Raw genomic sequence first — 69335 nt, 5'->3', positions numbered from 1 at the left:
AGGCAGCTGTGTGTGTCTCCGCGTGTGCCCAGACACACCTTCCTCTAAGCTGGGCAACAAGGAAACTCTCCCATGATCCTCCTCCACCCTGTCCCTTGTCCTCCCCTTCCTTTCCCCCCTTCCCCCTCTTCCTCCACGTGGTCCTCTATTCTCCCCTTTTTCCCTCCTCATCTTGCCTCCCTCCTTCTCCCTGCCCTCCTCCCCGCTTCCCCTCCCAACTGGCCATGTCCCCTCTAAGCCCTTGCTGAGAGGTAAGCCCAGGACCTCCTCTCAGTGCAGCGTCTGGACCAGGGAAAGCCCCTCCGTGCGACTGCATCTCCTAAGACGGAAATGAGGACCAGGGGTCTGGCTTTAGCATAAGACGGTCAACCTCAGGCCAGACCTGACTACCCTGTTCATGGGGTCACCCCATGGATCTGCACCGCCTCCCTCAATTTCTCCCCCAGAGAGAGTGGCCCACTTGACAGTAGGGGCTGGAAACTTCCAGAGACTCCCTGCTGTTCTTGACCAGTCTCCCCTTTAAGTCCCCAGACCTGTCCAAAGGGGCCAGCAACCCGTGCTCCTGTGCCCCATGTCCTCCTGAGACCTTGTGGGGTTCAGGTGAGGGCAGCAGTGTGCTAGGCAGTCCATGGGGAGAGGTTATTTGGATGGAGCTGGCCTTGGCCACAGACCAGGTCTCCGTGGGTGGGGAGTGCTGGGGTTTGGGGACTGGGTAGCAGGAAGGGGAGTCCTGCGTCCCAGATTGAGGCATATCAAAGGCCAGAGAACCTAATCAGCAGGGCCTGGATAAGGAGCAGGAACTGGGTCTGTTCCAGTAGTCCCAAACCAAACACTGATAATGGATCCAGGAAGCTCCGTCACCTCTCCCATTCCACGGCCCCGAAGTGGGCCTCAGATAGACGTGGTTATGGTCCCAGGACTGTGGAGCCAGAGCTGGCCCCAGCCCAGATCCCAGCCCATCTAGTTTGGGTTTTGGAGAGGTGGGCCTGTGAGTGGCAGCGTGGAGCCTGCCTGGCCTTTCCCTCTGCTCAGGGCTCCTTGTGTGGGACACCTGGGGCAAGGAGGGGGCCAGGGATTTAGGCCAGGGAGGTGGGGACAGGCAACCTCGGGCAGGTACCGGCAGCCACCCCAACTCTCCCCCACATCCTGGCATCTGGAGGGCTTGGCTCCGCATGCCCACTGTACAGGGAAACCCCAAACCTCAGGGGCTCCTCACGCACCCAGCAAGGATGGAGGAGAGGAAGGATCCAGAGGCCTGGACACTCCCCAAAGCCGCCCCTATTGCTTTCCTGGCTGAACATCCCCTTTTCCAGATTCTGAGCATGTCTGGAAGGGGTCTGGCTGACCTTGGCCCAGCTTTCTGTCAAGTCCAGGCATACTCCCCACACCCGGCCCAGACTGTAGGAAGCTGAGACGGTGATCCAGAGACTCCAGGAGGATTTCTGAGGGTCTCACCTTTGTCCCTTTGTAGGATAAGGTGTCACCGCTGCTCAGTGCTGGCCCCAGCCTCTAGTGGCTTGTCCTCCGGGCTCTGTCTGCCTACATGGGCCACCCTCTGTGTGCTGAGATCCCCCAGGCCTGCTCTGGACAGTAGTGCCCCCTCCCACCTGCATCGTTGCAGCCTTACCTCCCAAAGTCCTGGGAGCGGGATGGGGGCTCAGCATCCAGCTCTCCCCTGGTCGCAGGTCCGGCAGAGAAAAGACACAGAATCACAGGTGCGGGAGCAGCCAGGTGGGCCTCTGCAAGGCCTGGCCTGGCCCCAGGAGCGCGCACAGTGGAGCCCTCATCTCTGAGTCATGGTGTCTGAGGACCCAACTTTTTAGCCTCTGGCCCCAGGGATGGGTCACTGTGTCAAGGGGCATTCTCCCAGGCCTCCCACTGAAATCTGTCCCTCCTCCCCCCCCACATTCCTTTTCCATTCAGTAAAAGGCATTCCTCCCTGTAGGACCTGGATAAGGAGCAGGTCTCAAACCTCAGAGACCTCCTTTCCCACACCTCGCCCCCTATCATTTCCCTTGTCCCATTGGGTCTACCTCAAAATATATCCCAAATCTGTCCTCTTCTCTCCTTTCCCACTGCCACCAATGGGCTCCCAGCCACTGTCATTTCTCCCCTAGATTACAAGAGTAGCCTCCTTACAGGTCTCCCCACTTCGGCCCTTTCTACACGCCTCCCCTCCCCCCACCTCCACACAGCAGCCAGAACCATCCTATTAGACCTCAAGTCAGTCTCTGCTCCCAGCCCTCCAATAGCTAGTCCAGTCACCTCCCCTGGCCCATAGAACCCTGCGTGCCCTAGATCCTCCCCCCGATCCTTCCCCCTCCGTCACCCCTCTCCAGCTGCACAGGCTTCCTTGGACCCTGTCACTTTTCCTGAGCCCCACAGGGCCTTCGTCCTTGCTGTTCCCTTTGTCTGGATCTTCCTTCCCTTAGCTGTTCACTCAGCCTTCTTCAGGCCTCTGCCGCACTGTCACCTCCCCAGCGAGGTCTTCTCTGACATGTGGCCCATTCCTTCCACTCACTCACATTGTCCCTTCTGCAGTTTCTTCAAAGTTATGGCTTCCCTGAAGTTAACTTGTTCATTTAATTAATTAGCTGGTTAATCGTCTCACCCTTAGTAGAATGTAAGTTCATGAGGGCAGGGCCTTATTTGTCCTTATGACTGCCGTGTCCCCACCCACCTCCGTGCCTGGCATGTAACAGGCACTCAATAGATATCTGCTGAGTGAGTGGACAGGTGAATGCCCACACCTGGTCTGGTCGGAGCCCCACAGCTGCCCCCTCCAATCACATGTGGACACGCGGCCTGCTGTTCCAAAGCCTGACAAGGGTAGTCACCTCCGCCTCCTCCTTCCCTGACCGTCTAGCTCCCGCCCCAGCCGCTCCTCTCCTCCCAGCCCCACGCCCCCAGCTTAATTGCTGGGGCCCACACTTCCAATTCCTTCCCCAAATCCTCCCCACCCTTCATGGTCCCCCTTTGGCCAGCTTCCCCACATCACTGGCTGTTGCTATGACAACCATAGCAGAGCAAAACTTGGGCTCTGTGTCAAGCGCCCACTGAGTGCTTTATGTGCATTTTCTTATTTACCACACAACAACATTGGGAGGTAGGTGTTATTAATTTCCCTTAATAAATGAGGAAACAGGTTCAGAGAGGTTGAGTGATCTGTCTGAGGTCACACAGATTTCAAATGGCAGAGGCACTTGGTCTGTAATCCTGTCTTGTGTGAGCCTCGCTTCTCCAACTAGACAGTGAGATCTGGGGAGGTGGGGCTTTGTCAGGACTCAGCGCCCATGACCCAGATTTTGAAATTTGGACCCGCTATGTCTAACGATGGCTTGGGAAATCAAGGCCACTATACTTGCATGACCGTGCATGGGGTACCCCACCCCAACCCTGATATAGCAATACATTGATAGATTCCCCAGGCCTTTTCATCCCAAGAGGAAAGGAGCTCAAAAGGAAAGATCTTGGCCAGCACCAGCCCATCTGGACCAGAGAGGCAAGGTGCCTCAAAGAACGCCTGGAAACTTCCCCACTCCCACTCAGCCCGATGCCCCCTACCCCTCCTTCCATGGCTGCTCCCATCTCCCCGCAAGCCCTCCTCAGACACAGCTGCCCTGCTCTCTCCAGCCCAGGAAGCACACAGTCAAGATTAGAGGTTTCATTGCTTTTACATTCCTCTTCCCCAGAGCCAGAGTCCCCAGTCCCCCATCTCCTCACCCCCAAGCCTTGTCCCAGCCACATTCTTTCTGGGATCTTCTCACCCAGAGGGGAACCATGCCAGGCTAAAGGAGGGGCAGGTGGAGGGAGGTGACGGGACCCCCAAGGGCCCAGGCCTCCCCAGCTAAAAGAGCTGACCAGAAGGAGAAAAGACAGCTGAGGAAAGACCCCCGTTAATTAGCAGGCACCAGGTGGGGTTAAGGTGCTCCCTCCCCACCCCCCCCCACAATGCTCATGAGCTTGGTCATTATATTAATAATCCCTTAAGAATGAGCATGATGACAGCACACAGCTGGAGCACGGGTGATGCTCCCACTCGCCTGACTTCCCCAGCCCCAGTCCACAGGCATCCACAGGGTCCCTGAGGCAGGAATGTCCATCCCCAGAGAGGCCAAGAGAGGGGTCCACCTGGTGAGCAAGGCTCCCTACCAACCACTAGCAGGCAGAGTGAAGCTTCCAGAAGAGCTAGGCTGAGAACCCCACATGTCGCAGTGAGTCCTTGTGACCCACCAACCACAGAGAACTCCCTCCCAGCCCCATTTCTGTCTTCCCGTCACTTCCAGGTTCACCGCGAGGGCTGGTGCCTCTAGATTCCAGGACAGACCCAGACGAACAACAAGAAATGTCAGCTGAATGAATGGAGGGTTCAGACTTTGATTTAACAGACTAAGAACTCCAACATCAGGTAACCGCTGGGGGGCGAGGAATGCTGCAGATGTTTATGTGGTAAGTCCTAGTGGCATGCCAGCTCTAAGGTCCCAAGAGCAAGAAGGACCAGTGAAGTGAGTGCTATCTCAGGCAGAAGCATAAGGTCTAGAGCGCAGGTCATGCTGGGAAGACATTCTCTTATTTGATCCTCACAATTTCTTCTTCTTTTTTTTTTTTTGGCCGCAACGTGTGGCTTGTGGGATCTTAGCTCCCTGACCAGGGATTGAACCCACGCCCTTGGCAGTGAAAGTCCTAACCACTGGACTGCCAGGGAATTCCCTGATCCTCACAATTTCAAGACGGAGGAACTGTTATTACCCCTGTGTCACAGATGAAGAAACTGAAGCATGAAGAGGTCAAGTTGTTAGCAAGTGGTAATGCTAAGTTTCAAAGTTCAGCTCCCTTGGCAGAGACTAAGCGGTGTGTGGGTCCATGAACAGAATTAGGACCCACTGAGGGACAGTTTTAGGGACATCATAAGACCCAAGTGGAAGGAGTACTTGTGAGGTTGTGAGCTCCCTGTCTGGGGAGTGTGTGAGCAGAAACCTGATAAGCATCTCCAGGAATCCTGTTGAAGGGATCCCCGTATGCGTCCCAGCTTAGGTGACCTACAAGATTCCATCCTGGACTCTGTAGATACAGAGCCCTGAGGGGTCCACACAGGCCCTCTCACCCCTGCCTCAGCCTCCCATGGCCTTTCTGGGGTCTCGGGGGGGTCCCTCATTATAAACCCTCCTCCACCTGTATGACTCCCCTTGAAAGTATTGTCAGAGAACCCGCCAAAGCTCAGGGCCTCTTGTGGGGCTGAGATGCCTGGAGGAGAAGGCAGCGGGGGGCGGGCGAGGTCAGGCCCCCTCCGGCACACCCACCTACAAAATGGGAGCCATTCCAAGGCATCGAAAGGGTAGAGGGGCAGGGTCCGTGGGTGGGCATTGGGTCAACCCTAGGGGAAATCAGGTTCACCTTGCTGTCAACCAGACAAGGCCCTGGCTTGGAATTCAAAAAGATTCCTGAGTGCGAACACTGGGGAATGTGGCCCTTGCCGACACCTGGCCCACTTCTGTCCAGGGCAGCACCCAACACGCTCTCCCCGCAGCCCACCTGAGGGAACTAAGCCCCTTGAGGCCAGGTTGGGAGAAGTGCCTGGGAAAGACACACGACTGGCAGGCAGCCCCAGCTCAAGCCACTAATTAACTTCATGGCCTGAGGCAAGTCACTTCACCTCTTGACCTGCTTCCTCCTCTGCACTGTGGTGATAACAATCCAGCCCAGCAAGCCAGAAAGAGATAAATGGTCTATAAGGCCCTGTGGAAAGCCGCCCATGTTTATACCCTTGTAAAGTGCTATTATTACCCAGGGGTGGGCTCCGGGAGGGCCCCTCCTGGTCTGACCTGAAATGTCACTCCTGGACAGGATGCTGGCTCCTGTCCTTTCCTGAGGGCCACCCAGGGGGTGGGGAGGGCCTGATTCTAACTAAGAGAACTGAGCAGTCAGCAAACATTCACCATGTTGGTGGGGATCACTGGACGATGATGGTGATGGAAACAGATTCTGTCCGCACACCACGCCCTGATGTTGGCAGGACAGGCTCAGACACAGGAGCCTCGGTCGCCCTCCTGGGCATCACTCCCACCCGCCCCTTCCCGCCAGGAAAGCCATCCGCTCATACCCTACCGGCTCCACCAGAGGAAAATTCCTAGAGTAGACCTTGTGGGTCAGAGGCAGTGCCCTGGGGAGGGGACGGGGAAGGTTGGCGGCCACACTGGGCTGGAAGCCAATTCCTGGGACATGTCCTGGACCCCCACCCAATGCCCCACAAATATGCAGACTGAAGCGATTACAGCTTGCTCTGGGGGAACCGCCAGGCTCTGACCAAGACCTGGCGACCCCTGAGAGTGAGGCGGAACTGCTCTTCCTTGAGTTGTTCAGCGAAGGCGCAGCAATGGCCTGAGGTCGGTCTCAGGGGCTGAAGAGTTGTGATGACCAGTGGTTTTTTTCTGGGGGAGCAGCTGGGTTAAGACAGCTTGCCCACATCAGTCTGCTTTATAAAGTGGTGCCACGTTCATCATCTCATTGGCTACTTCTCACAATTAGCTCTGTGTTTTCCAGGGGCAAAAGCTGAGGCCTATTTGGGGTGACCAAATACTCAAGAGAGCAGAGATAATAGTCAAGTCAGCAGCAGAACCCGGCCTCTTGACTCAAGCCAAGCTCCTGACTCCCCCATGACAGGGTCCACGAATAAGGAGGGTCCTGAGCACACCCATGAGTCGCTAGCATAGCCAGGGGCCCTCGGCCTGGTCCTGGCACGACCATGCCTGCCCCCCATCTTGGTCATCCTGTTTGGAGAGTCCATTGCTCCTGACCGTGGAGGCCAAAAGGAGGAGCAGGGGTAGCGTGGGAGGACGTGGAGAAAGCAGAATTGAGCTGCCTGTCTGGGTGAGCTGCAGAGAGGGGACAGTACCGCCCTACCGCAGTGTGGGGAAAAGTGCATGAATCCAGCCTGCTGCAGGTGATTCCTCTGGTCCAGAGATCAAAAGCATATAAAGGAGAGGGCTTCCCTGGTGGCGCAGTGGTTGGGAGTCCGCCTGCCGATGCAGGGGACACGGGTTCGTGCCCTGGTCTGGGAAGATCCCACATGCCGTGGAGCGGCTGGGCCCGTGAGCCATGGCCGCTGAGCCTGCGCGTCCGGAGCCTGTGCTCCGCAACGGGAGAGGCCGCAACAGTGAGAGGCCCGCGTACCGCAAAAAAAAAAAAAAAAAGCATATAAAGGAGAGAAGGGTTCGGTGCCAGCTGTACCCTTGGACCCTACTGGGCCCCAGGTGAAAGGCCTCTCACATCGTCTGTAGCCAGTCCTCTTTGTCCATTTCCTGGACAGAGTGACACCCAAGGTCAGGGGGGTCTGGAAGCCGGTTGGTCTAATCCCTGCCCAGGGGAAAGGGTGCTCCCAGAATTGAGGCCCAGGCAGTGGTTAAGACAGCAGGAGGAGAAGGGAATTGGGTGGGCCCCACCCTCGCCTGTTTCCTTGGTGTGGAGGACAGGTCTGCTCGCTCCACAGGGCAGGGAGCTGGGGTACAAACAGTGACCAGAGACAAGAAGGCTTGTCCCTAAATCTTGGACAAACCCTGCTCCTACTCCTCACCAGGGCCCTGAGTGCCTCATCGCAGACACTGGATTTCCTGGAGATTAACCGTTCAGGGGTTTGAGACAGGGAGTCTTTTTTTTTTTTTTTTGCGGTACGCGGGCCTCTCACTGTCGTGGCCTCTCCCTTTGCAGAGCACAGGCTCCGGACGCGCAGGCCCAGTGGCCATGGCTCACGGGCCTAGCCGCTCCGCAGCATGTGGGATCTTCCCGGACTGGGGCATGAACTCGTGTCCCCTGCATCGGCAGGCAGACTCTCAACCACTGCACCAGGGAAAACCGAGACAGGGAGTCTTGAGGCAGGGAGGCTGGTGGGAGGAGGAAAAGAGGCAGCCTCTGGACAGGGAAGGGGAGCTTCCGCAACCACAGCCCTGGGTGGGTGGTGTGTGCAGCCCTGTACAGACCCCGGGCTCCCAGGCAGGCGTTCAGATGTGGTGGCTCTGTCAGGGGACCACCCCTGCAGTAGGTCAGAGGGGCCCCAAAGAGTCCATTCCCGGGGAGTACTTCTCTGGGAAAGTCCCACTTTGTAAGTCAGATTATTCACTTACATATTACACTGTTTTTCCCCTTTTGTTTTTTGCTCTTCCTGGGCTTTTATTAAAGTCCTGTTTAAAGGTTCTAATCTTGACCTTGCCATGTTGACGGTGCCGAAAGAGGATCCAGGGCCCACCTTTGGACCAAGGTGGTACAGGAGAGCAGTTTAAGTACCCAATGGGACCCACCTGGTGGCAGAAGGGAGACTCAGTGAGGGATTCCAGAGGTGAATCTGGTGAAGCACCCCCCGCCCCCCAATTTCCCCCCCCACATTACCAACCTCAGAGAGTTAGGGTTTTATCTCATCAGGGTAGCTTTCCTTACAGATCCCCTTTCTGCATCTAGGACTCTAGCTGTCCTGTCACTTTACTTTGACAGAGCAGCCACCCCTGGCAACTTTCAGTTTGGGCCACAGCTTCTTGGAGGAGAAAAAGAAATGGTCATGACTTGTCACAAAAACCACAATCACCCCAAATTTCCCAGAGTGAAACCCTTACCTCTGTTAGGCCTCCCCGACTCCCACCTCAGCACCATGCCAGGAAAGACTCCCTAAGAATTCGACATCATCCACCAAGTCAGAATTTAAAAATAATTATATTAATAATAAATATGTTAAATTACATTTAAAACAATAAATAGAAAAATAAACTGATAAATAAAATCAACAGGTACAAAATGTTTCCAAATTTCAACCAAAAAAACACACAGACGACAGACGAGACAGATGACATAACAAGAGGGTGCGAAATGCAATCACGGGGCCCTTCACAGTTTACGTCGCAGCTACCTCCTCACTCGGTCACCCTCTTCTGTCCCCGACTCGGAGAGGAGACCGGGAGACTCAGTGGCTGATACCTTTGGGGACTCCGGCCAGTGCAGGCCCTTCTGCGAAGCAACCCCAACCCCGGGCGTGCGGGTTCGGAGCACAGGAGTGGGAGGCGGAGGTTGCCAGGCGGGTGGAGGGACGTCCCTACAGAGGCAGGTCGGTGCTGTTGTGCCGGGTTTTCCTGGTGGTGCCATCATCGCGGGGCAGAGCCCTCTGCAGGTTGGACATGGCCACGGTCTTTTTGAGGTCAATCACAGCATAGGAGTCTGAGCTGCGGGCAGGGTGCGTGGTGGGCACGGGGGCTTGGGGGGCTGAGGGGTTCTGGGGCCCCTTGGGGCGGTCTCCACCCCAGCCCTTCAGCTCCACCTGGATGTAGTTGAGCTGCCTGGGGGGCTCGGGGCCCGGTCGGCGGAAATCAAAGTTGAAGACCCTCGGGGAGCCTCGGTGGCGGTTCAGCGGCACAGGAAAGCTGCTGTGGCTGCGGAGGGCAGCCCGGGTGCTGGTGGGCTTCTGCAGTGGGGTCTCATCCTCCTCGCCTTCAGGGAAGCCGTTGGAGGAGGGTGTAAGCCCGTCCCTCGAGTCTCCGTCATCCCCGGCCTCCTCCCCCAGCTGCTGGGCCTGGCTCTCCCACACGGGGGGCAGGGAGGGCAGGTTCTCGTAGTGCAGCAGCGCGGCCCGGCGCTGGGCGAGGCCATTCCAGCCCGGCTCCTCCGGGCTCAGTCTCCAGCCTGCCCCCAGCCGCAGCCCCCCACTGACGTTCTCGTAGGTGCACTTGGGCCGGGCTGGACACTCGGAAGGGCCCTCGTTGTTATTGTCGTGGTGGAGCGGGTGATGCAGGCTGGGGCAGAGGCCTTGGCACTTGGTCATGTGCCGCCGAGCCGGGGTGGGGCCCAACACGAACTTCACTTGGCCCGGCTGTAGGAACACCTGCGGGTCCCGCTGTTCGGGGCCCCAGGCCTGCGGGGCAAGGGGCGCCCGGCCCTCAGGCAGGGGCTGCAGGCAGTGCCGGCTCCTGCGGTGCTCATCCTCACTGGCTGGCGTGTTGACGTAGGTGTGGGACTGGAGGGGAAGAGTCCAAGGGCAGGAGGGTCCGAGGGCAGAGAGGAAGGAGAGAACAGGGGACAGGATGAGAGAAGAGAAGCACAGGGAAAAGGAGCTGCAGTCTCCTCCTCTTCCTTGTCTTCCTAGCCTTCCAGGGAAGCTGCCTCCCTTTCTTGGGACAGGAAGGGACTCTATCCACCTTCTTCCCTCTCATGATCCTCACTGGGAGGAAGTGCCATATTTCCCGATCCCCCACCCCCACCCAGACCCACAGGAAGACGCCGGGCAGCCACTTGCTCACCTGCTCATCGGGGGCAATGAGGGCATGGGTGGACTCCTCCCCAAACGAGGGGTGTTGCAGGCTGCTTGTAGAGGGGCGCCGGGGCACTGAGAATCGCAGACCCTCTCCCGGGCAGCCAGGGAAGCCATTGGAGAAGCTGGAGACGGTGTAGCCTAGAGCTGGGCACACAGGAGACAAGAAGGTCCTTAATCCACCTGGCAACTACCTGCAACCGTGTGTGTGGCATCCTGGGACTCCTCCAAGTGGAGGGGAGACACTCCCAAGGCCCCAAGGGGGTCAGCCCCGCTGAACTGGCAGTCCCCCATTATCTTCACCTTGTATCTGTTCTCCAAACCCTACCCTTTCTTCCCCTCACAGCTCAGCTTGAACCCCACTTCCCCATCACAGCCTTATCTGAGACACTTAAGGCACACCTTGTCGTCACTGGACCGACCCTTCACCTCATTCCAGCTCTGCCACTGAGCTCCAGGGAAGCTCCTCGAAATCAAGGACTGTGTTCCTATTTCTTCTGTCCCCCAAGGGCCAGCCGATGGAGTGCCAGACACGGAGCAGGTGCTCAGTGTGATTCAGTGAATGAACAAGCAGAAATTGTGGGAACCTCTCCAGACAGCCATGGGCAGAGATGCCTGCATAAGCCGTCAGGAATGGGTATGATCCAGTAGACAGAAGGAAGGAAGCAAAACAGCTCCAGACTGCCGTTTCCATGGAAACCCAATGTCTTCCTGTCTGTTCCCCGACCATCCATCAATACAAGGCCCTGGACTCCCCAGCCTCCGCTTGAGTCACCTGACTGGCCCAGGCCAGGACTTATCCATCCCTAGGAGTCGTCGGATGACGGATGACGGTCCTGGAAGCCTGGCTCACCCAGCCATCCCCTCGCCTGCCTGCCTGCCTGACTCATGCCTCCAAGACTGGTGCTTCCTGGGGCTATGCTTGTGCATGCATGTGCGTGTGCACTGGGGTGCTGAGGCGGTGGGGGGTCTCCTCACCACTGGGAGGCTGGGGGGCCCGAGGGAGGTCGAGCTCAGCTGGGTGGCTGTTGCGGGTGATGATGACCGGCTCTTCCATCACATTGATGCTGTTACACTGCATCAGATCCTGGAGGAGATTGAAGATTTCCTCGGCCCGGGAACACTTAAATGCAAATATCCCTGAAGAAGGAGAGGAAGAAATGAGGCTCCTCTGACCCTGTGTCCTATAGGGAAGGACCAGAGAGGCTGAACAGATGCACAGAGCTCAGGACAAGTCCCTGACCTCCAGTCCCAGGCCTGCAGAGGGGTGGGAGAGGCCCTCACACTGAGCATTCTCCCCAGCACCCTCCAAAGTCTAAGAGCCACAGGAGGAGCTGGCCCCAGGCCCCCGCGGCCCACCCTAACACACTCTATCCATTACCACCATCTTAAGATCTAATACTTCAGCTACATTCCTCCGAGGTTAAATCCTTTTCATAAGGATGTGTGTGCACCAGGGTGAAGGGAAGCAAAGTAAAAAATCAAAGTGGAAGGGACAGTGTCAGATGAGTGACCACTCCACTGCACATGCTGCCCCCATCTTCCTCTGCCTGCCGCCCCTTACTCCCCAGAAAAATGAGCTCCGCCAGGGCACCAGCCCTCAGCTCTATGCCCAACAGCCTCTAAGCTCTTTGAGGGTGGGAGGGTCTGTCCTGTTCACTGCTTATTCACTGCATACTTAGTCCAGTGCTAGGCCAGAGAGTGACTGTCTTCTGTGTATAGGCCCCTGGCCTTATGGAGCTTGAAGGCTGGTGCAGAAAGGAAGGATGGGCTGACTAGCTAAAGGACAAATATGGCAAAGCAACCATGTGGCTCCTCCATGCAGCCAGCCTTACAGCCCCTCAAACTCTAAGGCAGCAACTCACGGTCCTGGCACAGCAGGACTGGGCTGAGCACACTTGACTCCGGGGATCCAAAGATGCTCTTGGGGTGTTGGGCCGGCCTGGGATTCTGCACTCCCGCTGTGTAACAGTGGGACCCAGGACTCAGGGGAAGCCACTTGGGATGTACATGTGCATGTTCCAAACAAAGACAAACTAGGTTGGGGTATGAGGTCTGCAGGAATGGGATGAGAAGGATAGAAAGGAGGGGAAGAAATAGGGCTCTTCTTTCCTCATTCTATTCTATTTATTATGGCTCATTCCAAGATATGTCAAGAGCTCAGAAAAGGCTGGGAAAGCCTGGAGTTTTAGAAGAACCCTGTGTCGGGGCCTAGGGAGCTCCTCTGGGATCTCCAGTGTGGATTAATCACCACCGGGAGCAGAGAGGCCCCTTCCTCCCCTCTCTCTGCTCAGCCAACGTTAACTGCTTCTGCCTCATGAGTTCCAAAGGTAAGGTGCACGGAGGGGAGGGCTCCCCCAGCCAGTACAACCTCAGAGACACACTGTTGTGTTGGTGGCCTCATCAGAGGAGCCAGCTCATTCCATCCCTGCAGTCACACCTCCGCACTGCATTGAACACAATCCCTTGTGGGATTCCTTCTAGCAGAGCTTAGGCCTGTGTCCTCAAAGAAGGCCCAGACCATGCCACCCCTTCAAAGAGCCATGGCTGGCCCCAGCCTTGACTTCATGGAGCAACCCACCCCTCCCTGACCTCTGGCTGCAGGGAGAAAGGGGAAGAAGGCAGAATATATCACACTCCACCACCCACAGGTGACAGGAGACAAAGATTAACCTCGTGAGGGTTACTCTGTATACCACGGACCTCCCCAAATCTATCACTCCCACGCCACACGGCCCCAAGGCAGCCAGAGCTCTTGCCTGGCCTTTCATTATACACAGGAACCAGGGTATATGACTTGGGGCTCAGTTTGTTCCTACTTAGGGGGCAAGAGGGACCCTGAAACTAGAGTAAGAGAGGGAGGAGGAACTGCTTGCTTTCCCAGGTCTGGGAGCACTGGCTCCTTCCCATGGGCTGTGCAACAAACGACCTCACAGAGCCACCCAATGGCAATGATCGAAGAGAAGAAGCACTGGCCTGGGAGTCCCACACTGGGAGTCTGTGTGCTCTTGGCCACGACCCTTCCCTTCTCTGGGCAACACCTGCCAAGTGGACAGACTTCCCCACTGTCCCTCAAGCTACCACTTCCAGCCCCAATACCTGTCCCAGGCGCACAAGCCCCCATCCCAGCGTGAGGCAGGGGCTGGTACTCACCCTGGCCAGTCTGACACCGGCGGCCACTCTCAAAAGAGAAGAGGTTGGAGTCGTAGCCATAGCGCCGCAGGCAGAGGTAAGGCCAGCGGACAGCCTCGCGCCGATGCAGGTGCAGCACCAGCTCGCTCTGAGTCAGCTCCATCACTCCGGAGCCCAGCTCCACCCCCTCATCATCCACATTTGTCACCTGGCAGGGGCAGGGGACAGAAGGGTTAATGGGTGAGTCCAACAAGTGTGTCCAGGTCCGTGAGCCACTGGGAATGCCACACGATTACTGGGACATGGATGAAGCAGTGCCGCTGACCCACTACAGTTCTCTAGGCCTTAGTTTTGTCATCTGGGCAGTGAGGGGAGGGGTGGTTAGTCGACCCCCAAGGTCAGATGGTTAGACGTGCAAAGTTAGATGACCCCAAATGGTCCATGGCTGGTATCCAAGGACCAGATGTTAATGGGAGAAGAGGTTCTATTGTAAGTTCAAAATCTTAAGACCCTGGGAGAGTCAAACCCAAGCGGAACAAATATAAAGGCCTCCACCACCTCCCCAACTGCAGGACCTTGCTGAGGGCTCCCTCTTTTGGTGAGCAGGAGAAACCTGGGCCTCAAGATGCCGGGGTGAGGAGGGGGCGCCCCCTACAGGGAGGTGGAAGGAGCAAGGCAGGGGTGCACACAGGTCCACTGGGCCGGGCCTCAGCTTCCCAAAGCAAACAGCAAACACTAATACTGTGCTTAACATGTGTTAAGCACTGTTTGAAATACTTGACACATGTGAATTCACAAATACAGACTTTTGTTGTTTCCTCCGAAAAGTTATAATGTAAAGTTACAAAGCTACACTGACAGGAAACATTCTGAAAGCACAATCTCTGCTACTCTATTGTGGCATTTCTTCATTCTTAGTAATACCAAGAGCCACAAAAAAGGCAGTGGCCTGAGCCTGTTTTCCTTGGCACTGCTCAGAGGTCCTGGGCTTGCGAAGCCCACAACCTCAGCCAGTCATTTCACCTTCTCTAGGGAGGCTGAAGCAACTCGACAGCTCAGGCCAAGCCCAGGAGGCCATGCTGGGAATGTGGGAGAGGAGAGGGGGCCGTGGGTACCTTGAACTTGCTGGGGTGGTTGTCTGGGACGCTGTCTCTGTCCAGGCAGCTGCAGCAGCTCCCCATGGTGTCAGAGCAGCCGGCCCCCCCTAGGGAAAAACACAAGGGACAGGAAGGTCATCGAGGTCAGCTCCCCAAAGCCCTGCTCTGGGGAACTCTGGCTGAACCACCTCGTTCTGATCACCTACTCTGTCTAAGACTCACAGTCCCTCCCTCAAGGAATTCACATTCTCAATCCAGGGCCAGACACACACTGGATAAACATTAATTCAAGTTAGGACGTGTTAAGGATTAATGCTGATGGGCGGATGGAGAGAGCTTCTTAGGGGCAACATTTGATCTGGACCTTGAGAAGCATGTAGGATTCTGACTGACGTAATGATAGGGAAGGGCAGCCTGGGCAGCAGGAAAAGCATGGTTAAAAGTAGGGATCCAGGGCTTCCCTGGTGGCGCAGTGGTTGAGAATCTGCCTGCCAATGCAGGGGACACGGGTTCGAGCCCTGGTCTGGGAAGATCCCACATGCCACGGAGCAACTGTGCCCGTGAGCCACAGCTACTGAGCCTGCGCATCTGGAGCCTGTGCTCCGCAACAAGAGAGGCCGAGAGAGTGAGAGGCCCACGCACCGCGATGAAGAGTGGCCCCCGCTCGCCGCAACTAGAGAAAGCCCTCCCACAGAAACGAAGACCCAACACAGCCAAAAATAAATAAATAAATTTATTAAAAAAAAAAAAAAAAAAAAAAGTAGGGATCCAGGGGCTTCCCTGGTGGCGCAGTGGTTGAGAGTCCACCTGCCGATGCAGGGGACACGGGTTCATGCCCCGGTCCAGGAAGATCCCACATGCCGTGGAGCTGCTGGGCCCGTGAGCCATGACCGCTGAGCCTGCGCGTCCGGAGCCTGTGCTCCGCAACGGGAGAGGCCACAACAGTGAGAAGCCCGCGTACTGCAAAAAAAAAAAAAAAGTAGGGACCCAGATGAAGTGATCTGCATCAGGAGTTGGGTGCCAGCCCAGTGCCCTCCTCCAGATTCAGTGAAGAAACTGTAGTTGGGAGTCCCAGACGCTTTGGCCTGGACCTTTCTCCTTGTTCCTCCTTTTCCACCTCACTCCTTCCACATCATCCAAATCCTCTCTTTTCTTTCCTCACCACCATCCCAACATCCACCTCAAATTTATCTTTTTGATGTTCTCTTCAAATGAGATGTTACGTATGGTCAAGAGATAGACTCAGAAGATTGAACATTTAAAACAGAGCACACTTTTATAACCTTCAGTTGGTATTTCTTTTTTTTTTTCTTTTTTTTTTTTTGTGGTACGCGGGCCTCTCACCACCGTGGTCTCTCCCGTTGCGGAGCACAGGCTCCGGACGCGCAGGCCCAGCAGCCATGGCTCACGGGCCCAGCCGCTCCGCAGCATATGGGATCCTCCCGGACCAGGGCACGAACCCGTATCCCCTGCATCGGCAGGCGGACTCTCAACCACTGCGCCACCAGGGAGGCCCCAGTTGGTATTTCTTCATTAAAAAAATAAACACTGGGTTTGCTCCCCTTTGTCCAAAGGGGAGAACAGAGGCCTTAATATCTGGTTTTTTTCCTCAAGGATTATGGCACTCGAATTAGATGTCACAACAGTTGGGCCTGTGCCTAGGATGGAGGTGATACCACCAGGCTACAGTGACCTAAGCAAACACATGGACCGATCCCAACCAGAAGTTATGGGTTTGCAACTTTCTGCAAGAAATGAACCAGCAGGATTAGATATCCTTCTAGAACTCCCGCTGAAAGTGTAAAGCTTTGAACAATGCTGACTTGCACCCTCTACTCCTCTCAACTTGGAAAACTCCAGAAAAGTGGCTCCTATACACAGCTCTCACCTCACCCAGGCCATCGGGGAGCTGACCATGGGAGGGGCATGGGGAGGGACCCCCACTTTATTCCCCCTGTTCTTGGTGGGGTGTCATGGCAAGCAGTCTGCAGAGAAGTCACCTGGATCTCCCTGGGACACACCTGGGGCTCACCTAGCATAGGAGACAGAGATCACAGGTTAGTGGAAACCTTCCATTCTCACCCCCAACTGTTAATGAAACTGACCTGCTGTCAGTCCATCCCACCTGGATATCTGTTCCAGCCCTAATGGGACAGAAACACCAATGAAGGAAGTGAGATCAAGAGCAAAGGGACCACAAATTCTAAGCCCCATAGGCCCTGAGAGGGGCAGACTCCCCTCACATCAGTGACTTTGAAGTCTGAGGCAGCCCAGGATATTTTAAGTCACCTCTAGACCCCATCTGAATCCTGTTAAAACCAATACCAAGATCACCACCTTACCTTTGCTGAGAACTTGGAACTCTACAGAGAGCTTTCTCAAAAGGACACTAAGATGTATTAGAAAGAGCAATGGCTTAAGATTCAGGAAAGCAGTAGCCTTTTTCATTGCTACTAAGTATCTGGGAGAGTCTGCCAAGTAGATTCTCCATCACCACCCCCAACTCCCACCCCAAGGCCTTAGTTTTGAAGGGAAACATCTGTCAACTGTGGAACTTCTAGCTTCAATAACCTCTAGAGGTAAGTTTGTAGGACAAACATAGCTAAATCAACATTTTCCTCTTCTAGGACAAGCTCCTTCAATCTCACATGTGGAAGCTTGATAGATTTTCTGTTCTCCAAACTCTGAAAGGCCTAAAAGTTAACATAAATTCTAACAATCAATCAAAATTTCAGTAATCTGAGCCCTAGGTGGACAAGTCGACAAGCCAGTACCCTGGAGATCCTTGAAATCCCACCCTCCTGCTCTGGAAAAACAATGCCATTTCCCAGGGCCCCTGGGGCTCTGCATCCTTGGACACTTCCCAGGTGAAAGGACCCCTACCCTCTTGGTCTGGCTTACTCTCTGGAAGGCGGCAGCAGGATGAGGAAGGTATGCACAGCCTAAAGGCAGACAGCTGGGTAAATACTGGGGCTTGAGCCACCAACAGGGAGTCTGGGGGTGAAGCCAAGAACTACAGGCTGCAAGATGGGGGAGGCGCTGCACCTTTTCCTGTCCCCTTCACTTCTCTTTAAGATACCAGGACATATCACGACAGCCCAACGAGGGGGGTTACATCGGGTGGGAGGAGAAGGGGTCGCTGGTCTGAGACAGGTGTGGATTGGGGGGTGGGAGTTTGAGGTTATAGGGACTCAAAACGTATGAGAGGGATCAGGGAAATGTGGACAAATTTTTTGGACTTGAGCACGGTGCAAGGAGAATGGGGGGCATGAAGACTCAGAGGAATTTCAGGGCGGTGGAAGCATTTGGGGGCATCCAGGAGAGAATGGTGCTCTGTGAGCGTATCAGGGGAATTTGCAGGAGTGAGGGGTTCTGAGGGCTCCAGGACACATGAAGGTGTGTCCGGGGGTGGGGGTGGGGTGGTTCTGGGGGATTAGAGACAGATTTAGGTAACAGGCGAATTTCTAGATACCGGGAAGGAATAGGGGAGGTCAGGGCCGCGAGTTGTCCCTGGATCCCCGCCCCCAGCCCCGGGTTTCCACCGCCCGCCCGCCCGGGGCTTCCTTGGGAGGGAGTGGAGACTGCGGCGCGGCGCGGTGCGGCCTCGGTGGAGCCGCCTCGCCCCCGCCCCGCCGCGCCCCGACTCACATCGCCCCGCGGCCCGGGCGGCGCCGGGCCCCGCTCCCGGGTCCCGCTGCAGCAGCCGCCGCCCGCCCGGAGCTAAGGCCTCCCCACCCCGTGGCGGCGGGGTCAGAGGTCACCGGTAGCACCGACGAGACGCTGCGGGCGGGCGGACCCGATCGGGGGCGACCGGCGCGCAGCCTAGAAGGTCCCTTTGGAGGACTTTGCAGTAGGGAGCAGGGAGCATGCGCAGACGCCAGAGGGCGCTCAGGGCCAGCGACTGAGAGAGCCTGGCGGGGGCGGGGCGGAGCCTGGGGCGGGGGCGGGGCTCAGGGCGGGGCTGAGGGGGACCAGAGGTAGGACCAAAGGTTTCCACTCCAGGGATCAGAAAAAGGACCGAGCGGCGGGCGGGGCGGGGGAGAAACACGAAAGATTGGGGGAGGAGCCTGAAGGGATGGAAGGGAGAAGGGCAGGACGAGGGACCCCAGAAAGGGGCTGGGGACAAGGGGGAGGGAACTAGGTGGGGGTGGGGACACACAGAGAGGGGCGGGGCTAGGAGACCAGAAGGAAGGTCTGGGGGGACCTGCGGGCTCCGAAAGGCGTTCTGTTCCGCGAGTGCTTGAGGACCCGGCATAATGACGGCTCCCGAGGGTCTGCTCCGCGCCCGCCGGGACGCGGTCCCAGTGCTAATCCCATGGGCACGGAGGCAGTGGAGCCTGCACACTTTTCACCCGAGATCCCTCAAATGCTTTCCTTCAGTCGGCAGCTCTAGGCCCCTCCCCCCGTCCGGCTCTTCCAGCCCCGGAGGGGCTGGCAGGGCCCGCGGGGGGCGTGGGAGCGGAAGGCGCGCTCCCGGGGCGGGCAGAGGCGGGTGTCGAGACCTGAGGGTGGGAACTGGGTGAAGGGCCCGACGGCAGGGTCTGTCCAGAACTGCCCGGACAACAGCGCGCAGCGAGGGTGAGACCCCGGCGGAGTCCCGTCCCTTCCCCTAAACTCCCAGCAGCCAGACTGGGAACCCCAGCTGACTCGGGAACCACACCGCGTCCCACTGCGGAGGTGGGCCCCACATGCCCAAGAAAAAACTTTGGGGATCTGTTGAGAGGGCACTTGGCGGGACCGGACACTTCTCTTCCCCTCCTTCCTCTCACTGTCCGGGGAAACCTTCCATCCCTTACACCCTCCCCCTCCCCCGCCACTTCCCAATCCCTAGACTCTGCCCTTCAGGGCAGGGGTGGGTTGGGAAGGTAGAACTCCTGAGACTGGTTACACCTGCGCGGGGGCGGGGAGGGGGTTCAGTCTTTTCCCTTTTGTAAGCGGGGAGGGGAATTCTGGAAGGAATCCAGCACCTAAGTGGGGTCCAGCGCTAAGTAGACGGTGGAGTTATGCCGCCCTGGGGGCGATGAGGGTGAGGGGTGAAGACTGATTTCTGAGTGTTGTTCCTGTGTGGGATGATTTCATGCAAACTAGAACTAATCTGGAAGAGGCGTGCAAGTTTCCTCTGGGGCCCCAGATACCCCGCTTCGATGCCCACCCCCTCCCGCAAGCATCTCTTGCCTCCTGGAGCCCCAGGGGAAGTGGCTACTCCTGGCCCTGGGTGTGAACAGCCCATCCTGGCTGCCTTCCATAGGAAACCTGATCTGAGGGACAGAACAGGAAGGAAGCGGATGGGTGTGGAGCCAGGAAGCAGGGAAGGGTGGCACAGGGCGGGGCTCTGGGCTGGGAAACACTATAATTGTCACAGTCCAAACCCTGTTCCCAGCCCCAAAGCTGGGTCTTATAGAGGCCAGGGATTTGGTGATGCCCTCCTGTGCCCAGCTGCCATTAGAATCCAACCCAGCTCTCAAAGGCAACCTCCTCCTCTAAAGCATCCCTTAACCTTCTAATGTGACCTCAGCCAAGTTTAACCTCAGTTTGTTTCAACCGTAAAATGGGATAATAGAAGCTACCTCACAGGATTGTTGTGAAGATGGACTATATTATGTAATATGCTGGAAAAGTCCCTGGCACAGGGTAAACATTCTTGAAAAGTTTACTCTGGTTTTTTTTTTTTTTTTCTTCCTAGGATGCTGTGTATATCTGCCCAGAACCCTGGCCCCATCCTGCCTGGTTTCATTTGTGCCTTACCCAGTAGGCTATGAGCTCCTTGAGGGCAAGGCCCATCCCTTTTCTACTTCAATAGTCACCTCCTATCCCCAAGATACTGTGGCCATACCAGGGCTTGCCCAGAGGAGGGCTGAAGAGATGCACTTAGAATTATCCAATGAAGTTGCCACTAGAGATAGAAGATAGAAGCACAGGATTTTGTCTGTCCTGGAGGAGCTGATAGACTAGATGAGGAGCTGAGAGAGACACAGGGTGCAAAGAGAAACATTAGGTGCTAAATCTTGGGGCACCCACTGTACTTATTTCTGGAGCTCAGGGAAAGGAGAGCTGGTATAGGCTGGATAGGCTGAGAAGGGCCTCCCGGTGAAATGGTCCTTTCACCCAGCCCAAGCCTACAGCGGGAAAAGCAGGGAGAGGTGAGGAAGTAGGCTCACTGGGTGCTGCTGAGTGCACAGTGAGAGGTGGTGGGAGCTATGGCAGGGGAGGTGGGGAACAAGGGACCAGTCTACCCAAAGGCTCACCAGCACCAGAAAGACAAAATGCCCTCTCCTTCCACTATGGGCCTCCTGTTTCCTCCATCCCAATCTTGGGAGACCCCTGAGTTTGAGCTTCAGAAACTCTGGAGCTGAAAGATTTGGCCTCAAGATCTGGCTCTGCCATTTACTAGCTGTGTGACCTTGGGCAGACCATGTACGCTTTCCAAGCCTCAGTTGGGCCATCTGTAAAATGGTGATAAGAATACTACCTGGGCTTCCCTGGTGGCGCAGTGGTTGAGAGTCCGCCTGCCGATGCAGGGAACACGGGTTTGTGCCCCGGTCCGGGAAGATCCCACATGCCGCGGAGCGGCTGGGCCCGTGAGCCATGGCTGCTGAGACTGTGCGTCCGGAGCCTGTGCTCCGCAACAGGATAGGCCACACAGTGAGAGGCCCGCATACCGCCAAAAAAACAAAAAACAAAAAACAAAAAACCCCCACCTGATTCACATAGCTGTTGGTAGGACTGAAGGAGATAACGCCCAGAAAGCATTTAGCCTGCCTAGCACACTGTCGTGGCCCAATAAATGGGAGGCGTCTTGTTGTTTTCTGTGCAGACTTTGCCACCAATGTCACTGCTGAACTCTGGCTGGCCCCACCAAGGGGAGAGGCTGACCCTTCCGGAGCCAAATCCACCAGTCAACTCAGACAGCAACCCAGGTCACATGCCAGAGGAGGACCCTGAGGAAACCTCTGCTCAGGCGGTAGGGGTCCTGCCCTTCCCTCTGAGACCAACACCCCCTCCATCCTTTGGACCTCTTCCCATTTCCACCAAGTGGGAGGTAGTTAGCCTTTGTGCCCAACTTCTTGCAGCCCTTTCTCTTTGCAGGAATCCCTGTCCCTACAGCCCTCTCAGGACACAGGGGTTCAACTTCTTTAAACTTATCCACATGAATACATGAATACTCTCCTAGGGAGTCTGTGTTGTCAAAGCAGAACCTAGGGACTTTGCCTCTAAGGAGTGAAAGGGGTGATTTCAAGCATAAGAAGGAAGCTGTTTTGCAGTGTGCCCCCCCCAACCTGCCTCAATTAGACCACAAACGTGGGAGTGGATCAGCTGTCCTTGTGATCTTGAAGGAGGATCCTCCAAATGGAGGGGGGTGCTTGGATGTTGTTCCAGATTGGCGAAGAGGTGGCAATGAAGAGGGAAGGAAAGAAGGGGAAGGAAGGAAAAGCCGAGCTCTGCTTCTCTCCTTTTGCTGCGTTTCCTCAGGATCCTGAAGTCCTGAGCTTGGGGAACCCTGGCCTGGACACCAACCAAGCCCCCAGCTGGCCTGGACTCCGGACCCTCCTGCAGCAGCTCCCTCCACAGGACAGCGATGTGGGTCTCCCTCTCCCCAGCTTTCCTCTCTCTTGCCTCCCTTTCTTTACTTACCGTGGGAAGGAGTTTGGTCCAAAAGGCAGGGGACATGCATTTAAGGCCTAGCTTTGCCACTAATTGGGGGAAGTCATCCCCCACCCCCAGCCTGAGCTTTCACAACTACATAATGGGTGCAGTAACATCTGCTCTGCCCACCACAATGCTTAGTTGAAGAGCAAATGAGAAAATGGACATGACCAGCTTTTGAAACTGATAATGGAATGTACAAATGTAGAGAGTATGGTGGTTAAGTATTTATTGAGGGCCTATGTGTGCCCAGTCTAAAGGCTTACAGTTCAGCTGGGGAGGCGAGGCAGGAGAATATGGAATAAATAGGGAAAATACAGTGGGAAGTGATATTAAGCTACAGCTCATTGGGAGCCAGGATCTAAATATATGGAGATGGGCTAAGTACTGTAGGGCTGTCAGGACCCGAGAGATCACCATTCCTGGTGCGGGGTGGGGAGTGAGACAGAGGTGGACTTATGCCAGTTCTTTTCCCTCTTTCCCTCTCCTCAGTGCCCTTCTGTGCTGTTATCTCCTGCAGCTCCCTGAGGTTTCACAACCCTCCTTTGACCCAGCAGCTAAACCTCCCCTCTCCAGTCAAACTTCAACCTTGCCTGCTGGGGCTCTCCCGGTCACAGTGGACCTCTGTTTCTGCAGGAGCGCTACTGCCTGGCCCCTGGCGAGGAGGAGCTGGCTGAGCTGCGGCTCTTCTGTGCTCAGCGGAGGCGGGAGGCCCTGGGACAGGGGGTGGCCCGCCTAGTACCTCCCAAGCTTGAAGAATGCACCTGTGAAAAGGTATGTAGCACCCTCCCCCCACTATTCCCCTTCCTCCTCTTTGCCCTCTCACTTCTTCAGAAGGGGCTGGCTTCTGGGATTCTGGAGGGGGAAAAGGGGTTTGGGGATTGACAGTTTGGCAAAGTTTAGGAAAAAGGGAAACCAAATTTAGGGGTTCTTCGTGGAGCCTGCAGTGGAGGTGGGCTTGCCAGAAATATGCGGAGAACAGTTAGGTTGGGGTTGGGATGGAAGAGCCAGGAGAGAAGGTAGGAGGGCCTCTGACCAGCGCAGCACCCGCACCCCGCAGTGCAGGGAGCAGCTGAGGCCAGGGGAGTACGGAGTGTTCACAGCTCGGGCAGGAGAGCAGCGCTGCTGGCACCGGGCTTGCTTTGCCTGCCAGGCCTGTGGCCAGGCCCTGATAAACCTCATCTACTTCTACCACGATGGGCGTCTCTACTGCGGCCGTCATCACGCAGAGCTGCTGCGGCCGCGCTGCCCGGCTTGTGACCAGGTACAGCCTCGAGGGGAGGGGCTGGAGGGGGTCTGCCCAGGGTCCAACGCGGCAGATGCAACGGGACACCTCTTCCAGTACCACGGAGTGGGGAACAGAGAACTAGGAACCAGCCTGGGAACTTTGTATTCCCTTTGCTCTGACTTGAGCTCTGGGCACCTGGGACTCGTTGCCTTTGTGCCCTCCCTCACCGCAAGCAGTCTCCCAAATTTTCTTGGACTGAGAGGATTTCTCCAGAGCGGGAACTCTTAGACAGACGTTCATCTCAGTACGTCGGGTGCCCAGTGCTGGGCCTGCTCCTGCGAGGAACTCCCTCAATGTCCGCACAAGAGGCTGCACGGAACCCTGGGTTGGGCGTCCAGGAGACCCAGGTCGCACTTCTTCAGGCTGTGCCACCTGCTAGCTGGGGGATCCTGGCTAAGCCAATCAGCCCTCCCCGCATCCGAGAGTGGTTGTGTAGATCAAATGTCTGTAGACGTGCTTTAGCGTCAACTGGGTATAAGGCGTGGTTACTGGATGAATGAATGAGTGAATGAATGAATGAGCCATTCCCCTCTCCCTCTCCCAGCTGATCTTCTCCCGCCGCTGCACCGAGGCCGAGGGACGGCGCTGGCACGAGAACCACTTCTGCTGCCAGGACTGCGCCGGGCCCTTGGGCGGGGGACGTTATGCCCTGCTGGGCGGCGGCCCCTGCTGCCCCAGCTGCTTTGAGAGACGCTATTCGGATGCCGGCTCGAGTCCGGCCCCGACAGTGGAAGGCAGGGCGTCCCCGGGTAAGGGAGGAGAAGGTGTAGATCAAAGGGGATGGGGGCAGCGGCTTGGGCTGGGCTGAGGGGGGGTTCTCCCGGGCTGGGACCCTCGTCCCGGTCCCACGCCGTCCCGCCCCTCCAGCAGCGCCCCCGTCCCCCCCACCGCACCCCCAGACCCGAGCCTCGGGGCCCGCAGCTCTCACCGCGCGTCCCTGGCCGGAGCGCTCCAAGGGCCTCCAGAACCCACCCCGCGCCGCGGTTGAGGATGCGGCGCGGGACTCGCTCCTGGGCTGGGGCCGCGGCCGCCCTCTGCTGGGCGGAGGCGGGGAGGGGCGGGGAGCCGGGAGAGGACTCACCGCGGCGGCGCGCAAGGCCCGGGGGCGGGGCGGGAGGCTGGGCCCCGACTGGGACTGGCTTCTGGCGGCCGTCCCGCCTGGATCTGCGAGAGGGAGACTCGCGGCACTGAGATGGGCGTTTCTGACCCGGCCCGGAACAGGGGAGGCGGAGCTCGGCGGATTTGAAGACGGGCACCGCGCCCCGCGGAATGCCGCGATCATCTCCCGGGCAGCCCTTCTCGCTACTGCCGCCAGCTCCAGTCTGGAAACCCAGAGGGGGATGCTTGGATCCAGCCCGGAGCAGGAGTGTAGAGCTGGGGACCAGGCGGAGACACCCAAAGGGCAAGAGCAGGGCTGCCCAGAGACTCCCCTTGATCCCAAGGAGGACGCTTCCTGCCCCACCTGCTCCTCTTCCTCTGAATCGGAACCCGAAGGCTTTTTCTTAGGCCAGCGCCTTCCCCGGCCCTGGGAGACCCCCGGCAGTCTCCAAGCTGGGGACAGCGACACCTCCAGGAAGCATTGCACCATTTGCTAGTGGCGCGGCCCGGAAAAAGGGTGGCTGGGGAGGTAACCTGTAAGGTGAGAGAGCAAAGCTCTCCTCCCCCTATAAAAACCCTAGACTGAACGCCATCAGGGCCCATGGCTGGGAGAGGCGGCGAAATAACAAATTTGGAGTGCTTCCCTTTAGCCCACGCATTCTCTGACTTTTCATGGAGACTCTTGGGGAGCCCCATTCCTCAAAGCTACGCATCCCCTGCTGAGTGAGACCCTACCCCACCCCCACAGGCTAGGCAGCCCCATCCTCAGCATCCTCCTCCTGAGCCAACGAAGTGATCACTCAGAGACCACCTGTGACTGACAGGGTGGGCCAGCCGAAGGCCAGGAGGGAGCCGGAGGTGGAACCCGACCAGGGGAGGTTGGAGCTGGACGGCGCTCCTCTCCCGGCAGAGGTCGTGGACTCGCAGCCCGGGAGTTCTCACTCCCGGCGTCTTACCAAGCTCAAGCCACTGCGCCCTCTGTCGGCGAGTAGCCAGCGGAAACGCGAGACCGGAAGTTGCGTGATCTGCTGGCGCCGACAAGGGGCGTGGTGAGAGACCTTGCGGATCGCTGGTGTGCTGCTATGGCTTCCAGTGGGGCAGGCGTGATCGCTGCGGGCTCGGCAAATGAAGCTCCCGAAATTCCAGACAACGTGGGAGACTGGCTTCGGGGCGTCTACCGCTTCGCCACCGATAGGAATGACTTCCGCAGGTAACCGAGGCACGGGAGCTTGGTCGCTCTCCTGCCCTTCGCGCACGTATTACCTGCCAGGTTTCCTTCTTCGCCGAGGCTGGGCCCTCCGGATTTTTTACACCGCCAGTATCTCGGCCTTTTCGTGGCTCTGGCTGTGCTTTGCTGAGGTCCTTGACCGGGAGAGTTCCCGTGCGGCCAAAGCGCTCCTTTCAGTCACCGGGGTCTGTCTAGAGAATCTTACCCTGCCCGCGGAGACCCGGGGAGAGGAGGCGCCAACACGTAAACAGGCTTTTCGGCCCAGGACGAGTACTTAATTGGGTTTTGCATTTGACCCTACTCTTACTAGACGTAGAAACGAACCTTAAATAACCACGTGGGTCTTGGGCAACCTATTATGTAACCATCGATGATGCTCTTGCGATTCTAAAGTGTTTTTGCCTTGGGAGGGGGCGGCTTCCAGGGTGGTGATGGGAAGCTTCCCCCCCACCCCCCAGCCCATCTTTCACTGACCAAAGACACGTGACTCAGTGACCACAGGGTTAAAGGGATGCATTTTTTCCAGGAACTTGATCCTCAATTTGGGACTTTTTGCTGCCGGAGTTTGGCTGGCCAGGAATTTGAGTGACATTGACCTAATGGCACCTCAGCCTGGGGTGTAGCCGTAAAGGTAAGCATTAACCACTGTTCTGCCTGTTTTAGGAGTCCTAGAGACTGGGATAAGAAATAATTTATATCAGCTATTCACAAAATAATAAAGAGACTTGATGTAAAATCCTTGGCTATTCCTAGTTAGATGTGTCTCCAGATGTTCCAAGGGATTTGAGTCTCTTACCAATTTCCCTCTAGTGATTTTACATTTCTGATGCCACCTGTTGTCTGATTGCAGACACATGGAACCCCTGTGCTGTACTCGAACCTTCCAAAAACAGAGCCTCCGATCTGTGGCCGTCACAAGACTTGCCCTGATGGCGGCTGAAGTTTGATTCAGATGGGCACCTTTCCTTCCCTGCTTGATTTCCTTTTCTTTGCTGAGTCCACTCAGAACACCCTTCTCTGGTCAGCAGGTAGGGTCCAGCTAAAGTGTTGTCCTGTGTTCTGTAAAGTTCTGTACATAGTTCCAAAGTTTCTGCAGGGGATGATCTTTGCTCTTGTCCTGAGGAATATTCTAATGGTATTTTAACAAATAAAAACTGTACACAAAGACAGCCATTTTATTCTTTTAATAAGAAACTTCGGCTTACAAAAACAAGGTGTAAAAAGTCAAGATTTACAAAAATCATAAAAACATGATTTATATTTCACACTCGAGAGAGACAGGAACAAGCCCCAAACATGGATTGTAACAGAGATGGTTTGCTTCATATTTTCAAAAGAAAAAAAGAAAAGGAAACTGTAGCCACCGTTCATTGATGTTAGCATAGGATGAAGCATATTGTTGAGGAATTTCCATTTTTGAGCAGTACTAAGGGAAGAAGTCATTTGGTGTTGCATAGCATTTTAGTGCACCGGGTGGGTTTTCCAGGCACCAGGGAGGCATTGTTGCCATAGTACAGTGGGATTTGAGGGCAGTGAGGTGCAGATAGAGGCAAGGGGTAAGTAAGCCTGGGCAGTGGGCACTGAAGTGGCACTGCTTGAGGAAGCTGCTTCCTTCACAAGGAAATAGATTATTTTCTGACCCTAAAATTCATGGTACTGCCACCACTGTCCAGGAGTTTGGGGTTCTTTGGAAATGGAATATGTAAGGAACTGGCATGGAAAGAATCACATAGGCTTAGAAAGGTGTGGACATAGTGACAGGCTCCCCTTGGCAATTTTTCTAGTTGATTTGCTCTACTAGGCATTTAAAAAAAATACATACTACTTTACCGTGCCGAGTCTCTTACGGAACGGGTGTGGGGTTAAAGGACATGAACTGGAAAGGAGGGTCAGTATAAATGCACCACAGTGGCCTAATTGTTGACAGGTGTTGTCTTTAGCAATCTGTTCACTAAAGGTAAACAGAATAAAATGGTCCTTGATCCTGCTGGCATAAATGTGGTTAAAAGCTGTTAGGGAATTAGATTTTTTGTATGTTAAAGAAAAGCACCATTCTCTTATGAGCATTAATCAGGGAGGAGGTCCCATCTCTCAGGAGGAAGGAGTTTGAGCTTGTATGAATTCAGGTCTGTGGCTGGCTTAACATGAAGGCAGGATCCTTTAAGAGTCTACACGGGGACCACAGATGCTCTGACAAGTTTATATCTGATGAGGAAAGGTAACATACATGAAGCAAGGCTTAGGTTTAAAGCCATCACCCCCGCAAATGGTGACCAGGAAGGAAACTTTTAAGTCCCTTCAGCCTGCATCAGACCACTGCGCTAAGACTAGAAATACCAGCACCTCCTGTTCTTTATAGGAGTGAAACTTACATCCTTGAAGTCTGCTACCTGATCTATTCATAATTGTGAACAGTTCTATTTGATAAAAATTTTCAAAGCTAAAAATCAAAATCTGGCCAAAATTAAAGACATGGCAGCTTCCAAAAGCATAATTCAAGTTTCACTTAAAATTTAATGTTTTAGCTTCAAGTAACAGTGCCACTGTTGGTTTATAAAGCCATAAAGCTGGTAAGGTAAAGTTTCATTTAAACTGCCTTAATTCCCGAAAGTGATAAGAGTTTAGCAGATTAAAGCTACCAAATCTACAATTTCCTCAAATTCTGATGAATAATTATTCCACAAATGAAAGTGCTGGCTTTCATCATTTCAACACATTTCTCCTCAAGGGAAGTCAGTTTCACATCCTGTCATACGGTGCTTAGCCCAGGCTAGTTAACACCGTATGACAGGATGTAAACACATAACATAGTATGACAGTACTATGAAAATCTCTTACACAACCTAGTTAGATTTGAAATAGAAACATGCCAGCAGAATTTAGTATGGAGAAAGTCCACAAAAATGACCATTCACTTCAATGCTCTAGTGGCTGTGGTGTACTTAGAGCAGTGTTTGGGTTGAGTACACAGTGGTTAAAGTCAAAGCCGTAGACCAAGAAAACGGTAAATTTAAACGTGGAAGATATAAACTAAACTCACAGTCATATTTAGAAGGCGCTTTTCAGCTTTAGTGCTAACTTCAAAAAAGAATCTGAACCACCAGGGAGATTCATACTTACCTGGTAAAGAAACTAAGTGGCCATGGGAGGTTTTATTCCAAAGATACAACCTCCTCACCTAATTAGGCTGAGGGATCCAATTATTATATGTGCTTCGAGTGGTAAGCTTTTTAAACACCCTTTGGTGAAGTCTTGGAAACCTTAAGGTGGGAGTAAAAGGAGCATGCTGTGTTTATAGCCCTGCAGGTGAGCAGGCTGGGTCTTTTCCCCTTCCACAGCCACTCAGCACCATCCCAGTCAGCAGCTGCCAGGGAGTGGGGCTGGGGAGCTGGGACAGGTTCTTTGAGCCTTCTTTTTTGCATATTACACAGTGCACTGTCTTGCCTTACAATCTAAAGGTTCACATATAGGGGACTGTGTTCTACACTGCTTCCTGAAATTTTGTGCAAAAGAACTTCAGAACTAATGAAGGTACCACTTCAGGAGGAACCGTTTTTGTTTGACTTCTACCATACGTTGCCCAGCATTAGAAAAACTAAAAGACCTTCTTCTGAATATTTGTGCTCTCCCAACCAGCTGGAAAAGCAGCCCTTCCACTTATAAGATATAATCCCAGATAGGAATACAGTATATGTTTAGGAAGGGGTAGCCCTCCCAGCCTGATTTTAAAAAGGCCTGAGCTAATGTTTGGAACATAAAAGGGGTGGTAAAAAAGAATGGGGTACATAGTCTGCCTTGAAAAGGAGACATTGATGAATAATCAAACACAAAAGATTTTGGATATTACAATAAAAATTTCAGAACTTGCTGGTAAGAATAATTTGCTTTCACACACACAAGATATGAAATGCTTTTAAAAAGTCTGACACCAAATGTCCTTTACACTATACAGACCCATTTGCCACTTGAAATGACAAGAAGGAATCCTTTCCCTTAATCTTTTCAATCCCATGCAAACCATAATTGGGTACAAGGCACCAAATTTTATGAATTGTATAAAATTAGTTCACAAAGCTTTATCAGTAAGTAAAACAAACTCCATTTCTCCCTCCCTGCCCACCCACATCCCAACCCCCAACACCCAACCAAGTTTTCATTCTGTACTACTGTTGACCTCTCTTGTGTTTACGCTGGGACCTGGCTAGGGCCATGCTCCACTGCCAGCCAATCCACCTCATTAGTTCTTGCACTCTGATGGAACTGTAAGCATAGCCTGAGCAGGGAACTCATACAATCATTGACTCTAGAAGCCTTGCCATTAAAAACAAAAATAAACTCTGCTGTTGAGTCCATAGGACACATTAACACTTCTATAGTTTCCAATCTTTACAGTGTGGCACTGCCCCCATCAGCCTGAGAGGGACTAGATCAAAGCAGGCAAGAGGTCTGCCCACCTTTAAATAAGAGCTTCAGTTCTTGGCCATTGAGGGCATTCTTTTTTTTTTTTAAAAAAAAAAAAAACAAAACACTAGCATGGATGCTCTCAGAGGCAACCACAAGTATGAGGGTCAAGCTAGATTGAGGTAAAATCCTTTTTGAGGGGCCAGGGTGCATTCATCTTGGCTGGCTACAGCAAAAAGTAAACACACCAGCCAACTACGAAGGGTTCCTAGAACGGGACTCCAACTACTTGTCTGGGAAAGAAGCAGGCTCATAAGGTTCAGTTAGGAGATCTTGGGTTTGATTTGGCAGCATCTAGTCAATTTCTACCCGGTTCTTATTTTCTTCTCTTTACAATGTTTCGACTTAAAGTAAGATGCAACTAAGAAATTCATCTACTTCCAGTATGTACATAAATTAAAGGCAAAGGGACATTTCCCTCACAACAGCCATTGGCTTATGCAGCAGGAAACTCTTTTCTTTAACTAAAATCTCCATAAACACTAACTTCTCAACAGCGTCTAGTGCTGCAGCCTCTGGGTACCTGAGGTGTCTCACTGCAGGGGCACCTTCAAGTGTGTGCAGCTCACGGAGGACGCTGCTATCGGTTTCTATTCCAACTCATTTTAAATGATTTTGTTAATTTGATACAATGTGTGTTCAGCTAATTTAAGCGCTTATTTTACAAGTCCTTTGCTAAATAATCCTTAATACTTGGTGTAAAACTATTTTTAAGAATTAAATTTGAAGATCTTTTGATTTTCTATTAGATGTTTATTTTTCTTGTTTTCCCCTGGACAGCCTGAGGGATGAAGTAGATGCTCTACTAGTACTTCTCCATTTGTAAGTTCTCTTTTTCTAGAATAATAAATATAGCATTCCGTGAAAGATGAGGCACAATGTCTATCTTCCTTCCCTTTTTACTCTCCTTGGGTTTTTTTGAGTTAATGCGCTTTTCTCTTGCCACAAAAAGCCATCACCAGTCATGCCAACCTAAAAACGTGGATCTAGAGGATACAGCCTCACGTCAGAGCCCCTGACGGCATGGGCAGCTGCGACACTCTACAACAGTGTCCAGGTGGGGGTGAGCCCGGGCCGGGTTTGCACGAAGAAGCCTGCAGTAGACAGTATAAACCAAAGAGCATAAAAAATGCCATACGCTATCGCTTCCAAATAAAAGCTGACTATTACAGAAACCTCACAGTGCTGGAAAAAGCAAGTTTAGTTTAAAATACAGTCACGCCTCTTCCTTATCAGGGTGAGCCATTTTCTGTCCGATTTCCTCCAAGTCTCAGTGCTCTCTGGCAGGTCCTATGGGAGAATTCATCTCAAAAGAGGTCAACAGCAAATGCTACAGATCTGCTTGGGAAATGTGGTTCCTCAACATCGCTAAACCTTTGACTCTCATTCTTTAGCCTTTCTTTACCCAACTTCCCATCCCTCCCCAAACTCCCTTCACATCTATCCTCTTCAGGTGGCACCTGTACTTCTACCTGCATTGCAATGTTAATATGACAGTACTCAGTCAAAAGATGAGCATTCAGAGGGACAGGCTGAGGCGGGCTGCAGCACTCCCACAGTGAGAGTTACGGTTTGCATTCACTTTCACTAGTGAGTCTAAACGAAGGACTGAGAAGGGAAATTCAGTGGTGCCTGATAGGGCAGAGAGTTTCCATCTGGGCAATCTCATGCCACTTAGAAACTGACCCAGCTTAAAAAAGAAAGATATATTTTACTAGCACTGGAGTTAAGGACAGGGCACTCTTGCTTTTTTCTCTGATGGATTGAGTGTGGGTGGGTAAAGAAACAGTAGGGATTAGCAGATTTTGGAGGAAACCGGCCAGGACTGTCAACAATAAACTGTTCAGACATATAGGAGGAGGATTCCTAAGCCTTAGAAAAGCAAAAGCTCCCACATCTTGTGAACAGGAAATAAGCTGCAGGTTAAGAAAAGCTGCATGCTGCACCAAGGTGAAATGGATGACAGGCATTTAGATAAGCCCTGGACCACTGGCTATCCCCCCACCCCCACCCCCTGAGTTCTGAGAAGGCCTCAGACAACTGACCCAAAGACCAATTTAAACCAAACTATGTGCTTGCCCTAGACCCGAACCAGGGATTTGCTACAGAACTAGGTACCCAGAGTGCCCTTAGGCTCAGTGTGCCACAAAGAACATGTCATGTACCAGTTTCTTGCTTCCCCATGTGAACTGCTCCTTCTTTAGAATGAAGGGATGTCATCTCAGAAGATGTGGTATGATTAAATGACAGCAGCAGCCAGGGAGAGTATGACACATGAAAAACCTCCCATTTCACATGGAGAAATTTCCTCCATGCATCTCATTCCATTCTTCAACTGCTATCCCCTAAAAAAGGAAGTCTGCAGATTTTCAACCCTTGAGGGCTACTTCCTTTGTAGGAAAAAATCCTTAGACTTCACCTTCCGCCTTGGAACCAATCCTATCCAGCAAGCTGCCAGCCCAGGGCCCCTCCTTGCGTGCTCTGTCGAGGGCTGCTCACATCAGGAGGGTTCTTCTGGTGCTGCAAGGAGTCCTGATTAGCAGGGGAATCATGTAATAGAAAGAACATGGCTGGATATGACCAATTTACTCCCTCTTTCCTCCACCCAGATCCCTCTATATTCAGAAGCAACTGATGAAAGAGTCTTCATAGAAGTTACTCCTTTTGATTTGTTTTAACGAAGGAGGGAATTTCTAAACCCATTTAAAAGAAAGTTGCTACAAATTTTATGATAGCACATGAGTCACCTGGTACCTTCTGCTCTAGACCCAGTGATGCAAACCTAGTAATCTGTTCCTGCAGTAAACCTTATTTCCTATACGAGGAAAGATGTATAGAAACCAATAGTTTAAAAGCAAGCCAGTCCTCGATACGTGCCTCCCATTCAGGGGAAGGTCCGTGGTCTGCCCTCATCGTTGTTGCTGGACTGCACCTGAGTTTGGAGTTGGGTTTCTGAGATTCTTGCATTGCCCTGAACTGTTCTTTGAGTGTAAAAAAGGATGTAGGCTTGAGTTTTGCACACTTCCTCGACACTGCATACATTCAGCTTTGAGTCATTGCAGTGGACCCAAAAACCTAGGAAACCAAATGAAAGAGAGAGAGAAAATGACTACCAGTCACCAGGCAAACAAGGAGACGAGGAAAGGGACAGAGGAGTTCTGAATAGATCCAACCCTTGATTGTTGGTGGTGGAGGAAGAGAAAAGTAAATGAAACCAACAGACTTCCCGGAAACCACTGGTTTTAACCCCGCAAGCCCCACCACAATACTGCTTGCAGTATCGACCGACTATAATTTTTGTCCTCATTTCATTTCATTCAGGCTTCTTCACTGCCCATTAGGGTTTTCTACAAAGACAGGAGACTGGGGGCTAAGAGATGGGAAAAGGAGGAGGAGGAGAGGGGGAGTGTAAATAGAGAGAAGTGATAAAGGAGAACTTAGAAGGAATAAAAAGTTATTTTTTACAGGCTCACTCTGGCTACCCCAAGGGCTGCGGGGTTCAGGATGGGTACACTACTGAAAACACATCTGCAGCCCACCTGCCTCAGCACAGTAGCTGGGAGGCTCTGCTCTGAGGGCAAGAACTGAAAGCTCCTTGGGAAGGGCCTTTGTAGTAAATGCTCAGTAAGTGTCCTCAGCTTCGTTATGAGCTGAGGCTAGTGAGATTCCATGAAGTTAGATGGGTCATATTGTTTCTGCAAAACCAAGAATGAAACTGAAGTCTGCAGCAGAAGTATTAATAACAACGATAATCTCTAACATTAACTGACCATTACATACTAGACACCGTGCTCAGCACTTTTACATGTTAGTTCCTGTCAGTTCTTAGAACAATCAAATGTTGTTACTTAGTGATATATCCAAAATTTGAATCCATCTTTCATAATTCTTTCCACTGGATTTTAATGTATGTAATATCCCCCTATAGATTAAATAAAAGGAATGAAATGTGGACAAACCAACCCTTTTTTGTGTCCCCCACCCCACAGAGTAAAGCGCACGCACCTCCCTCTGTGTTGTAGCAATAGGCTGTGTAGTGTCCTGAGCCAAACCCTTTCCCGTGATGCATGACCACTGCGGAGAGATCATAGGCAAAGGTCTCTTTGTCAAGAGAGGAGAGCATGTCCCTGCAGCAGTAAGGTTCCATGGTTAATACCTGGTCAAAGACGACATGGACCCCAATCTTCTCTCGGTGATTACGGCCAGACCACCTAGAACATGGATATAAACTTCTTACTAGTAAGAAATGGCATGTGTGGTCAGAGGTAGAGGTAGGTAAAACAGGGAACGGAGAAAATTTAACCTTCTGGATTTGGTTTTCTTTCACAACAAGACAGTGGTAATCAATGTTCACATATATTTCCTGTGAATATTGCATGTTCTCTGAAACTAGAAATCCCTGAACAAGCAATTCAGGCAATACTCTTTTTGTACTTTACCTCCTGCCCTCCTTTTCACAGATTATCTCATACTTTATTCTGAAGATCAATCTATAAAAGCCCAAGCGAGGCTAGAAAATGTTCAAGCACAGACACCCAAGTACAGGCTAGCTGATTAAATAGGACCATGAGAGCAGAAGCCCAGTCCTGGCCCCCGACATCAGCTTGCTTCACTGGGCATGAACCATACACTCCATGGAAAGCGTGAGGCCTCTAGGGAACAGGCTTCTCCTCCCAACACCGAAGAAGACATTTGCCTTTGCCAAAGCCTTTGAAGTAGCTATTCCCACAGCTCACAGCCACCTGGGATGCCCCAGAGCAAGCTCACCTGAATCTTTTAAGGTGCAGCCGGAGGACCTGAGGTAGTCTGTAGATCATTAACTGCTTTCTAGCTTCACTCAGAACAAGGGGTTTTGGATTGGATTTTCGTCGTTTGCCTATATGGTTTGGGAAGGCATAAGACATAGATTGTGAGGAGACTCATTCTTTCCGAGCTGTGGCAGAGACAGTGACTTGCCACTCGATATGCATTCTTCTTATTTCTCAGTAATAAACCTCAATTATATTTGGGGCAGCAATGTGACCCTCTCTAAGACTGCATTTCCCAGCCTCGCATATGCCTGCATGGAGTGGCCACGGAAGTTCTGGTTGAGATGAAAGGAGTGATTGTGTGGCACTCTTGGGATGGCTGCTTAAAGAAGGCTGACTCAGTTGTAAGGTGCATCCTTTGTCCTTCCCACTGTCTGAAAGGAATCTCAGTTTCCTTTCCTGTGAAATGGGGGATAATGCATGTATTTCAGGCTTAGGGAAAAGGTAAGAGGACACAGGATTACTAAAGGACAGCTTGTTTAAACAGATTTTTTCCCCATGTGAACTGCTTGTGGCCTATACAAATATTTAGAAAAGAAACTTTGCTGGTTTTATATTTTTATTGTTTTTTAAAAAATATTTATTGGGCTTCCCTGGTGGCGCAGTGGTTGAGGGTCCGCCTGCCAATGCAGGGGACATGGGTTCATGCCCCAGTCCGGGAGGATCCCACATGCCGCGGAGCAGCCGGGCCCGTGAGCCATGGCCACTGGGCCTGCACGTTCGGAGCCTGTGCTCTGCAACGGGAGAGGCCAGTGAGAGGCCCGCGTACCACAAAAAAAAAAAAACTTTCTTTAAAAAATATTTATTTATTTATTTGGCTGCACTGGGTCTTAGTTGTGGCATACATGTGGGATCTAGTTCCCTGACCAGGGATCGAACCTGGGCCCACTGCATTGGGAGCATGGAGTCTTACCCACTGGACCACCAGGGAAGTCCCTGGTTTTATATTTTTATGCCGTACCTATTTTCTGAAACATGTTTCTTGGTAACAGCACACTGCTAGACATGCAGGACAAGGCTGACAGGCTGGCCAAATACACCCAGTTCAAAGCAGAACCAGTGCTTGAGACTCCAATTTTGTTTCTAAAGATACTGAATTGTGGGTGAAATGCATTTCTAAATTACAGCAAGTAAACAGTGGAAATGAAGTTCTCTTAATTTCCATCAGAAGCCTTCTCTATAACCATTTACTGATGACTGCTCTGTTATTATATTAATTAAATCGGTGAATGGATGGGAATATAAAATTAGTGGTCCACTGTGGTGCCTTCTAATTGTCTTTGAGCTGTTGAAATCATGGTCTCAGTGTCTGAAGAGCGTGGCATCTGATTTCGAAGTCCTGTCTGTACCACTCGTGAAAGGTAGCAAGTCACAGCCAGATGATGTATCAAGGAGCTTTCTGTGACAATAGGATGTGGAGCTGTTGCTTCTCATAATAGACTGCAGCTTTTACTAGGGCTGGTAGTCATGATATGTGAGAGCATGAGCGGAAAGAGAATTCAAAGAGGGGCCTGGCCTTATTTTACATTCCTGTTCGCCAGCAGATTTTTGAAAATTACTGCAGCTCTGCCTGGGAATCCTGGCAGTGACTGCTACTCTCAGCAGAGGGAGTAAGTGAGCTAAGATGAAGACAATAATAGAATATGGCTTTGTTTCCCTAAAACGAAATTCACAAAAAGATATTACTGATTCAATTGAGATTGATCAGTTCTGTCTCCCATTTGATTAAGCTGGCCACACAGAAAGGTGGAAGACTGAAAGTTTTGAAACTTTCACAAGCAACAGATCAATGCATCTCATCCCTTCACCATAGCTTTCCTTCCCTGCTATTTGAACGTGTCCATAGAAATACTGAAAAGTGGGCACATATGGCAACCAGAAAAACAATCCTTTCTTGCAAAAATAAAAAAAAATATTTCTTGCATAATCTATCAAGTCCAAGAATGACAGAGTTAAGGCTGTTAACATCCTTCTGTTCCTTACAAGTATAAAGCTTTATGAATCACTATTTTAAAAAGAAAAAACAATGTTCTAATAAGATAATTTAAGTCACTGCCTTTATATCTCAATATGGAACAGGATAGGTGGGTTTATGGTTAACCAAATACAGCACTTCAAATTTTGTTTTAAAATGGCAAAATGATAGCAGGTGTGACTTGATTTTTATCCTGATTCTTCACAGAGAACAGGTTTCCCACAATGTACTACTTTAAAAAACCATGTGCAGAAGTATTAAAAGGGCTACCGTAAAATTGTCATTCCCAAAACTTGTAGTCCAGACTACAGTATGGCTGCAAATTGATTTCAGATCTCTTCACAATCCATTCATCTTAGTTTCCAAATCTCTATATGCCAGAAACCCAAACATCAGCTTCAAAGTATTTGCTCTGCATTTCCTCTGTACATGCTGGGTTAGCAAAAGCAGTAAGTGTTAGTGTGGTAAGACATGGGGGTGGGGATGGGGGGTGCATAAGATACTCACAGAGTCATATAGAAAAAATTCCACTTTACAATTAAAGCCATGATAGAGAAATACTTCCTTATGATCCTTCTGAGATGTGAACCTTTCAGGCATGTGACAATAACTATGAAGGTGCCATAGAGCAATGTACCATACGACTTCCTTTCTTGGTTTCAATGTACTTTAAATCTACAAATTCAGGACAAAAGCACACTTTTCTGATACCATAGCCCTCAAACAGGCTATGCCACCTGAACTTTAAATAAGAAATGTCAGACTGTATTCATGAATTTAAGCAGGACCCCTGTACACTCTGAGGCTAAGTACTCACATTCTTGGAGTCCCCATTTCAGGATCCATACTTTCAAAAGTCTCCCAAGATAACAACTAATGTCAATCACAGCAGGAGTCAAAGGAGGCCCAACTCCTACGTTTTGTTTTGCTTTTTAACATATAATGTCCATATGCTTGTTTTCAGGAAAATAGGAGAAAAAAAATCCTTAAAAGATGTTTTAAAACCACTCAATAGGGCTTCCCTGGTGGTGCAGTGGTTGAGAGTCTGCCTGCCGATGCAGGGGACGCGGGTTTGTGCCCCGGCCGGGGAAGATCCCACATCCCACATGCCGCGGAGCAGCTGGGCCCGTGAGCCATGGCCCCTGAGCCTGCACGTCCGGAGCCTGTGCTCCGCAACGCGAGAGGCCACAACAGTGAGAGGCCCACGTACCGCAAAACAAACAAACAAAACCACTCAATATTACAGTGTTACTTTTGACTAAAGTGGCAAGTGAAACACCTTAAACTGATATTCCAGTTACACACACACACCCCTCCCCCCAGCACTCACTGTTACATTGGTCACAAGCGTAGATTCTCCCTTCCAGAGCCTCTGTCTCTGTGAACTTGGCCAGCATCTCAGTGAGCAGGCACTGAGTCTGATTCAAAGGGATAAACCCCTTTTCTATGCAGTGATAGCGTTCAGGGAATTCCAGGGACAGATCCCAAAAGGGCTCGATGGTATTGGATTTGTAATTACATGATACACATGTGACCTAGAATGAAAAGATTGGTTTACAGGTTATATAACTTCCATGCTTCCCACATACATTTTTGCTAGCACATAACAACCAAAACTAAGTGCATAGTTTTCCAAAAACATTTAACTGTAATATTAAAATAATAAACATAACTTTAAGAGAATTAGAGCATATTACTTCTGCTATGTATCTCTAACCATGACGCTAGCTAGAACTGGAAAACCACACAGCACAGTTATTACTACCTACCCCTTTCTCTCTTCTCTCATAAAGCATGCCTTGCCATTCAATGCTGCAGTATTACAGACGGAAGTTACCATGGAGTCAAGGCATCATCAGTCTGAGATGGAGAATTTGCAGATTCCTGTCTGCTTCTCTCATCCTCATACTCTTGTTCTCTCCAGACTTTGCTCCTTCCATCCAGTCCAACTTGCCTCTTTTTGCCCTTATTTCTTGCAGCATCCCTACACTGATCCCTGTGTTCCAAGAGCCTCAAAGTACCTTGTGATTAGACCTCCTCCCCCGCTGTAACCTTCCCAGATGCACCTTTCTTCCTACAGACCCTCAGAGGGGTAGAGGAAGTGCTGAGAAACACTCCCCTTTCACACGCTGAAAAACAAAAGCCTAAATAAACTTCCTCTTCCCATCCTACTCATACTCATCATTCTTTTAAAACCCTAAATACCCGGACACAAAACCTCAGTAGGATAGTGTGTAGAGGTTTTACCTGAATCTCTTTAAGTTGCCCACCTCTTTGCCTCTACAAATTCTTTCCGCATATTCTCACAAAGCCTTATCTATGAGTCTTCATTCATGTCCTTAGATGGCTAAGGAAATGAAAGGTAATGGGGAACAGGAGGGGGACTTGCTTACCCTTTGGCATCCTCCTAGCCACCTCCCTCCCTTGTGTAAAGAATGCCTTGGAAGGAAGAGTGCTCTTTCAAACAACTATAGAACCAAGGTTATAGGCAAACTCTTCAATTTCCTAAAACTGATCAAAGGATGGCATGCCAACAATGGGTACTTGATTATAACAATGGGAATATTATATTACCCGTATCATCATTAAAGATTAAAGACGTTTACTGAAAGTGAAATGATATGGCAAGTTAAACTAAAAATCTGCCTGTTAAGACAGGAGGCAAATTCACCAACAAGGCCGGCGAACAGTATAGTAAAAGGTACAGTGGCCGCCCTCAGCTATGCATAGTTACAGCAAATGTCGGCTACCCTAGTTAGGCCAACAGCCTGGGGGAGCTACGCACGGGAAGCCTAACTACTACACCAGCCCCTTTCCAGTGTGGTGGGCAGCTGGGGATGGGCTGGGCACACACCTACCTGGCTGAGTAGCTGCCCGTGAAATATGGTGTTCACCACCTTTAAGACCTGTTTGGTGAGCTTCCTCTGGGAGAAGGGGATGAGGATCCGGCGCTTGGTGCCCTCGGACTCGAGTTCCTGCTGCACTTTGTGCAACAACTCGCAGAGAAACTCCTGCGCGTCCTGCTGGTCGTAGCCGCGGAAGGCGGGGATCAGGCTCCACACCGAGTGAAGCATGGCGAAGGGCGACACCAGGGCCCACCTCCCGGACCACATGACGCGGAAGAGGGTGTGCAGTTCGTGGCAGAGGGAGATGTGCTTCGAGCTGGGCTCCTTGTTCTGGATGAGTTCTAGGCTCCTGCTGAGGGAGGCCCCGCCATTCAAGCAGAGGCCCTCGCGCTCGCAGGCCTCGGCCCCGTGGCTCCTGGGCGACAGCTCGGTGGCCGAGCTGCCGGCCGGCCTGCCCGCGAGGGGGGCCTTGCCGTTGGCGGCCCTGGGAAACAGCTGCTCCGTCTTGGACGGGTCGAGGTTCAGGAAGCACTCACGGAACTTGCGCAGGTGGCTGAGCACCTGGAGGATGGAGTTCATGTAGCAGGTGTTGCCCAGGTTGCGCAGGCCCGTGACGCCCGGCGCCATGGCGGGCGCGCGGCGCGGCGCGGGGCGGGGCCCAGCGGGCGCGCAGGGCGCGGCGGCGCGGGGCGCGTGCAGCAGGAGGCGCGCGCTCTTGCGCGGAGGGGAGCTGGCCAGCTCCTCCAGCAGCCGCCGCTTCACCTCGCGCCGCCGCTGCCGCGCCGCCTCCTTCTTGCGCTCCAGCGCCTCCTGCCGCCGCCGCTGCTCCAGCTTGGCCTGGCCCCGCGAGGTCTTCTCGAACCAGAGCCGCAGCGTCCGGGCCAGCAGGCGCTGGCGCCGATACCACAGAGCTGTGAGCATCTGCGGCTGTCCCTGAAGAGCGCGCTGCGGCGGGACGGCGTCCTCGCCCGAGGCCATGGACCGCAGAGTCCGCCCGCGCCTCAGCGGCAGGTCCTGCGTCTGGCCCCTGACCGCCAAGAGGGAGCTTCTCAGCAGCTTGAGGTCCCCTTCGGGGTTGTCGTTGAGCACGTAGTCCTTGCACAGGTAGCAGAACACGTAGAGATCCCGGACCTCCATGGCTAGCGGGTGTCCAGTCTTTTCGAAGTGTTTGAGGGCGTGATCTTCGATGTAGCGGCCGCAGGCCACGTGGGAGCACTTGAGACAAGCCCACACGGACTCGGTGGTGGCGCACTCCCGGCAGCACCACTTCTGCGGGTTCAGGATGGAGTGGTCCTGGGCTAGCCGCAACCTCCCTACATGTTTGCATCTATCCATGTCGTATGGAAGTCTTCACTCTTTCAACCTGTCACGATAAAGGCCCTCGAAGAGAGAGAGAGAGAGAAAGAGAAAGCTTTCAGCAAAATATTTTCCTAGAAAAAGGCTTGCAACCGGCATTTTCCACTCAATATTCATTAGTTTTCAATTCAAAACTGGTTCTTTTGGAAGGAAGTTTAAAAAAAGAAAAAAGCAATTTTGGCATAGACTGGGTATAACAGAAAGACAGTTAAGTTCCTTAAAAAGAAAGAATCATAAAATACTAAACGACAGACCTTAGCCCTAATGTGTAAGTTTACATTTTCTAAGGCTGTTTTAATTCTTGAATATCAGCTAATTTTTTACGTAAGGCCGATTTGGAAATGTCACTACCCTTATTTCACATTGTACCCAACTGGCCACCAGGGGAAAGAAACTTGTATTCTGAACCATCTCTGAATTGATGATGTCCTGGAAGTGAAAGCCTCTCTGTCTCATACTGACAAGATCCTGGCTGCATGCAAAAAGGGACAAGGCAGAGGAAAGGAGAGGAGAGACATAGACAGCGTTTCACATACCAGTAGGAGAGATGAAGACTCTCAAATAAAAAGGCAATCTCAGGTCGGTTTCACTGTATTTCAAAGTAGAGATAAGAAGATAGGGTAAAAAAGATAAATGGTAAGAAAGAGAAAGTCCTCTGCAGTACAAAGTATCATTTTTGTTTTCTTGAGTCCAAAGATCCGGCTAAGTAGGTAGACTGAGCCTCAATCTAACATTTTGTCTTCTGTGGTCTGAATGTTTGCACCCCATTCATATGCTAAAATCTTAACCCTGAAAGGTGATGGTATTAGGAGGTAGGGCTTTTGGGAGGTGCTTAGGTCAAGAATGGGTTGACCCTCATGGATGAGCCTTCAAGAATGGGATTAGTGCCTTTATAAAAGAGCTCCCTCACCCCTTCCTCCATGTGAGAACACCGTGAAAAGCCAGCCATATGGCTATGAACCAGTTACTCCTTACCAGATACAGAATCTGGTGCCATGATCTTGGACTTCCCAGCCTCCAGAACTGTGAGAAATAAATGTTTGTTATTCATAAGCCACCTAGTCTATGGCATTTTTGTTACAGCAACCCCGAGGGACTAAGCCAAAGTGTCTTTTTGAAAAGAACATTTACATCTTGTAGAATGGAAGGGAAAACATTTACCTTCCTTATTGAAAGAATAGTTAAGTACAGAACGAGACAAATCTGACTTGTAGGACAAGAGGTGTAGTGGCTACTGGTATTACAGTATTTAACCAAACTACCGAGACAAAAGAAAAAAAAAAGCAAACCTTCTGGATGATATATGTAAAAATGCTTTTTATTTTTAAAAACAGTGGTAACATACTGAGCTTTTTTTTTTTGTCTTTCTAACATTGCTTCTTCAACATTGTTCATCAGAGAAGCCTAATAAGCAATTTTTCCAAGGGAAAGAGGCTATTTTAAAAGAAAACCTTTTATTTGGAAACTTGACTCCCCCCCCCATACCAGCATTTAAATTCCCTAAAGGTAGTTCCTCTTATAAACTGGATTTCCTTCACCCCATTTCTTGCCCACTTTCATTTCTGTGAGCAAATACAGTTCTATGACTATGGGGTCACCCAGAGAAGTTCTAAATCCAAAGCACTCTGAGTAGTTCCTTTAGTTGGTTTTCCAGATGCCTTTTTTGGCTTGGCCCTATTGCTAAAACCCACAAATATACCACAGGACCAAACCAGAGATCCTTCCCATTTTTAAATTGCCCATTCCAATGGGCAGGGGCCATGTCCCTATATAAGAAATCCTTAAATCATACAAAGGAAAGTAACCTAGATTATCTTCCATCAAGTCATATCATGCTTTTCCTTTGGGTACTATCAGGATTTAGTTTCTACTATATTATTTTTCTAATTATTGACTTGTTGCTAAGTGCCCTTTAAATCATTTCTGTGGATGTATTTCTCCATTTCCTAACTAGCTATAATCTCCTTCAGAGAGGAGATCATGTGTTATATTTCTTTCTTTCCTTTTTTTTTTTTGCCGCTCTGTGCGGTTTGCGGGATCTTAGTTCCCTGACCAGGGATCGAACCCTGGGCCCACAGCAGTGAAACCACTGTGTCCTAACCGCTGGACCGCCAGGGAATTCCCTATTTTTCTTCTAAAAAAGAAAATTTTCTTTATAATTCTTTATAATTTCAAGACTTGTGGGTGCTCAATTCTTGAGTGGTCAAAGGAGTTCTGTCAGAATTACCTCTCCACACAGACCAGAACAGTATTGAAATAACCATTTCTGTTTACTTTTTGTAGGGCATAGCCAAATTAAAACAGACATACATTTAAAAGATAAAATGGTAAACAAATGAATTGTCTTTTTGCTACCTATTACCAATCAAGAATTTAAGTTGGATACACATGATGCTTGCAACCAATTACTGGGGACACAAAAGAAAGTCAGTAATAAAAGAATGAAAAGGGGGGGAAAATCAAAAGATTGGCAATTCCCAAGTTTGTCACTAACTTCATATTTTTCAAAATGTAGTCTCTGAACCACCTACCAGCATCAGAATTCCTTAGGATACTTGTCATATGTACAGATTTCTGGTCATGACTCCAAATGTGATGAATCAGATTTTGGGAGAGGGGTCTAAAATCTCCATTTTAAACAAGCTCTACAGATGATTCATTTGTACATTAAAGCCTTAGAACCACTGTACTAATCCAGTAAATTATATAGGATGAAGAACTCCTCATAGAAATCAAAGAAATCAAAGAATCAAAAGTTTTATTTCTCAAGATCTTTCACTTAGACATTGTTCAACAGAACTTTCTGCAACGATAGCAATGAAATATTCTTTATCTGCGTTGTCCAATACTGTACTAACTAGCCACATGTGCCTCCTGAGAACTTGAAATGTGGCTAGTGAAACTGAGGGACTGACTTTTAATTTTATTTAATTTTAATTAATTTAAATAGCCACATGTGACTGGTGGCTGCAGTATTAGATAGCACAGATTTAAATACTCCAGGACATACTATCTTTAGCTCACTTGGGTTTTCTTTTTGTTTTCTTCCCTTTGGAAGATTCACTACTCACTGAATCATGTCTGAATAGCCTCTTCTAACTCAAAACCTGACAAATCCCCATTTTAGCCAGAAGGAACCTTGATGTGTCTTCAGAAATTTAATTGCTACTGAGATCTTATCACATGAAACATAGCACAGCTTCAAATCCTACAAAGAGAGAATATTTCTATGAACAGGAATACAGCAACACAACACCCAGGACATCGATACCTTATGAAATCAACTTCTGTGCTAGAAAAAACATGCTGGAACAACCAAAAGCCAAAATAGAAAAACACTAAAAAACCATTCCACACCCTCTTCATGGAATGCTGTCACATGGAAAGGGCACTCTGGAAATTCTTTCTTCCAATTTCATTTTCTGATCTATATAAATCTGCTGATCACGCACATCCTTTCCTGCACAGCCTTTTTCCCATTACAGATCTGTCGCGGCAACTCACTAACCTGCCATATGGCAGAGTAAATCCATTCAGGAAAACACAGGGCTACTCTGCACCTCACTACACTGATTTAACCTAGGCAGACTAGCTTCTCTAGAGGAACAACATAGCTGATCATGAAATGGAAATCACTCAAAAGTGACACAAAAGTCAACGCACACAATAGAGAATAAAGAGAATACAATCTTGAGTATACTCAGTTCAAGAAAGACCATGTATTTCACTCACCCCTCACACATCCTCTGACCATTTTATTTTAAGAACAAGGCCTAACACTCACAGGCACAAAGAGGAAATCTATTTTACATTTTTCTGACATGGACCCCTTTTCCTTCATAATTGCTAAAGGTCATAAAAGTCCTAACACTTCCACTTAAAACATGTATCATCCAGTGTGACAGGCACCCAGTATCCAAAAGAGAGAAACTTGCGGTGTAACTGGGAATGAACATGATGTGCCTTAATAGTTCTCCATCGTTAAGGAGATCAGTAACTGTAAATAAATGTCCTGCTCACCCAGGATCAATCTGCATACAGGGAAAGCAAACCTGACAAAATATTAGCGTTTGCTTCTTTAAGTAATGTAGTTTTAATTTAAAAATCTGAATCAACTTGAGCTAAAAACCATAATTAATATTTAAAAGGATTCTACTATAGTTAATATCACCAAATAGTAAAAGGTGGTAATGGAATCTGTTCAATGTTTGCCTTTTGCTCTGATGAGAAACTTCTAGATTTATCACATTATTTTTTAAAGGTCTCTGTATGAGAGAGATGACTGAGCATTACAAAATCTTTCAAAAACCTATAGCTTGAAAACATGATTCATCTTTTAGTTGGACTATTCCAATTATTCTCAAATAGCAGATTTCTTAGCCGATCCGAAATGGATAACAGCATCACCCGAAATAAAATTTCTGGGGAGAAATTCAACAAAAACAAAATAGGAAAAATTTAAGAGAATCTACTTTAGGGAGATTTCCATTTCTTCTCTCTCATCTTATTGATTTCTTCTCAGTTCTTGACTAAGGATAGTGGAAAAATCCTGCCTGATCTTGGTGAGACCAAGCGGCATAAATTCCAGCTTCAGAGAGAGTAGACACTATGGTAACATGCTGACAGCCTTCATTTACATAAAAGAATACTAATTACGTGGTATCATCAACATCTGCGATTCTGCTCACCGCCATATGCGACAGAGCAGGGTATTTTAACCCTTCAACCTGCTACACATACCCTACATTACATGTCCCACAAAACCTGCAAAGGGTGTTTAAAGACACAATGAACACATTTTTACAAATAACAAGTGTTGAAAATGAATTTTATTTTCAGCTAACAGTTTATTTCTAAGAGATATGGGAAAATATAATTTAGTATCAATATCCAATTAAGAAAAAGATTTTTTAAAACAAGGTAGAAATCACATTAACATACAGTTAATAACCCAAAAGGGAAGAATGCTACATTTTAGAGTATTATATAGGGCTTTAAAAGGCTGTATTTTAAGTACAATGAAACTAGCCTTTTGAATTTTTGCATTATGGCTAAAATAAAAACAAAACAAAGAAATAGATATAAAATAACAAAAACAAAAACTAGGGGCAGAGACTGAGAAGGGTGAGGCTAGCCCTCGGCTAAGGGCAGTGTGTAGGGGGGGAGCATGCAGCGGGGGGGGGGGGGGCGGGGGGCGGGGGAAGATGGCTGAAGGGGTGGAGGGTCCTCACAGCTGCTGCACTTTCCCTTGTTCCCCTTCGTTTCCATTCTCCCTGAATGTGGGGGTGGGTGGGTGGATGGGGGACGGATAACCTGTAGGTCAGAGCGTCCGTCCCTCAGAGACTCCTGCAGAGGCTGAATTCTCTGGGACGAGGTTGGAAGCTCTAACCAAATGTGTTCTTGAGCTCTTAAACCCGAGAGCGGAACGGCCACTTGAGCAGCGAGCGGCTCCTGGCCACAGGCGATGGTACGCTGATGCGCTGGGTGCGCCGGGGCCTTGCGAGGTGGGCCATCACTCGTCAGTCATCAAGCGCTGATGTTCGAGAATGTGCCTGTTTAATCACGAGTTACAGATTTAAGGTTATGTCTGCACGATAATGTCTCTCTCTCTGGCATTAGGATCTGCTTTCCTCAGTGAGAAAGCAGTAGAGTTCATCTAGAGAGCCAGCCAGCACACAACCGATTGCCACGGCGCAGGGAGATGACAAAGACTGAACGACCAGCACAGTACAGATGCTTTGCTCTGTGCCAAGTACCAACGGATCGAACTGTATTAAGAGCCAGAATTGGGTGGAAGCCCTCTGTACCTCCAGTCTCTGCTCTCCTTTGTTTGCCTCCTTCCTCTCCAGCTGCAACATGCCCAAGTCTCTCCTGTCTAAAAAACACACAGACCCAACTTTGCCCTGCCTCTAGACTATCCTTGACACTGTTTTTAGGCTCTTTCTCCTTCTGCCTACTTTATTTCTGGCGAGAATGATGTGCAGCTTCATCTTTCTCACAACTCACTCCTTCGCACCTTCATTTCATAGCAACTGTTTTCTCAAAGGTCTCTGCAATTTCCTCAGAGCTGAGTTCATCAGCCCTTTCTCAGTGCCCATCCACATCTATTCTGCCCCTGACACTGAACACACTCACGCCTGCATTTTAGGCTACTGTTCTCTTCCTACGTCTGTAAATACACCTTCTCTGTTTTCATGTGTGTCTCTCTTCCTTGAAATATACACTCTCCTTAAGATTCTGTCCTCAACTCTCTTCTTGATGATTTCGTCTCTTCCTAGAACATTAAGTATCATTTCTATTGATTAATGTATTTTAATTCTCACAAACACTTTTTAAAAACCACTTTATTGAGATATAGTTGACACACCATAAAATTCACTCATTTAAACCAACTCAATAATTTTTAGTACACTCACAGAGTCCCATAAATACTTTTGCATATAAAATCTGTCCATTTCCTTACAGAGGCTTGGTCTCAGGTTGGATCTTCCCATTCTGATACCCGCATTATGGTATACTGCTGTTAATGCTATTTGCGGGATGAAGCTTCTGAATATGTTTTGCAGTTGTTTGTTTGGTAGCAGTGATGTACTGAGCTACCCACACTGAGATCATGTCCTGAGTTATACACACTGTTTCATCCAAGTCTCCTGATGATCAAGACATGTAAGATGACAGACAGGGGGTTAAGGAAATGCCATCTGTGGAACAAAGCTAAGCTAGTTGGCCTTCAAAGGATCAGACTTTTTGATTCATTAACCTACTCTTGCCAAAGAGGTCTGTGCCTAAAACTTAACCCCTTTTCCAGGAGGATAGTAGACTAGGCGCAAGGGGGCCAAGGAAGACTGCTCATATAAAATTCGGAGAAATTCTGAATACACTGGGAGCCTGTGCACGCGCGTGTGCGTGTGCACACACGCGCGCACACATACACACACACAGAAATGTTACCTGTGACTCTGTGTGGAGAAGTGGCAGCCGAGAGTGGAGATAACTAGCTTGGCTGTGTAAGGATTAAACAGGTCTGCTTCAGAGCTTAGTAATTTGTGGCACTTCCAGATCAAACCTGCTGATGCTTTTAGTATGATCTCCCTGACAAGCTAGTGTTAAGGCAAGGTCCAAACTAAAGGCTCCCTCTTCTACCCCACTGCCACATGGAAAAATTCTATCGCTACCGCTGAGAGAATCAGGGTTTACCCTTTAAATATCTCACCGCAGGAATTATGGTTTGTCCCTGCAGTATGCCTCCAAAACACTGTTCTCTACAGCAGCTGGGCAGTCATCATAAGTGTGTACATATGTGTATACATATGTCAAACTGTACATATATGTCAAACTTCTAGAATTGTGCCCTTTAAATACATGCAGTTTATTGTATGTAAATTACATCTCAATACATTTGTTTAAAATTGCATAGACACACACGCACAGACACATATACACACACAAGTGAATAATATACCCCTAATGAAATAATGGATCTAGTCAGTAGCTCCTTCAACCACTAGGTGAAAGCTGACAGGAAACTTTACAATGGATGGATAAGGCTGACAGCACCTGACTCCAGTGATCAATTTCACATTGAAAATAGGACAAGCAGACATTATATGCTTCCCTGCTATGATGCAATAAGAGGTTCACAGCAGCATCACCTATAAAGTACTCTTGCTAAAAGAACTGAACCTGGGCTTCCCTGGTGGCGCAGTGGTTAAGAATCCGCCTGCCAATCCAGGGGACACGGGTTCAAGCCCTGGTCCAGGAAAATCCCACATGCCGCAGAGCAACTAAGCCCGTGCACCACAACTACTGAGCCTGCGCTCTAGAGCCCACATGCCACAACTACTGAAGCCTGCGCACCTAGGGCCTGTGCTATGCAACAAGAAAAGCCACAGCAATGAGAAGCCCGTGCACCGCAACAAAGAGTAGCCCCTGCTCACCACAACTAGAGAAAGCCCGCCTGCAGCAGCAAAGACCCAAAGCAGCCAAAAATAAATAATAAGTGAATTAAAAAAACAAAACAAAACTGAACCTGAGTCCAATGAAGCCTTTGGATCTAACCAAGTTATAAGAAATGTGGGAGACAGGAATGTGCTACCACAAGGCTGCAATTAGCCAACGGACCAAATCAGAGTGTGGCAAATGCTACAGGATCAGTGATCTGGAGTCTTTAAGAAATAAATGACATGAAGAAAAAAGGGGGGGATAGATTTGCTACAGATTATAAGAAACCTAAAAACATATCAACCAAATGTAATGTGTGGTTCTTATTTAGATCCTGATTTGAACAAACCAAATATAAAAATATATTTTTGAGAAAACTGGGAGAAATGTTTTAAAATACTGCTTGCCTCTAGCTATACCACTATATTTTTTAACAGTTTCGTTGAGGTAGAATTGACATACAGTGAACTGCACATATTTAAAGTGTACAACTTGATACATTTTGCATATACTTGTGAAATCACCACAACCAAAATAATGAACACATCAATCACCCCCAAAAGTTTCATGCCCCTTTGTAATCCTTTCCCCCAGCCTCCCTCCCTTAAACCCCCAGTCCAAAACTGGAGAAATTTAAACACGGACTAGGACTTCCCTGGTGGCACAGCGGTTAAGAATCTGCCTGCCAATGCAGGGGACACGGGTTCGATCCCTGATCCGGGAAGATCCCACATGCCATGGAGCAACTAAGCCCGTGTGCCACAACTACTGAGCCCACGTGCTGCAACTACTGAAGCCCGCACGCCTAGAGCCCGTGCTCCGCAACAAGAGAAGCCACTGCAATGAGAAGCCCGCGCGCTGCAACTAGAGAAAGTCCACACACAGCAACAAAGACCCAATGCAGCCAAAAAAATAAAAATAAACACAGACTAAGTATTAGCTAATATTAATAATTATTAGTTTGATGTGACAATAGTACTGTGGCTGTATTTTTTCAGTCTTCATATGTTAGAGACACCTCTGAAGTATTTATAGGTGAAATAATATGATGCATGGAATTTGCTTTAAAATACTCTAGTGGCAGAAAGATAGATGAAACAAGATTGTCAAAACGCTCATAATTGTTGAAGCTGATTGATGGGCACATGGAGTTCATTATACTATTCCCTTTATTTTTGTGTATGCTTGAAAAGTTCCAAAAAATTTTTTTAAAGACAAAAAGCAAACAATATACTCTCTGATAGCAAAAGAAAACCTTGAGATATGAACCATTCACAAATTAGACAAATTATGAGACACCTTGCATCTCTGTCATTTTACCATCATATCTAGTCTTACCTTGAGATGCACCCTCCCCACCCCTCAAGACACACCCAACAAAAGCAGTGCAGTTTTTCTTGGCAGTGTTAGTCACAGAGATTGCTTGCATAGTCCTTTGGTCTGGGCCTCAAGTATATCCTTTAGACTCAGGTAGCAACTTCTTTGCAGCCCCCCAAACTTTCTTTCAGAAACTTCACCAGAATTTTGCCCACAAAAATTTCCTGAGCATGTTTCTTTTTTGGGGGCACAAAGCCACTTTAGTTGATCTGTTGAAACGTCCTTGCTTAGTGTAATGTTTTCTCTCTTTCTGAAACTTCCTCCTTTATTGAGAAGATAAATCTTTTTTTTTTTTTTCAATTCTGCTTCTTCCTCACTAACTCTGATTATCCAGGTGGCAAGGAGCTCATCCTATGCCTTTCTGAATTTCACTGTAGTCACAGCAAAAAACAGTAGCACAAAAATTATATTAAAAAAAATTTCTGGGGCTTCCCTGGTGGCACAGTGGTTGAGAGTCCGCCTGCCGATGCAGGGAACACGGGTTCGTGCCCTGGTCTGGGAAGATCTCACATGCCTTGGAGCGGCTAGGCCCGTGAGCCGTGGCCGCTGAGCCTGCACGTCCCGAGCCTGTGCTCTGCAACGGGAGAGGTCACAACAGTGAGAGGCCCGTGTACCGCAAAAAAAAAAAAAAAAAAAAAAAAGTTCTGTTTCTCTGACTCCAGTCAGATAAAGGTTACTCCCAGTCCATGTGATGTCTGGGGAAGCGAACTTTGGCCACAAAGATCCAATACAATATTCACAAACATCAACCAACAGGTTGTTTTCAGCTGAGACTTTGGAATATATTTTCTCATAGAAGCAATGCTACAAATAGCACTTGGTCCAGTTAAAAAGCTTATGGAGCCCATCATGTATCCTTGGTGTCGTACCAGAATACTGGTGCTACCACTACGGAAGCTAACTATCAAATGCATTATTCTGAGAAAATTAATGCAAAGTTTCAACTTAAAATGCCAAGAACTGCTTTCCCAGCTGCAGCCCAGGCAGTGAAATTGGGAATCTCCCTCCTCCCACTTTCCCCACATGGCTAAAGAGGGCTTTCCACACATGGCCATTTGTATGGAAGACACATATATATGTTAGGAACGGCCTGCAGAGGAAAAGAAGGAACAATTTCTGTGGGTAGAAAATAAATCTGACTAGAATTTACAAATGGATCATCAGGATTAGTTGGTGATTTCAGTGGCTGCTCTAAGGAAAGGAAACCCCATCTTCCTGATGTCCTGTTTCTTAAAAGGATAGTAGTATATTTAACCCTGTGCCTTCCCCAATAATATACCAAAGCACATCTGTCAGGACGGAGGTCCATCATATTTTGCATAAACGGAGACACAACTTTTTAAAAAATGTATGTATGTATTTATTTATTTTTGGCTGTGTTGGGTCTTTGATGCTGCGCCTGGGCTTTCTCTAGTTGTGGCGAGTGGGGGCTACTCTTCATCGCAGAGCGCGGGCTTCCCATTGCAGTGGTTTCTCTTGTTGTGGAGCTTGGGCTCTAGACGCGCAGGCTTCAGTAGTTGTGGCACGTGGGCTCAGTAGTTGTGGCTCGCAGGCTCTAGAGCACAGGTTCAGCACAGGCTTAGTTGCTCTGCGGTATGTGGGATCTTCCCGGACCAGGGCTTGAACCCATGTCCCCTGCATTGGCAGGTGGATCCTTAACCACTGCGCCACCAGGGAAGTCCCGAGACACAGCTTTTCAGCACTTTATTTCAAGAGCAAAGAAGACAGATGTCCAAAGAGAAGGGGCCAAATACAAAGCGGTATTTGTTACATACATACAAAAGGAGAAAACCTGAAGCTACAAAGAAAACACTCAGGCACTTTAGTTGAGAACAGTTTAAATAAATTATAAATTGGCCATATAACTGAAACCACCTGTAGTTTTTTGTTTTGTTTTCTAAAGAGGCAGGCCTATGTGTACAACAATTCAAAATGCAGTATGTGAAAAAGAAAAGGGGTAGAATAGTGTATATAATATGCATCAAGACTAAAAAAACTACACATGCAGAATCTCTCTCTCATATGCAATTAAGAAGATAAACAAGAAACTGGTAACACCACATGCGCTGTAGTGGCAAACGGGGGGTGGAGATGGAAAAGAGAGTCATCAACATTTGTACCTTTTGGGGAAAAAAAATCATGTATTATCTATTTTCAAAAAGGATACAGCACTGAGGAAACTGTTTCAATAATCTTAAAAATTCAGGCATCAGCAAGATGGCTGAAGATAAGTGCAGGGCATATATGATTTACTATGCTTTTATTAGAAAATAGGATTTAGGGACAGGTAGTCTGATGATATTTATGGCATATGGAGAACCCAAGGAATTATATTCTAGTAGCACTGATCACTGCAAAAAGAACCCCCCACTTCTTTTTCCACAAGCTTATGACCAGCAAAGTGCAGACCTCTTCGGCTTATTGCAGAGGGGCTTATATAGCACAGCCTCAGTCGGTGGTGTCAATCATTTGAAATTTCATATCAGCCAAGGTACCAAGGTAATTTCTACTCTGCTTCCCCAGAGGCCACTACCGAAAATGTCAGTAGAAGGGAATCCTGTAAGCAGACCCTTCCAACCCTCAAGAGATCTTCATTTCCTTCGTGGACAGCTCCTAACATTATTCCAGTGTACCGGGCAGCAAAATCTCTCTCTCAACACCCAACCAACCTCTCTGAAGGAGCGTGGGTGTGAGAGTGTGGGTGTGTTTTGGGATGGTGAAGGCAATCAGCTGAATGATGGAGGACCCGCCACACACACACATACCATTCCAAGTATAAAAGTATACTATAAGCCTCAGTTTCTCAAGTCTATAAAACCGAGGAGCAATAATACCTACTTCAAAGAATTGTTCTGAGGGAGACTCAAATGAGATGGCCACATAACTGTGTTCTGAAAGTGACTGACTCTAAACAAAGTACTGGCTGACTTGGCCACCTTGTCACTCGTTCCCAAAAAGTTATTTTTGCTTCCACAGGGCTTAGAGTCAGGCTGGCTAATTGAGCAGCTTACAGTAACTGACTATCTGGTCTTGACTTTACCCAGATAGTTTCATCTAATAAGGTCTTCATACTAAAATATTTTTAAATGAGAAATTAGAGGATACTTTTATATTAAAAATGAGAAAAATCACTATCTTTCCAAAACAAATTTAAAGGTTTTATTATTTATTATCTATTTTTCTTAGGTCTTTAAAAATTGTGTTTAATAGCAACACAGAGCAAGGCTAGTAAAAGTCCAATTAAGATGTTAAAAACAAACCCAGAGCACCATAAAATGCTGTTGAATTAAAGAAGCAGAATCAGGCTCAGCTCACACTCTCCAACAGGGGTATGCCCATTGAATACTTACAGGTCCAACAGAATGTGCTGCGTGGCAAAAATATAAAAGGGGCCTTCTTTCAAATAAGGCATAGAAGGCATTACAAAGACGTGAACTGTGCATGAACCCTCATCTCTCCTTAAGAATAAAGCAGAAGTACTTCTGGGAACTCAACTATAGTGAGCTGGCACAAGAGAATAGAGGGCCAGTGCACACCCAGGCAGCGAACTTCATGTAGTTTAAATCCCACAAGTCCTAGCCACTTCTCCTATTTTAAAGATATCAGCCTCCTGGCCTGCCAGTGAGTCCCACCACTTGGATTAAGGCACTGACACTCTCATTAAAGGCAAACAGAGAATCTTATAAGGGAAACACATAAGGCCAATCAACTGCTAATAATTAAGCGTAGATTAATTTACCACAGCAGGAAGCAGAAAGCTGGGTGCTAAGGGGCAGGATACTGCAGAGCTAAATGCAGTGAGGAAGAAACTAAAGAGGGAAAGGAAAGTAAGAATCACTGACTGAGACCCTGTAGAGGGGAGACTGGAGCCTTAAGGAGTATTGGACAGCAAGGAGGGAGGTCCCTAAAAAACGGTATGAGAACAAAAAAATAAGCCTCACTGACTTCATCATTTTTTTTCCTGCATCCTTCCCACGTTGCCTGTGGTAACTGTGCTGAAGGTTGTCCATACCTATCTAGTTATAATATCAGTGAGGTATAATGAAACAAGGTAAATACGTGATTCACTACGTGTAGCTTTAAATACATATGAATAACTAGAAAAGTAATTATTCTAAAGTTAAACCTTTTGTTTCTGAACATGCGCTTCTGAGTCGGACATCTTAGTAAATTTCAGTTTGTTATTTTTAAGTTACTGGTCACTAACAGCCTATAGCCAACGGTAAAGTCCCCATCAAATCACCCAACTCCACTACAGCCAATTTATCAAAACATATACATTATCACTATACCTATCACTCACACAAGAACTTACCAGAATTAATAAGAACTAAACTGCTTTGAAGGAACTATCAGTAAAAAAAATCATACCTAATATTGGCAGAAGCAAAATAATAAACATTACATATTCCAAGAGACCAATCAACAGACTTCTAAGGGACCACTTAATGCACTACTTATTCTAAGAGGCCAGCTTATGAGTCTGCCAGTAAAGAAAATATCTCATAGAATTGTTCCAGATATGACCTAGACTTTAGTGGAAAGTGGGGCAGGACCCATTAAGGTGCTGATGTCATTCAACAGGTTTAAGAAATAAGGAATCCTCACTTTGTGTTCGTACATGTCAATGACATAGAATGTCTCTAAAACTGCAGATAAGGCTTTATCTTCTGAGACTGAAGTTCAAAGGAAGGAAAATGTAGTGGACGCAATAATCCATCTGTTAAAAACACCAAAATCCTGAGGTCTGAGTGACTGCAGAGTTCTGGGGACCCCCAAACCCATTTATGAAAAGCACATGGCTAACATGATACTCAGTGATGAAAACTGAAAGCTTTTCTTCTAAGATCAGGAACAAGGCAAGGATGCCTGCTCTCACCACTTCCGTTTAACATAGTATTAAAAGTCCTAGCCAGAGCAAGTAGGCAAGAAAAAAATCAAAAGGCATCTAAACCAGAAAAGAAGAAGTAAAATGATCTCTGTTCATAGATGACATGATCTTATATGTAGAAAACTCTAAAGGTTACAAACACACACACACACACACATACACACACACACAGTTAGAACTAATAAATTCAGCAAAGTTGTAGTACACAAAAGCAACATACAAAAGTCAGTGTGTTCCTATACACTAACAATTAAATCTGAAAAGGAAATTAAGAAAACAATTCCATTTACAATGGAATAAGAAAGAATAAGTACTTGGGAATAAACCTTACCAAGGAGGTAAAAGACTTGTATACTGAAAACTACAAAACATTGCTGAAAGAAATTACAGAAAACACAAATACATGAAAAGACATCTCATGTTCATGGATTGGAAAACTTAACATTGTTAAGATGTCCATACTACCCCAAATAATCTACAGGTTCAGTGAAATCCCTATCAAAATTCCAATGGCATTTTTTGCAGAAATAGGAAAATACATCCTAAAATTCATATGGAATCTCAAGGGACTCCAAAGAGCCAAAACAATTTTGAAAAAAAACACAGTTGGAAGAACACATTCATACTTTCTGATTTCAAAACCTACCACAAAGCTATAGTACAAAACAGTATGGTACTGGCATAAAGACAAATAGACAAATGGAATAGAACAGACAGTCCTGAAACAAACTCTTATGTATATGGTCAAATGAACTTTAGCAAGGGTGCCAAGACCACTCAGTGAAGAAAGAACTGTCTCTTCAACAAATGGTGTTGGGAAAACTGATATCCACATGTAAAGGAATGAAGCTGGACTCTTAACTTACACCATATACAAAAATTAACCCAAAATGGATTAAAGACCTGACCATAAGACCTAAAACTATATAATTCCTAGAAGAAAACATAGGGGAAAATCTTCATGACATTGGACTTTGCAATGATTTCTTGGATATTATACCAAAAACACAGGCAACAAAAGCAAGAATAGAGAGGTAGACTACATCAAACTTAAAAACTTTTGTGCATCAAAGGACACAATCAACAGAGTGAAAGGCAACCTACAGAGTGGGAAAAAATATTTTCAAATGTATCTCATAAGGGGTTAATATCCAGAATATATAAAGAACTTCTACAACTCAACAACAAAAAAATCAAATAACCCAATTAAAAAATGGGCAAAGGACCTGAACAGACATTTCTCCAAAGATGATATATAAAATGGCCAACATGCATTGAAAAGATGCTCAACATCACTAATCATCAGAGAAATGCCCATCAATGGATGAATAAACAAACTGGTACACACACACACACACACACACACACACACACACACACACAGGAATATTATTCAGCCTTAAAAAGGAAGGAATTCTGACGCATGCTATAACATGGATGGACCTTAAGGACATTATGCTAAATGAAATATGCCAGTCACAAAAAAAGACAAACACTTGTATGATTCCATTTACATGAGGTATCTAAAATAGTCAAATTCCTAGGAACAGAAAGTATAATGGTGGTTACCAGGAACTGGGGAGAGGAGAAAAAGGGTATAGAGTTTTAGATTTACAAGATGAAAAAGAGATCTGGAGATCTGTTTCACAACAATGTCAATATACTCAACACTACTGAATTGTACACTTAAAAATGGTTAAAATGGTATTTTTTTTTACCACATTTTAACCAAAACTGGTTAAGATGTTAATTTTATATGTTTTTCCTTTTTTTTAAAGAAAAAGCATTAAAACATTTGTTCAGCACAAATGAGACCTGTTATCTCAGCATTTTCAACCTCACATGGAAGATGAGAAATAAACACAGAGAACCTGAGTAGGTAATGGCCTCTTATTAGGCTGCCAAAGCAAACACACTAAAAGCTTTACTAAGAAGCAAGGTAAACTACAGTTCAACTAGTATTTTCCTGAATGTGCTTCCAACTGATATGACTGATGCAATCACTTGGGAGTTCATTCTATCCCAAGGTAATTCCTCCTAACCCAAACAGGATCTAAATCCACCAGTCCAGATGAAGGCATTCCCCAACTACTCTTCAGACCCATAATTCCACTGGCCAGGGTAAGATTCCTATCTGTTTTGTTCTTGGGAAATAATGTTCTTTGTTAAGATATTGTATGTCTCCATGTTCTTGGTGTTAAGTGCCCTTTCTCTTACGGCAGTGATAACAAATGGTAGTTTGGGTTGGCATACATGTGTGCATGCAAGTGTGTATTTTATAGATCCATGAAATTAAAAAAAAAAATCTGGGAACCAATGTTTTAGATAAAGTCCTCTTGGACCAAAGCTTTGGAGAGTCTTTTAACCTTATGAATCTATGATTCTAAAGGTCACAGTCCTCAGGACTTCCCTGGTGGCACAGTGGATAAGACTCCGCACTCCCAATGCAGGGTACCCGGGTTTGATCCCTCATCAGGGAACCAGATCCCACATGCATGCTGCAACTAAGAGTTCGCATGCCGCAACTAAGGAGCCCATGTGCCGCAACTAAGGAGCCCACGAGCCACAAATAAGGAGCCTGCCTGCTGCAACTAAGACCTGGCTCAACCAAATAAATTGATAAATTTTTTTTTTTTTTTTTTTTTTCTTTTTGCGGTATGTGGGTCTCTCACTGTTGTGGCCTCTCCCGTTGCGGAGCACAGGCTCCGGATGCGCAGGCCCAGCGGCCATGGCTCACGGGCCCAGCCGCTCCGCGGCATATGGGATCCTCCCAGACTGGGGCACGAACCCGTATGCCCTGCATCGGCAGGCGGACTCTTAACCACTGTGCCACCAGGGAGGCCCGATAAATATTTTTTAAAAATAAAAATAAATGTCACAGTCCTCTAGAGAAGGGTTTCTCATGGTAATTGCCAACACTGGTGTTGGCTCTTGGCTATAGTTTTCTTTTGCATAGCATTATTTCCTTATTAAAAGTACTTTTATTATTTTATTTTCTGCTTCCTGTAACTCTGTAAAATAGTTAGGGTACATATTTTTAATGTGTCATTTACAAATAAACTGAGAGGCAGGATAGCATAGTGTGATTACAAGGTCAAGCCAAGCTGCTGGGTTTGGACTTCTAGCTCTGTCCTTATTAGTTAGATATGGTCTTGGGAAAACAATCTCTCTGGGCCTCAGTTTCCTTATCTGTAATATGGGGACAATAATGGTTTTTACCTCATAGGGTTGTTGTGAAAATTAAATGAATTAACATATGTAAAATGCTTAGAGCAATGCCTGGCACAAGTCAGAGCTCAAGAAATGATAGTCATTATGTAAAGTGATCCTGTGACTTGCTCCACATCACACACTGACACTGCCAACAAAGTTAGGACTATGACAAGGATTATGCTCTCTGCTGAGATCCTTCAACCTGACCCACACAAACTCTTCTTCCCATTGGTCCAATATTATAAAGGTAATGTACAGGTATTTTGGGGCAAATTATTACTCTGGGCTCTTCTCAGTCACCTTACATTAGGTTCCTGGGCCCAATTCAACATGTGTGCGTATGGAGGCTTCCCCACACCAACAGACAATTCCTGGACGCCATCAGGGTGCCTCAGAATTCAACTCAATTCTGACACTACCCAGAGATAGAATCAGATTCCACAGGCTCAGTCCTACAAAACCACCTCCGCTTCAGACATCAGTTGCAAGCCCAGTTTGTTACCTGTGCTTCTGACCAACTGGCTATAAATTAGAGGTTCCCATGACTCCCCCCTTTGGGTTCAATTAATTTGCTAGAATGACTCACAGAACTTAGGAAAACCTGTTTACTAACTAGATTACCAATTTATCACAAAGAATATGAATCAACAACCAGACAAAGAGATACATAGGGTGAGGTCCTGAACAAAGGGACCTCTGTTCCCATGGAGCTGGGGGCCCAGCACAGTGGCACATGGAAGCATTCTGGTTCCCCAACGTGGAAGCTCTCTGAACCCCATCCTTTTGGGTTTTTATGGAGGCTTCATTACATAGGCACAGTTGATTAAATCATTGACTACTGGGGGTTGATTCAACCTCCAGCCCTACTCCCAACCCCAGAGGTCAGGGGGCAAAACTAAAAGTTCTAACCCTCTAATCACATGGTTGGCTTCATTGCCAACCAGCTCCCATCCTTAGATGCTTTCCAAAAGTCACCTCATTAACATAACCAAAGACACCTTTATCATTCAGTACTTAGGAAAGTCCATGGATTTTGGAGGCTGTGAGCCAGGAACTGTGGACAAAGACCAAATATATATGAGAAATATATTTTGGTCATCTGAATGATCAAATATATATTTCTTATAAACACAATATGGCACACCTCTTCAAGCAGAATCCAACTGTTTAGTCCCTCACAATCGGATCCTGCCATTTTAATGCTGCAGGTTTGTTTACAATTTAAAACTGCCTTCTTTCAGACATTTTTCAGATGGAAAACGTTTGCACAACTCGAAACTTGACGCACTTAACGCTTTAAGAACCTGTAATATTAATAAGCTCTACCACTTTCAGTAGCCTCTCTCTCAAGCATGCTTTCTGAAATGCTCAGCTTTGCATTCCCAAGTAGCTGCTGTGTGATGAGCTAAACAGAGATAACTCAAGCAGAATAGGAAAAAGAAACACTTTGAAGACACACTAAAGCAAGACTTAAAATGATACAGCACCACTGGGGACTCAGAGAAATCACAGCGGCAGATAAACCTAGGGAGCATTGATGAGCACCTGGAGTATTTCTTTCTGAAGAGAGGATGGCAGGTGCACACAGTGCCAAACTCAGCACATGGAGGCTGCAGCTGCAAATCACAGGCCAGTGTGGACAGCTGGTGGGGACCCGCTGGCTAGATGGTAATTATTGGTCAGTCATCTTCAGCTACAAAGGCTAAGGTGTAGCTCATTACATCTGTATTCTTCAACCGGTATTTATCTCAGTGCTAAAGTGACAGTTAGCCTAGAGGCAGTTTACCCATCTGCCTAAAAAATAAAAATAGAAAGAATCATACACAAAGGGAAAACACACAAAGGGCTTAATAAAATTTGTATTGAGTCCTATGATAGATTATCTCTTCTCAATCATCTTTGTACCTTACCATAGAAAAGTCCCTTAAAATCTGAGAGCAAAGTTAGATAAGTTTTTATGAAGTCTGAAAGTAGGGGTTGGTCTTTTTGCTTGTTTGCTTTTACCCTGAGCAGCCACTCTTCCTCGATAGGGCCATGTGCTTCAGGAGAAGCACTAGCTCCAGGGGTGGGTCCTGTGAGGTCTCAGCCAGTTTGTGCATGGCACCCCCTGGCAATGGTCACAAGTCCAGCAGTGGGCATGTGGCCTAGGCTTGCCAATCAAATCGAAGGGAAGGGATAATCCATGTGTAGGGGAGAGGTATTATCTTAGTGTTGGCATCTATTGGTTGTCTTTTTCCCATTAGTTGAGTTTTCCTGGTTTCTTGTAGGTTGAATAATTTTTTACCGTATCCTGCACATTTTTAATATTACGAGATTCTGAGTCTTGCTTAAATCCTAAGGAAAATGTTAATATTTGTTTTGGCAAGGAATCAACCTGGTTGGCTTCAAATCACAAGTCCCAACCAACCCTTCTGTGAGGTACGGTTGAAGTATCAGTTCCACAGTCTAGCCTTTGTAGAGGTATTAGGATCTGTCTGGCATGAGCGCTACCCAGTGGCCAGTCTAGGCCCTGGACAGAGATTTATCTCATAGTCGATTCTAATAGTTTTTGGTATGCTGTTCAGGATCAGATCCATGCATGTGCTGTTGAGGGGGTGGACCCAGGAGTTCACAAATAATTCTACGGGGTTGCTTTCCTGAGCTCCTCCTTCTCCACTGTCTCCCAGGTACTTTTCAGTTCCTTGGAGCTTCCCTTTTTGTCTTCTAGCCAGAAAGCTGAGGCTTTTGTTATCCCATTCTATCACATATTTTGAGGGCTAGGCAACAGGAAGACAAAGAGAAAGAAAAAAACTGAGGGATCCTTTTTAGGACTATAGCTTCTCCAGCTGGAGAGGAATGTTCCTCTCCCGTAAGAGTTTTAGGCATCTGTGGCTCCCTGCTGTTGTCCCGGCCAGCACCAACATCACAAGATTTCCTGGCGGCTGGGGCCTGAGAGAAGGAGGGAAATTTTTTCAAGGAGGAAGTTTCTACCCCTCTTTCTCTGAGTGTTAGAAGAGTGTTCTCCTCTCCCACTCAAGTCAAAACTGGAGGGTTTCTCCTGGAGCTCTCTCTGTCCATGACTGGTGCCCACTTCCAGGTGTGGGCTGCACTCCGTCCAGGCCAGGGGACACTAATGGCGGTACTTCAAATCCTGGTCTTCTCTAATCCACCTGCTACTATTGACTTTTCAGAGTCCTCAAACTGCTGTTCCATGAGTTCTAACCAGGTTTTTAGCTGCATTCAGTGGGAGACACTGGGCCAAGTGTGCTTACTCTGTCTTATCCAGAAATGGAACTCTCCAGAGGTAAATATTTTTAAACGTAGTAGTCATATATGATTATAATGTGTTTTATCAAAGAATAGAAAATCCATAACTCCATAGATATTTTTTAGGGTGAGACTCAAGTAGGCTTTTAGGTTAAAAAAAAGTAATCTGGTTCACAGAAAAATATTAAGTAACTCTACAGATGTTATTGGAATGTGGTAAAAATCATGCAGTGGTATCAAATGTCAGAAGTTTGAGAAATACTTATCTACAGGATAGAAGCCACTTTATTTTTAGAGCTACTTCTATATAGTTTTATTTTTATAATAGCATTATTATTTTTAATTATAAATAAATATAAACTACATATGAACCTGCTTATATTATTTGTTTTATTAACTGACCTTATAGTGTTGTCCTTCTGGCTATTATAGTCTACAGAATCCTGGGAAAGAACAAGGAAGGTCGTTCAGGGACCTGTAAACAAAGTCTTCCTAGGGAAGATGGGTCTGAGGGATTCCCAAAGGACAGAAGGTAGAAGGGAGTGTTACACACAGATTAGGCAGTAAATGAAGAAGGCATGGATTCAGAAGTTACCTTCTTCTTTTAGAAGTTTGCCAAGGGAGCAGGCGTTGCTCCTGGCCTGGGTTTGGGCCCCAGGCCATAGCCTGGAACTTTGTACCTGAGCCCACCTGGCCAATGCTGTGGCCACCAGGATGTCTGGGCAATTCATGGGCATCAGGGAGGGCCATGGTGACAGATGATGGCAAGGAGCCATGCAATCTACCCCAACTCTTTCACAACTTGACTGTACATAATTCAACCTCCCTAACAAAGTCTTCCAAAATATGAATGGACTCTCCTGAGACCACATTCTCCTTCAGTAATGTTTCACTTGACAAGTTCCTGCTAAGTGTTATCAGAAAATCTACCCAGTTTCACTATTACTGTGACATCTGAGGCTGAAGAAAGTGATGAAACTGTCTAGACTATCCTCAAGTTTACATACAGTGAAAAGTACCCAGATGAGGCACCCCTCTAGGAAATATTCTCCCAGAAAAATCTAGAAGATAATGATGTTTCAGACATTAAAAAGAATTATTAGCATTACAGGCAGAAGAAAACCTTGGTATGGTGATGATCTCTACTTTAGTGACAGCTGTGCAAGAAAAATTAAGTGAAATGGCAGATCAAATAAAAACTATAAAAGAAGAAAAAAAACAAAAAGAAAAAGAAGCAGAAGCAGCTGAAAAGCAATTATTTCATGGCACTCCTGTTACAACTGAGAATTCCTTAAGCTGGAAGGCCAAGTTTGATGTAGAACTCTTGGAAATTAAAAATGTTAAAATAATCTTTAGGGACAATTTTTGGCCATTCACATTTTGCATGTCAGTTTCTTTTTCCATTAATATTCTAATGGTATTCCCAATCGTCTGCGTTTGGAAATGGCTGAAGTTGTGAGTGATACAAGAGACACCCAGCCGCTGAGCAGGAGTCTGATGGCCACATTTGTTAACCTTCCAGCCATTATTAAATGACTCAATCTAATGAGCCAAGTAATCTCTTTCTGTATAAAAGTCTATTAAACAAATTATAGGGTCTTGGGAGCAACTCACCAGCCAATGAAAATCTCACGCATATATGAACATTTTCCTTCAAATAATAAAAAACAATTAGAATAAATTTAACATAAGTTGGTATTGAATTGTTTTAAAAGTTAAACTTTTTAACAAAAGTGGCGCTAACTTTGAAAACAAAATAAGATTAAAACAACCACAACAAGGGTAACTGGATAGGCCCACCTTTATTGCTATATTGGGGTTCCAGGTAAGATTTGAAAAATCCCAATTTGGTGCCCTTAAAAAAAAAAATCACAGAATGTCAAGCAGTTCCCACTCTATCCTCAGCACTTAGCCGTTGAGGGACAGCAGTCAGTGTTCAAGCTCCACAGCAGCTACGCTACCATGAACTCAGACTCCCCTGAAGAGGGAGCTGTGACTATGGCAAAAGACTCGAAGGCTGGGATGGAAGCTCTGTGAGGGTAGAGGTTTTTTTGCGTTCATTTTGTTCACTGACTTATTTCCAGCCCTAGCCCCTAGAACAGTATTGGAACATCATAGATGCTCAATTAATACTGAAAAATAAAAGGCTGTCCTGAAAGGTCCTTTTGGTCCTCCCAAAGTTGGGAGCAACCGATACAAAGAACATTCTGAATTTGGTATATATCAGTGGGGTCACTGATTGGCAAGGTTGGACAGTCTTCCTCCTTAAAATCAAACCCTCCTTTCACCTTTAAATGCATATTTCCACAGCTCCTTATAATCTGGAACATACCCTCTAGCACAGTTATGAAAAAGGAACAGAATATTCACTTTTCTAGACTGGGAGACACAGCCGCAACTAATCAGGATGTCACTAGAACCTACATGGAGGTGCTGTGTGGCAGGCACAGTCCGCCCAGTCACTAGAGAGAGCACCGTGACGTTCTGGCCCACGATGGGGTCATTGTAACGTTCTAATGTAGGATAAACCTCAGGAATTCTCATTGTAAATCTAATGAGAAGAGTGGCCTTATTCTACATTTTTACAAATCTTTTTAGTGTCTGGAATAAGGACGAGAGTCTGAATTCAGTTGATTGTACATCATGAAGTCTTTGGAAAACTCCACTGCATACTCATACACAAGTATGTTTTAATATCGTTATGAAAATAGTTTTGACTCCCAAAAGGATCTCAGGGGCTCCTGGGGGAGCTTCTGGGCCAGAATTTAAGACATTGCTGTAAAAGACTTTGCCTTCCAATGCGGGTTCCATCCCGGGTCGGGGAGCTAAGATCCCACATGCCTCGCGGCCAACTCATGGTCAAAAAACCAAAACATAAAACAGAAGCAGTACTGTAATAAATTCAAAAAAGACTTTAAAAATGTTTCACATAAAAAAAAAAAGATACGTACACTAAGAGCCATAACTTTGATGAACATTCAGAAGGGATCCTCAAACAAGGAAAGAGAGTTCAAGAAGATGGAGAGAGGAAAGCATAACTACCTGTAGCCACACCTTACAGTAAAGCCAAAACATTTTATCAGCATACTCGCTGTTACTTTAAATGATGCTTACTCTTTGTACTTTACCATATTTCAACAGGAAATGAACTGTTATTTGAAGAAAAGAAAAGCCAGTATTTCTCTCTGACAAGACACACCCCAGAACAAAAACCACGCAGTATAACTCCTTCCAGTTGCTATATAAATGTTGATTGTTAATTTACATTTACTTTTTAGACCATCACTTGTGACATTCTAATTGTAAGACCCATAAGTCACCTTTCTCCTGCCTTTTCTTCTCTTCAACAACTTCCTGCTGACTGTCATTCAAATATTATTTAACAGGACAAAAGAACAATTTCCAATTACCAATCAGTTCCAACCTGCTGCACAGTTCAGTCTTCTGTCTGCATGTTTATACCAATAGCAATTAAATGGTAATCTACAAATCAACTCAGTTCTAAAGATGTACTGTTCCTTAGCTAGATTCAGGTGATTTCTATATACTATTAATAATTCATAAAGATGTAAAACAGTTGTATTTATTTAAGTATGGTCAAGAAAAAAATAATTACTTATGAATCTCACATCATCTCATATCATTATTTTTCCCAAATTTAAGAAGATACACGATTTCAAATTTTCCTTTCCACAAGCAAGCAGAAACAGATTAATTATGGTGACTTTTTCAGGCAATATTTGCCTTTATTATCTTATTATTTAAATCCACACCCACCTTAGCAAACCTTCTAAGTTTATTACTAGGCCAGCACCCCACTGATCAACAGCACATGCTCTGCAGCAGAGGACCTAGGTTTGAATCCTGAAGCTGCACTTGCGACGTGACTGAGCAAGTTACTTAATCTGTGCCTCACTTTTCTCAGCTTTTAAAATGAAGATAATAATAGCATCTGCCTCATAAGTGGATGACAGGATTAAATGAGATAATGAATAAATGAGTAAAGCACTTAAAGCTCTGCCTGACACATAATAAATAGTCAATGTTAACTTCTGTTTTTATATATTTGTCTTCTAAAATAGTCACAGCAGGGACTTCCCTGGTGGTCCAGTGGTTATGAACCCACCTTCCAATGCAGGGGACGCGGGTTTGATCCCTGGTCGGAGTACTAAGATCCCACATGCCGCGGGGGAACTAAGCCCGCGTGCTGCAACTACAGAGCCCACGCGCTCTGGAGCCGGCGCACCACAACTAGAGAGAAGCCTGTGCACTGCAACAAAGAGCCCGTATGCCACAACGAAAGAGCCCGTGTGTTGCAACTAAGACCTGACGCAACCAAAAATGAATAAATGAATATTTTTTTAAATTTATTTATTTATTTATTTTTGGCTGTGTTGGCTCTTTGTTTCTGTGCGAGGGCTTTCTCTAGTTGCGGCAAGTGGGGGCCACTCCTCATCGCGGTGCACGGGCCTCTCACTATCGTGGCCTCCCTTGTTGCGGAGAACAGGCTCCAGACGCGCAGGCTCAGTAATTGTGGCTCACGGGGCTAGATGCTCCGTGGCATGTGGGATCTTCCCAGACCAGGGCTCGAACCCATGTCCCCTGCATTGGCAGGCAGATTCTCAACCACTGCGCCACCAGGGAAGCCCAAATGAATATTTTTTTAAAAAAAGAAAGAAAAAAAGTCATAGCAGACAGAATAGTCCATAATAATCTAGAGCCCCAGAACAATACAGGAGGAAAATATTCAAAAGAGATGGCTGTTTTAGTGTCCTTCCTTTTTTAAAAAATAAATAAATAAATTTATTTATTTATTTATTTATTTATTTATGTCTGTGTGGGGTCGTTACTGTGCATGGGCTTTCTCTAGTTGCGGTGAGCAGGGGCTACTCTTCGTTGCGGTGCGTGGGCTTCTCATTGCAGTGGCTTCTCTTGTTGTGGAGTATGGGCTCTAGGTGCACAGGCTTCAGTAGTTGTGGCACGCAGGCCCAGTAGTTGTGGCTCTCAGGCTTAGTTGTTCCACGGCATGTGGGATCTTCCTGGACCAGGGCTCAAAACCACGTCCCCTGCATTGGCAGGTGGATTCTTAATCACTGAGCCACCAGGGAAGTCCCCTTCCTTCTTAAAATACGTAGTTGTCTGTATTACCTAAGAAAGTGCTGACAAGTCATGGAAAAGATAGCAAAGACATTTTCAAAACTATTATGATTCTATGAAAGAAGAAAAAAAGAAACTCAAGAAGACTTGTCCTTCAAAACAGATTAAAGGAATCTTTACAGAAAATGTGATATCACTATCTAGAAACAAGAGAATTGTGCATCCTTTTGACATAGATATACTTTTATGGGTAAGATGAAACTATCATAGCCCGAAGACAGCTGTTTATTCATACACACCTGTAAGCATCATTTACACCGTAAGATATGTAGTAAGAGTTGAAGGTGTATAACACTATTGTCACACATAGTCTAGCAGCATACTCTGAGAGAAATGAAGCTCAAAGCCAAAAAGAAAACATTCATGAAAAAATTTAAAAATCCTTGCCATCAGGGTTGACCTTATTCAAAATGGTTTAACTCTTGCGGTGTATCAGAAAAAGATTCATCTGTGGAAGGTTGGTACATAAAAATGCTAACTGGGATACATAAGAAAATTATAGCTAACATTTACTCAACACTCACTATGTTCCAGGCATTATTCCAAGTTTTTTATATAGATTAACTAATTAATCTTCAACATCACTATGACATAGGCATTTTATTGTCCCCATTTATACCCAAGGAATTGAGGCACAGAGAAATTAACCTGCCCAAACGTCAAGTTAATAATGGCTAGTCAGGGACTTCCCTGGTGGCACAGTGGTTAAGAATCCGCCTGCCAATGCAGGGGACACAGGTTCGATCCCTGGTCCGGGAAGATTCCACATGCCGCGGAGCAACTAAACCCTTGCACCACAACTACTGAGCCTGCGCTCTAGAGCCCACGAGCCACAACTACTGAGCCCACGTGCCACAATTACTGAAGCCTGCTTGCCTAGAGCCTGTGCTCTGCAACAAGAGAAGCCACCACAATGAGAAGCCCGTGCACTGCAACAAAGAGTAGCCCCCACTCGCTGCAACTAGGGAAAGCCCACGCGCGCAGCAATGAAGACCCAACGCAGCCAAAAATAAATAAATAAATAAATAAATATATTAAAAAAAGAAAAAATAATGCCTAGTCAAAAACAGTCTAGCTCCTAAGCCCAAGTTTTTAACCAGTAGGCAAAGAAGAAGACATATCATACACTTATATTATCTGGGAGTGGGGGCTAAGTTTCGGGTAGGTTTTGGTTATCTATGATGTTTGAATTACTGACAGTAAGCATGTATGGACTTATGTAATTTAAAATTTTTATATCTCATAAATTTAGTTACACCTTTTATTGGATTTTCTGTGGAATTCTATTTGATTATCACCTGACAGACAATCTGCACTTGGCTAAATGAACAGGATCCCCAGGGTGAGCCTAACATCACAGCAGCTGGCAATATCTGGAGAGCTAGAAGGGGTTGCTAACACTCTTGAGAGGTCATGACAGACAAAGTCTCTATCCAACCACCAGTAAGCTTCAAGACCTACCCTAGACTTGTTTCAGTATAGGTGCTGGTCTCCAGGTCCCATCTTTTTCTTCAAAGATAGCTGTGTCCCCTCTTAAGTAATTCATAGCACTCAGAAATTCACAAGGGTAAGAAAGGTGGTGAAAGCTCAGAATGGCAATAAAACAAAGATAGTGACTGATCACTGATCACTCACTCTAATAGTATACGAACCTTGGCCACCTATTACAGATTGGTCATACATAATATGATTGTGAATAGTTTTCATGAATAACTTTTTATTATAGTTTTATTTCTTACTCATTAAACAAGTTTTTTCCATCTTCTTCCATATTACTCCACAGTCATTGGTTAGGTTTCCTCTTGTCTATTACCTACAAGGGAAAAAAAATCTGTGAGGTCGGGCTGATATGTAGTAAGAGAAAAGCAATTTCATGAATTTTATTTATAAATTCAAAAACAGGATCAGTGTATTACAATGCCATTTAGTGAAATCCCCACAAGTCCTCAAAATTGAGGTAAAAGAGTAAAAAAAAAAAAAAAAAATAGCTGTGATCTTTTTTTCAGCTAAGAGCAACCAGACAGTCATTTATGAAGAGGCTGATGGTAGTACAAAAGGTTTACTTCCTGAGAAATGCACTTCTGCATTTGTTTTAGGTTTTAAAGATTATACACTGTCTTTGCATATAACTTGAAACTGTCAGAAAAACCAAAACAAATTCATGGCAACAAAAATAATTGTGTTTCAAAAGCCAAAATTCTTTTTGTGTAAGTGAAATATGTAATAATGAAAATGCCAGGAGGTGACATCTTTGTGTTAGGTGAGTTCATGACTTTTAGGTAAGCAGCATGCATT

General features: G+C 47.6%; 4 protein-coding genes and 1 non-coding gene across 11 annotated transcripts; 2 read left to right on the top strand and 3 right to left on the bottom strand.

Moving 5' to 3' along the window:
- Positions 1-8776: 8776 nt before the first annotated feature.
- Positions 8777-18317, bottom strand: FRS3 (fibroblast growth factor receptor substrate 3). Of its 4 annotated transcripts, none has more exons than XM_060110188.1 (7): positions 18160-18317; positions 16400-16543; positions 14530-14618; positions 13436-13622; positions 11261-11422; positions 10272-10429; positions 8777-9988 (listed from the first exon to the last, which is right to left on the bottom strand). In XM_060110188.1, exons 3-7 carry the CDS (start codon positions 14593-14595, stop codon positions 9074-9076), a joined length of 1488 nt encoding a protein of 495 aa, XP_059966171.1. In that variant the 5' UTR covers positions 14596-14618; positions 16400-16543; positions 18160-18317; the 3' UTR covers positions 8777-9073. The 4 variants fall into 4 exon arrangements, with proteins under 4 accessions (XP_059966171.1, XP_059966172.1, XP_059966174.1 ...); XM_060110189.1 differs by having other exon boundaries at positions 16405-16543; XM_060110191.1 differs by lacking the exon at positions 16400-16543.
- Positions 18318-19005: 688 nt separating this feature from the next.
- PRICKLE4 (prickle planar cell polarity protein 4) lies at positions 19006-25375 on the top strand. 4 transcript variants are annotated; one of them, XM_060110725.1, is made up of 8 exons: positions 19006-19089; positions 20195-20506; positions 21326-21472; positions 21982-22089; positions 22792-22929; positions 23216-23419; positions 23988-24192; positions 24665-25375. In XM_060110725.1, exons 3-8 carry the CDS (start codon positions 21338-21340, stop codon positions 25036-25038), a joined length of 1164 nt encoding a protein of 387 aa, XP_059966708.1. In that variant the 5' UTR covers positions 19006-19089; positions 20195-20506; positions 21326-21337; the 3' UTR covers positions 25039-25375. The 4 variants fall into 4 exon arrangements, with proteins under 4 accessions (XP_059966708.1, XP_059966705.1, XP_059966709.1 ...); XM_060110722.1 differs by having other exon boundaries at positions 20195-20651; XM_060110726.1 differs by lacking the exon at positions 23216-23419 and having other exon boundaries at positions 20195-20651; positions 24665-25040.
- Positions 25376-25518: 143 nt separating this feature from the next.
- Positions 25519-26936, top strand: TOMM6 (translocase of outer mitochondrial membrane 6). The gene is made up of 3 exons (XM_060110727.1): positions 25519-25751; positions 26296-26400; positions 26620-26936. The coding sequence occupies exons 1-2, from the start codon at positions 25624-25626 to the stop codon at positions 26390-26392; spliced, it is 225 nt and encodes a 74-aa protein (XP_059966710.1). The 5' UTR covers positions 25519-25623; the 3' UTR covers positions 26393-26400; positions 26620-26936.
- A 2993-nt stretch (positions 26937-29929) lies between these two features.
- USP49 (ubiquitin specific peptidase 49) lies at positions 29930-68855 on the bottom strand. The gene is made up of 6 exons (XM_060109715.1): positions 68780-68855; positions 39872-41239; positions 38344-38548; positions 34998-35106; positions 34236-34441; positions 29930-33305 (listed from the first exon to the last, which is right to left on the bottom strand). Exons 2-6 carry the CDS (start codon positions 41192-41194, stop codon positions 33115-33117), a joined length of 2034 nt encoding a protein of 677 aa, XP_059965698.1. The 5' UTR covers positions 41195-41239; positions 68780-68855; the 3' UTR covers positions 29930-33114.
- Positions 35897-35969, bottom strand: TRNAW-CCA (transfer RNA tryptophan (anticodon CCA)). Its single transcript has one exon. It is a non-coding gene; the product is annotated as a tRNA-Trp (tRNA).
- Positions 68856-69335: the final 480 nt, after the last annotated feature.

The sequence above is a fragment of the Mesoplodon densirostris genome, chromosome 10 (assembly GCF_025265405.1).
Source record: "Mesoplodon densirostris isolate mMesDen1 chromosome 10, mMesDen1 primary haplotype, whole genome shotgun sequence".
Lineage (NCBI taxonomy): Eukaryota > Metazoa > Chordata > Mammalia > Artiodactyla > Ziphiidae > Mesoplodon > Mesoplodon densirostris.
The sequence above is the reverse complement of the archived record's forward strand: the minus strand, read 5'-3'. Positions and strand labels throughout refer to the sequence as shown.

Excerpts from the sequence above, each read along its gene's own strand:
- FRS3 (XM_060110188.1), bottom strand. The coding sequence starts at position 14,595 with ATGGGGAGCTGCTGCAGCTGCCTGGACAGAGACAGCGTCCCAGACAAC. Across the intron at positions 13,623-14,529 it reads ACCACCCCAGCAAGTTCAAG|GTGACAAATGTGGATGATGA; the intron begins GTACCCACGGCC and ends TGCCCCTGCCAG. Across the intron at positions 11,423-13,435 it reads CCGGTGTCAGACTGGCCAGG|GGATATTTGCATTTAAGTGT; the intron begins GTGAGTACCAGC and ends CTCCTTCTTCAG.
- PRICKLE4 (XM_060110722.1), top strand. The coding sequence starts at position 20,604 with ATGGTCCTTTCACCCAGCCCAAGCCTACAGCGGGAAAAGCAGGGAGAG. Across the intron at positions 20,652-21,325 it reads AGCGGGAAAAGCAGGGAGAG|ACTTTGCCACCAATGTCACT; the intron begins GTGAGGAAGTAG and ends TTTTCTGTGCAG. Across the intron at positions 24,193-24,664 it reads GGAAGGCAGGGCGTCCCCGG|GGGAGGCGGAGCTCGGCGGA; the intron begins GTAAGGGAGGAG and ends GGCCCGGAACAG.
- TOMM6 (XM_060110727.1), top strand. The coding sequence starts at position 25,624 with ATGGCTTCCAGTGGGGCAGGCGTGATCGCTGCGGGCTCGGCAAATGAA. Across the intron at positions 25,752-26,295 it reads GATAGGAATGACTTCCGCAG|GAACTTGATCCTCAATTTGG; the intron begins GTAACCGAGGCA and ends CATTTTTTCCAG.
- USP49 (XM_060109715.1), bottom strand. The coding sequence starts at position 41,194 with ATGGATAGATGCAAACATGTAGGGAGGTTGCGGCTAGCCCAGGACCAC. Across the intron at positions 38,549-39,871 it reads ACGGGCAGCTACTCAGCCAG|GTCACATGTGTATCATGTAA; the intron begins GTAGGTGTGTGC and ends TTTTCATTCTAG. Across the intron at positions 34,442-34,997 it reads CTGCACCTTAAAAGATTCAG|GTGGTCTGGCCGTAATCACC; the intron begins GTGAGCTTGCTC and ends TCCATGTTCTAG.